Source organism: Rosa rugosa, chromosome 2 (genome assembly GCF_958449725.1).
Source record: "Rosa rugosa chromosome 2, drRosRugo1.1, whole genome shotgun sequence".
NCBI lineage: Eukaryota > Viridiplantae > Streptophyta > Magnoliopsida > Rosales > Rosaceae > Rosa > Rosa rugosa.
This window is the reverse complement of record NC_084821.1, coordinates 43,422,059-43,494,147: the sequence shown is the minus strand read 5'-3', so window position 1 is coordinate 43,494,147 and position 72,089 is coordinate 43,422,059. Positions and strand designations below refer to the sequence as shown.

Sequence of the window (72,089 nt, the reverse complement as noted above, 5' to 3'; positions counted from 1 at the left end):
GAGTTCGCCAGGAGTTTGAAACTCTTCCTCTGTTCCCCGTGCACGGCGAGGACGTCTATGGTAACCCGAAGACTACTTCCGAGGAAGGTAGCGCATATGATTACTATTTCGGTGGCGCAGGCAGTTACAACCGTGGATCTCCAGTTTCTCTTGAGCTCAGCCTCAACCCATCCGGAGCTACTGATTAGGCTTAGTATAGCGTAGTTCCAATTTCCTTTTTGTAATATTAAATCAATAAGATGGTGTGCATGTTCTCTTTTCTTTTTGTTTAACCAACAACAACACCAAGGATCGAACCTTGGTCACCCAATACTATTTTCAAAACCATAAACAACTCTACTGCACACATCTTTCATAATGATGCAATAAAAACAATCACTCAAAAAGAATCCAACAATCAATTAAGTCGCATCGAGGTCTAGCTAGTATCCTCTGAGTCAAACCAAACACAAACAATTTCATCGATAGGATTAGGGATTTATAAAGCTAAACACATCCTGAGTTAGCTAGGAAAAACCCACGTCTTTAGAGTTACTCTTACAAATCTTATAAAATCTCAACCATTTCCTCTATTAATTGCTCCATTAAACTTACCACAATTCATACCCTATGAATTTACGATTTAGAAACCGAATCAAACTCCATATCGCATAGTAATTCACTTGAACCACTATGGATACCCAACAATGTCACTACAATCAATACCCAAAATTGCACTTAACCATTTCTCCTAAAATCCATCACCACAGAAACACACCCTCATCTAATAACATTTACAGAGAGTTGACTCTAAATCTCCCCATTATTTACCGACCAAGATCAAACTCCATTTCAAAACTTTAAGTGTCCCGCCTACTTAAACTTAAAACACAAACAACCTCAAATTCACTTCAGTCCAACTCCATACTACGATCCAAAACTTAAGAAAACTAGTTCACAAAATCAATTTCCTTCACTTAAATAAAACTATGTCCACAAGTCATAGTCAGGTCAACAGACCAAGGTGTCCAAACGGAGAATTTCCAATCCAGTTGTCTTTGTGAAACGCAAAATATCAATCAAAATGATGCTCGCAACATCAACCACGTATACAAAACATGTTCCTCGGATCTCGATTTAAATTTAGAAATACTAAAACTACCACTAGTCCCACTTCAAATAGCCCTTAAGATTTTAGGTACTCGGAGAGAACTCAAATATATAGTCGTTCGTCTCAATCACTCAAACACGAGATCAAACTCCGTTCTCGCACCTCAAACTCTGCTCAACAACTTACAAGCACATGGAAGAATTAACCACAATAATTTCTTCCCTAACCGCAACACTACTCACAACTCCACATGAGTCTAGAATCTATTCAGATGCATCTGTATGTCCAACTTAAGAAGGCAAAATTACTATCAATTAATACTCGTATCCACATCAGATACGAGCATAGGTCCACACCATGCCTTCAACCAAACACTTCTACATACAAAAGGAAACTCATTTCCATAAACAATCCTCACTGACTCATCAGAGTTAAATCCGGAGGTTTCCATTCCTCAAAGATTACAACCTGCGGAAACTAAACTTATTCTAATACGAACTTAGAAGACAACTCTACCGTCCTACTGACATACACGCTGTCTAGACCCCATACTAAGACATACCCAATGATTATACCAGTACCGAAGAGTATACGATGGGGATCCGCTGCAGACGGGTCATCACTCGGGGAGTACTGATTATCACCAAATATGTACCTTACGCTCTGATACCAAACTGTCACGCCCCGAATTTTAAATACAATTAAAAATCCGAAACATGAATTAATACAACTCACATAAATACAACCTGAATTTTTTTCTCAAAACAACCACACCTCACATCGCTCGATATTACATAAACCAAATCTCAAATTTGTTTATTACAGCACACTCTCACCAAATTATATTGTAAGGCTCAAATGAGCATAACTCACCTCACAATTACAATTGCTGTAAAACTAAAACAAATTCTCTAACCCGCACGATCACCGTCCTGATTCTCCTGACCTGCAGGATTACCCGCTACACCGTTTGAATAGTGTACCGGGATTGCAACAATACAAACCTGGTAAGCTTTTTGCAAAGCTCGTATGAGTAAATGAAAGGATTGCACGATTTAAAGTAACACAATCAACTCAAGCACATTTTAATTTTGTTTTGCATAAGAATTGAAGTGTACAACATCACTTCAAGCATCAATCAACTCACATCTCATCATGACTACTCAATAATAAACAACTTCTTACTCAATATATACTCACAGGCTTATGATTTATTTATATAAATCATCCCATGCAGTATATTATACTTACAGGCTTATGATTAATTATATTAATCACCCCATTCAGTATATCATACTTACAGGCTTATGATTAATTATATTAATCACCCCATTCAGTATGTCATGTCATACCCAAGGGCATATGATAACTCGTTTATCCCCCAAGCAGTATGACGGCAGACAGACTAGAGCTCTAACTGTATCGTAAAGTGTCACCTGGGCCAAGGTTCACCTTACGAATGACTGCTTTTCTCAATTCACTCGACTCCTCATTTAATTCATCTCAACGACTCAACTATCGCACTTTACTCAATTACCCATTATCATAGACAACACAACATCTAAGATAAATCACATATTCCAAGGGTAATGCTCAAAATATAACTCAGTAAATCACACCATCCAATATATATTCCACGTAAATATATATATACGTAGTCACCCACACAAGAGTGACCACTAATACCAACTATAGTTCACATGCAATAAAATCTAGAAATTCATTTTTATAGTTTAAATACATTTTACTTACCTATGGACCGTAGTCGATCAAGTCCATATAATTTAAAACAAATATTTATTTTAGTAAAACAATTTCCACAATTTCTCAATTAAATAAAATCACCGAATTTCGGTTCGTGAATTAACCATGTGCGATTTACTCACCTCGATATTCCCGCTGCGTCTTCAATTCAACACAATACACACCGAAATCGTTCACCCAAGGGAGACCGTCAATCACCTAATCACACATGACCTTAACTTAGCCAATAGCTCAAAAACATACTCAAACGACAATCCAACGGTCGGATCGAAATTAAATGATGATCCAACGGTCGGATCCTCAGGGATCGCCTTTAGGATCACCCCCCAAAAATCATCACGAAGATCCAACGGTCAGATCTTCCTGAATCGTCCTTACTAACATCTTCACAAATTTATACAAAAATCCGACGGACGGATTCTCACGAATCGCCTCCCTAATCACCGTTTTGCATTTATACGAAGATCCAACGGTCGGATCTTCACCCATGACCACACAAAGCCACTGGGACAGTCATAAGATCATCGTATCAAAACTACAAGTCCATCTGACGGTCCTAACTTCACATATCACAAATCTAACGATCGAAATCGATCGAAACTTAAAAATTCATAACTTCATCATACGATATCCAAAAATTATGAATTATATATGCAAACGATCGTATCGACACGTAGAACACAAAAATGGACAGAAACTGTCCTTGGGGTGTCCGGAGGTCGCCGGAAACCACCATCACAGTGGCGGCACCGCCACCCATCCAAAGTCAAAATTAGACAAAACTCCCAACATCAAAGTCCTTCAACTCAACTCCAATTTCACTTTTCATAACTACACCAAAGTCAGATTATAAGCCAAAAAGTAGAATTTTACCTCGCAAGTTTTGAAACCCGAAGAACCCTAGTTTCCCAATCTTCAAAATTCGATCACCCCGGATCAAATCGCTGCAAGCCTTCTTGGGGATAGCTTCTACTTCCTCTGGGCTAGAAAAGCCCTCAAAGAACTCGAGCTATAGTGGCCGGAGCTGGGAGAACCAAGGTGGCGAAGGAAGACGATTTCCAGCTCGGCTGTGCGGCTTCTCGGTCTTCTAGCGGCCACCACGATGGTTATCTCAAGTCGATGTCTTCTGGAAAGTTGTAGAAAACTTCACGGTGAGAAAAATTGCTTTTGGAATCAGGTCGATCGGAGGCCTGTAGAGGAAGATATGGCCAGACAAAATAGAGCCCAGAAAAAGTGGGGAAGAGCGATTTCGTCTCCGACGAGGCTCTCTTCTCGACCTTGTAGAGCCTCATACAGCTCGTATTTCACTTCGATTTCTTCTACAAACTCGTAAAGGGGGTCGAGACCAGAAAAACCCACTTTGTTTCACATCAATCGGTGGCCGGATGAGGAAGAACGAAGGTGACGAAGGGAGGGGGTCGCGGCTGGGCTCGGGAGAGAAATGGGGAGAAATTTCTGGAGTTCCAGAAATTCTGTCCTCATTTGCAATATTCGGATTTTTTTTCATATTTATAGAAAATCCCAATTTTCAAATATTCGTAACTTATTCATACGAACTCCGAATATTACGTTCCATATGTCCACGAACTCGTATCGACGCGCTCTACAACTTTCATGAAGGAAGTTTTCCCAATTTCCCAATGTATAAAAAGTCAACTCCTTTGACCCCCCTAAAACGTTCAGTTTTCAAAATAAAATCGTTCGAACTAATTCCACACTCCTCTAAGCTTCGTACTCGTGTCCACGACCACGAAATCATTTCCAAAACGTCATCGGAAATTAACTTGAATTTTTCGGGTATTACATAGACATGCAACATTCATCAAATGCTTTTGATGTAAACTCTCCAGCGTTATCAAGCCTTATAGACTTGATAGGGTGATCAGGGTGGTGAGCCCTTAAACGTATAGTCTGTGCTAAGAGTTTTGCAGCATTTCTTGTGGACACTAAAGCGACATGTGACCAGTGTGTCAAAGTATCCACCAGAACCATAAAGTACTTAAAATGGTCCGCATTCTGGATGGATAGGTCCACAGATATCTCCTTGTATCCTTTGTAAGAATGGAATGTTTTGTTTTGTATCTTTAGCATAGGAAGGTCTCTATCCTGTTTTTGCTAAAGGGCAGGCTTTGCAAAACGAGTGATGTGCCTTTGAAATAGTCAATGAGGCATAATGGGAGGTAGGTAGTGCTTCTGGTACTTCAGAAGGCAATGACTGTATTTGAGCAGTACTAGGACCGACACCTTGCAGTGTGACAGATTTTTGTCCCATTTTATTTTTCACTCGAAAGAAGGGATGTCCATATGAGTTCTTTAAAATACGGATCATCATGTCACGACCGGGGTGCCCTAGGCGGTCATGCCAAAGCCTGTATGAGTCAGAGTCCCATATTTCATTGTTGGTGACAACATAGGATTCAATGATCCGAATCGTAGTGAGGTACAGTCCACTAGATTGACTCATAAGTTTCTCTAACATGCGTTTCCTTCCACATTCATTAGAGGTAATATAAAGGTATTCAGTTCCATTCTCACAGTGTGTTTTTACATGATAATCGTTGGCATGAATATCTTTGATACTTAACAAGGTTCGATTAGCTCTTTGTGCATACAGAGCGTCTTTAAATATATCTCATATTCTTTAGAGTATTTCTATTTTAGTAGAATGATAATCTTTTCATTCTAATAATTTTTCTCTAGATGTATTGCTTTACATCTTTATAATGCTATTTCGAACCATGTAAATATGTGTAGTAAATAAATTTGAATAAATTCAGTGCTTCAGAATAAAATTCAAAATTTATTAATAAGCCAACGATAATCAAATCAAGGTCTTGTTCTAATTCATCAAACCAGTATTGAAATAAACTTTAAGACCAAGTAGTAGTCTAATTAAAAATGAGGCATTATGCCTTCACAACTGTCTTTTGGAAAATAAAATGAATAAAGCAGATCAGTCAAGATTGAGAGCATCCATTGACTTAGCAAGTTCCTCTTTGCCATTGAAGTCTGCAATTGTAAGGTTGACGTCTAGGTCATGACCTCCTTCTTCCATATAGTGAGCTTCGTGTTCTTTAGACTCTCTATACCTCTTGTAATTGGCTGCTACTCTGTTGTTTGCTTGGCAGTTCTTGTATCAATGCCCAATGAATCCACACCTATAGCATGGTTCATTGTCAACTCTTTCCTTTTGCATCTTGTTTCCACGATCCCCATGTCCCTTTCCACGTGGTGCACTGTTGCCACGTGGGTAGGGATCAGTACGTCTAAACCCCTTTGCATTGGAGTTCTTACCACCTTTCATTTTTCCATAATTAGCCTCGGGAATGTTCTTTGTCCCAGTAGGCCTGGCATTGTTGTTCAAGAGAACCTCTTTATGTCTCTCAGCCACTTGCAGTAGGCTGATCAGCTTATTGAAGGTTGTGATTCTTTTGTCGTCATACTCCAGCCTATACTGGTCCGCTAGTATAAGTGCTGAAGTAGGAAAGGTGGAAAGAGTCTTGTAGATCATATCATCTTCTGTGATTTCCCTTCCACAGAAATTGAGACGTGCCTTTAGGCACAACATGTCCTTGTTGAAGTCATTGACCCTTTTGTAGTCAAGCAAGCGGATTCCATTCCACTGAACAGCCAGTTCTTGGAGCAAAGTGTCATGAATGTTCCCAAAACGTCCCTTAAGGGCATCCCACAGTTCTTTGGGTGTCTTCAACTGAAGGTACTCCCAGCGTAGGCTAGGATCAATATGTCGCCTAAGAAACTGTCACGCCCCGAATTTTGAATGATAAATTCAAAATTGAAACGTGAATAATAACAACTACAAATAACGTCCTGAATTTTTTTCTCATAAACAACCATACTTCACACCACTCAATATTACAATAAACCAAATCCTCAAGTTATTTATTACAGCACACTCTCACTAAATCAAATTGTGAGGCTCAAATGAACTTAACTCACCTCACTATTACAATTGTTGTAAAACTATAACAAATGCTCTAACCGCACGATCACCGCCCTGATTCTCCAGTCCTGTAAGATTACCCGCTACACAATTTGAATAGTGTACCGGGATTGCAACAACACAAACCCGGTAAGCTTTTGACAGCCCGTATGAGTAAACAAGGAATTGCACGATTTTAAAGTAACAATTCAATTTAAGTATCTCTTAGCATAATAATTGAAGTGCACAACGTCACTTCAAGCATCAATCAACTCACGTCTCATCATGACTACTCAAAAACAAACAAGTGCTTACTCAATATATACTCACAGGCTTATGATTAATTATATTAATCATCCCATGCAGTATATTATACTCACGTCTCAACATGGCTACTCAAAAACAACAACTGTTTACTCAATATATACTCACAGGCTTATGATTTATTTATATAAATCATCCCATGCAGTATATTATACTTACAGGCTTATGATTAATTATATTAATCACCCCATTCAGTATATCATACTTACAGGCTCATGATTAATTATATTAATCACCCCATTCAGTATGTCATACCCAAGGGCATAGATAACTCGTTTATCCCCCAAGCAGTATGATGGCAGACAGACTAGAGCTCTAACTGTATCGTAATGTGTCACCTGGGCCAAGGTTCACCTTACGAATGACTGCTTCAATCATCAATGTGATAATTTTACTCGACTCTATAAATCAATTATTCCACACAACTCAATCATCACTTTACTCAATTACTCTTCATCATAATCAACTCAACATATAAGATAAATTATATCTTCTAGAGAGTAATGCTCGAATTGTAAATCAATCGCATCAACTCCACACTTCACCAAATACCACACATCCAATATGTATTTCACGTAAATATATATATACATAGTCACCCTCACAAGAATGACCACTAATACCAACTATAGTTCACATGCATTTAAAATCGAGAAATTCATTTTATATTTTAAATACATTTTACTTACCTATGGACCGTAGTTGATCAAGTCCATATAATTTAAAACAAATATTGATTTTCTTAAAACAGTTTTCACAAAATCACTATAGAATTCAATCACTGAATTTCGGTTCGTAAATGAACCATGTGCGATTTTACTCACCTCGATATTCCCGCTGCGTCTTCAATTCAACACAATACACACCGAAACCGCTCACCCAAGGAAGACCGTCAATCACCTAATCAAACATGACCTTAACTTAGCCAACAACTCAAAAACATACTCAAACGACAATCCAACGGTCGGATCGAATTTAAATGATGATCCAACGGTCGGATCCTCACGGATCGCCTTTAGGATCATCCTCCAAAAATCATCACGAAGATCCAACGGTCAGATCTTCCTTAATCGTCCTTACCAACATCTTCACAAATTTACACAAAAATCTGACGGACGGATTCTCACGAATCGCCTCACTAAGAGTCCATCAGACGGTTCGATCTTCACAGATTAAGAATCGAACAATCGAGACTGATCGAAACGTAAAAATTCATAACTTAATCATACGATATCCAAAAATTGCGTATAATATATCGAAATGATCGTATTGAAATTTAGGATCTAAAAATGTATAGAAACCATATTTTTGACCCCCGGAGGTGGCCGGAAAGGGCCGCCGGAGTTAGTGGCAGAGCCGCCGCCGACCACCGCCAATGGTGTCGGGGCCGGGCTGCCCTTCTTCATCTCAACAAGCTTAACAATTTTCATAACTAGCATGAAGTCTGAAAGTGAAAGGAGGTGGCCGGAAATTACCTAAACAGTTGGGTTTGGCCGGAAATTTTCCAGAAACCCGCGAAGAATTGCAGAAACCGATGTGCTATGATTTCGACATGAAAACTTCATCCTCCGGCCTTGATCCCTTCTGGAGAGTTGTTTAAAACATCAAGGTGAACTCACTGGTTCAATAATCAATCAAAACGATGCACTACAGCTCGAGATATCACGATCGAAAGGTTTTGGTTTTCGATCGAAAACCGGTCGAGCTCCGACGAACGTGAAACCGGTCACTCCAGGTGCGATCCTTCTGGTATGATGATCACCATGTTGAGGCGAGTTCATAGAGCTAAGGATCGGAAGTTTTGGTGGATGGAGCTAGGAGAAAACCGGCGTTGACTACAATCGAACTCAAATCGGTTCAAGCTCCCCGCCGCCGCTACAGACCGCGCCGCCGTGGAAGGCTGCCACATACGGGTGCGCAAGGACCAGGCGAAGCCAAGGGAAGAAGTTTGGTGAAGATTGGTGGCCGGTGGAGGAAGATATGGCCGGTGGAAGTTTGGAGGCGATTTCCGGCTTCGGGAGGAAATCTGCAGCCGGTTTCCATTTTTGGAAATTCTGAAAATATTTTCGGAAATTTCCGAAAATGGAAGCTTTATACTAAATTGGAAACTTTTCAAAAAAAACATAACTAATTCATACGAACTCCGATTTTTGCGTTCCGCATATGCACGCGATCGTATCGACGAGCTCTACAACTTTCGTGAAGGAAGTTTTCCCAATTTCTGTACGTATAAAAAGTCAATTTTCGCGTGCCCCTAATTAACGTACGTTTTCGAAATAAAATCGTTCGAACTAAATCTACACTTCTCCAAGCTTCGTACATTCTCCCATGACCACGAAATCATTCTAAAATGTTCTCGGAAAATAACTTGAATTTTTCGGGTATTACAGAAACATTAAGGCATTTGCTTTCACCTTGTTAGATAGTTCATCATCTTTGGGGTCGGTAATGGTGGCAGTGTAGTCTTTTGCCACAAAGGCAGTTTCTACATCGGAAACCCAATGGTGGTACTCAAGTCCTTCTGAGTCCAAAATGTCAAATTCAGGTCGAGTTGGATCAGCCATCTACATAAACAAGAGAGAAGAAATAAATTACGCAGTCAGAAAGACATCCACGTTAATTATTTTCCACACGTATGAATTAGATTTCAAGACCAAGATTCGTAATGGTCACATTTTTTTTCGATGCTATGTGAAAATACTTTATCACAGTAAGTGTGTGTATAATGCACATGAATTTTCATTATCATGGCAAAATGGAATTTATATGTAGCATTACAAAAATAACTATAACACATTGAATAATAAATAAAACATAGCATATAAAAATAAATTACATGACATGCTCAAATTGCACAAACATACAACAAAATATATGCTGCATATAATAATAGTAATAATATATCATGCGTAAAATAAAATATAAACAATAGCATAATATAAAACATGCGTAGGCATAATTTATAAAAACGTAAATAAAATAAAAACATGCTCAAAATTGCATAAATAATAAAGTATAAAGCATGCTTAAAATTAGTAGACATAAATGAAAATCACATGCTTTAGATTCCACGAATATATATCACATATATAACAAGCAATAAAATAGCATGCTCAAAAATAAAAAAATGCTAATTATAAATAATTAAATATACCATAGTATAAAAATAAAAGAGAACATACTTGGTTTCGAGAAAAACAATCCTAACGCACGCGCGTGTTGATGCAGGCGTGCGTAGCGATGTTTTTTTTCGGGTTCTGCTGGGCCTGCTGATTGGGCTGCAGGGCCTGTTTTTTTTCGTTTCTGGGCCGCACAGTTTTTCTTTTCTGGGCCTGCAGTTTTTTTTCTCGTTTCTGGGCCGCACAGTTTTTTTTTTCCGGCCGGGTCCCTTTTCTTTGGGCCGGGTTTTTTTTCTCTTTTTCCTTTCTCTTCTTCACGTCTTCTTCCTCCTTCTGCTCTTCTTCCTTCTGGTTTGCAGAACTGCAAAAGAGTAGCTGACGCAGGTTGTGGACGGCAGCGGGAAGGCGGGGTGTGCAAGGCCGCGGCTAGGCGGGGTCGGTAGGCTGCTGGGATCGACGGCAAGGTGCAGCACCGCAGGTATGGGGAGCAGTAGCGACGGAATCGAGGCTGGAGGATGCTGGGATCTGCAGCCGGTGAAGGGCCCACGCCGGTGGGCTGTGCGGTTGGGCAGGCTGCACGGATGAGCGAACGCCGGGGCTGCTGGGTTGTGCAGGTCGGGGTATTGCAGGCGGCGATGCAGTGGGCTGCTGGGATCGGCGCAGGCGGGGCTGTGGTCCGGAAGATCGATCTGGCTGTCCGGCAGCGATGGTAAGATCGGAGCAGCAGGCGACCGACTGGGCAGGCTGGAGGCCGGTCTGTGGCTGCTGGTTGTGGTGTACTGCGGTGGTGATGGCAGAGGATGGGGCTGCTGCTCGAGGAATTTTTTTTTTTTTTTTTTTTTGTTTACAGTGGCGGCAGAAAAGAAGAAAATGTTTTTCTTTTCTTCTTAGGGTTTTGGGTTTTTTTTTTCGACGGAAAGAAACTAGAAAATTAGGATTTTTTTCTTTTGGCTATTTGCTCTGAGCGTGCTGATAACGTGTTAAAGTAAAATGACAATTGGAATTGGTCTACTCATTTCATTTCATAGTCCCTTTATATAGGGATAGAATTACAATGGAAATATCGATTACATTAATGATACTAAATGCTGATTGATCCGTAATTGTGCTGATTGATGGTAATCACTGATTCCTTGATTCCCTTTCCGTCAGTTGCTTTGATGAAGGCACACAATATGTTTTTCCTTTAATAATATATATATTGTAAAAGTAAATTGGAATTGGTCTACTCATTTCATTTCATAATCCTTTTATATAGGGATAGAATTACAACGGAAATATCAATTACAATAATGATACTAAATGCTGATTGAGCTGTGATTGTAATTCCTTCATTCCCTCTTCATCAGTTACTTTGACAAAGGCACATAATGTGTTTTTCCTTTAACACTCCTCCTTGTGCCAAGTCAAAGACGAAATGGTGCATGAATTGTTGCTTCACTAAAAACCTTGCCAAGTAACAATAAAAATCCTATGGGACAAAAAAATACACATTGGTCGAAGGAAAAGAGCACAACGCACCTTTTACATTTGAGGATGACATGTGTCTGTTAGACTCCCCTTAACGTCTACACCGTACCTCCCCCTGATTCTTACATTAATCAAGGGAGCTTGGAAAGTCTTCGCATTCCTATGTTTTTCACATGTTTCTCAAATATGCCCTTAGGCAATGATTTGGTGAACAAATCTGCCACATTCTCCTCAGATCTTACTTGATTCACTTGAATCTTGAGGAGGGCCTGTTGTTGCTGATTGTAGAAAACTTTGGTGATATGTGTTTTGTATTATCACCCTTGATATGCCCTAGCTTCATCTGTTCGATGCAAGCTGCATTATCTTTATTAATGCAAGTAGGCTCTTTAGTGGTAGAACTCAAACCACAAACTCGGTGTTCTAGTTCAAGGCCTAGACAGAATCAAGTTTTCCCAAGATCCTTCATCTCAAATTCGGATTTCAAGTAGCTCGCGATTTCTCTTATTTCATCAAGAGTACCTATTATGTTCATATCATCGACATATACAGCTACAATTGCAAATCCGGAACTTGTTTTCTTTATGAATACACAGGGGCATAATTCATCGTTCTTATATCCCTTCCCAATCAAGTAGTCACGTAGACGGGTATACCACATCCGCCCGGATTGTTTCAATCCGTAAAGTGAGTGTTTCAAACTAATTGCAAACGCACTCCGTGGTTTAGAGTCACTTGATTTGGGCAATGTAAGGCCATCAGGCACTTTCATATATATCTCTGAATACATATCCCTATAGAAATATGCAGTAACTACATCCATGAGCTGCATTTCCAGTCCTTCGGAAACTACCAAGCTAACTAAGTAGGGAACGTTATAACGTCCATTATGGGAGAGTATGTCTCCTCGTAGTCAATTCCAGGGCGTTGTGAGAAACCTTGCGCCACAAGGCGAGCCTTGTACCTCAGGAATTCATTCTTCTCATTCCGCTTTCTGACAAAGACCCATTTATGTCCTACAGGCTTTACACTTGGTGGGGTTAGCACTACTGGACCAAATACCTATCTCTTTGACAGAGAATCTAATTCTGCCTGGATTGCTTCTTTCCATTTAGGCCAATCTGCTCTTTGTTGACATTCTGCAACAGAGCGTGGTTCGATATCATCGTGCTCTATGATTTCTTGAGCAACAGTGTATGCAAATACATCATCAATGTGTATGGAAGATCTTTCCATCAACTCATACGCACTCTAATAATCCATTGATATTTCTTTGTTCTCTGGAATCATTTCAAACATCAGAGCGTCCTCCAATATTGATTAATGGACATAACTATAATCAGAGACAATCTCATGAGAGGGATTCTCTACATTGATGATTAATGGATCTGTTTGTGCCTTACTCGCCCTCTTCTTCCTTGGGTGAGCGTTAATCGAACCAAGTGGCCTCCCCCTCTTCCTTGGGGAGCCACGGCCTCAACCACACCTCTACTAAGTGTGGTTGCAGTGCCTCTATCTGCGGCACCGTGCCCCTTGTTGGGGACTTCTAACCTTGCAAGCACATTTGCAGCTGGTATATGTGATCTCGTCACTTTTACGATATCAGTAAACGCATCAGGCATCGAATCTGCTACGTTCTGAAGATCGATTATTCTTTTCCTTCCACATTCATTAGAGGTAATATAAAGGTATTCAATTCCATTCTCACAGTGTGTTTCTACATGATAACCGTTGGCACAAATATCTTTGAAACTTAACAAGGTTCGATTAGCTCTTGGTGCATACAGAGCGTCTGTGACTTTAAATGTTGTGCTGTTAGGTAGCAAAAATTTGGCAGTTCCTCGCCCTTTTATTACTTGTGATGATCCAATCATCGTAGTCACGGAGGAATTATAGGCTATTAATTCAATGAATAATTGTCTATTCCTTAATATGGTGTGGGTAGTCCCACTATCAACTAAGCGCTCAAGTTCCCCTCGATTCATTCCTACAAATAAATGGGAGCTATTATTAATTAATTCAAAAATATATCTCATATTTTTTAGAGTATTTCTATTTTAGGTAGAATGATCATCTTTTCATTCTAATAATTTTTTCTCTAGATGTATTGCTTTACATCTTTATAATGCTATTTCGAACCATGTAAATATGTGTAGTAAATAAAATCTAATAAATTCAATGCTTCAGAATAAAATTCGAAATGTATTAATAAGCCAATGATAATCAAATCTGTTGGAAAATTTGGTCGATGAATGTTATTTTCGTCATCAGATTTCATTTCCTACAAAATTTCACAAATACAATATTTTATTAGTAAATAAATATAATCACATTAATGCCATAATAAGCTGAAAATAGAAGATCAACACTTATCTTTTAGATTTACGAGCCGCCATCCAATGATTACTTCAAAAAGAGTTTAAGGTTAATTAAGGCATGTAAACACTGCCCTTAAGAGTAGATTTCGCCCCTCGGAGACAATGTCTCGATGTTGCAGGTTTGTGGCGCCCTACCCTCCAGGGTACAACAACCTCGATTCTTGTAGGTGTACACTCACAATACTCGGATCGTATCGAACAGCTTGAAACTTTCTTTAATTTGGAGAAATAGATGAATACTTTGAGCTCAGAAAGGAAATAAAGGAGATTGAAAATCTATATTTTATATTTATTTTGGTTTGGAAAGCTAGAGATTATATAGGGAAAGGATGATTAATGCAATAACAATTTGCTAATAGCAATTAGGCTTTGTAACTTATGTAACAGGAATGAATATAATGACATTGATTAGGAAAAATCAAAACCGAAGGTATCAAATAAGGAATGAACCAATATAATTGCAGAGTTAACCAAATGAATAATCCAAACTAATGAAATATTTGTGATAATCACAATCAAAGAGAGTTAATGACACAAAAAGAATTAATGACTATTACTATCTGCAAATAACGGTTCAAAGGAGGTTTCAAAAATAGCAGGTATTTTGAAATATTCTAATTAAATTCCAACAAAATCAAGGTCTTGTTCAGAAATCTAATTCACTAAACCATTATTGAAATCAACTTTAAGACCAAGCAATAGTCTAATTAAAAGTGAGGCATTATGCCTTCACAACTGTCTTTGAAAAAAAAAAAAAAAAAAAGCATATCAGTCAAAATCTAGTGCATCCATTGACTGAGCAAGTTCCTCGTTGCCATTGAAGTCTGTAATTGTGAGGTTGACGTCTGGGACATGGCCTCCTTCTTCCATATAGTGAGCCTCTTATTTTTTAGACTCCATATACCTCTTGTAATTGGCTGCTACTCTGTTGCTTGCTTGGCAGTTCTTGTACCAATGCCCAATGACTCCACACCTATAGCATGGTTCATTGCTAACTCTTTCTTGTTTGACTGAAGGTTTCTTAGGTGCCCTTTGCACCTTGTTTCCATGACCACTAGGGCCAGCACCACCATCTCTGCGCCATACATTAGGAGGGCCTCCACGGCCCATACCACGACCCCCGCGTCCCTTGCCACGTGGTGCATTGTTACCATGTGGATAGGGATCAGCACGTCCAACCCCCTTTACATTGGGGTTCTTTCCACCTTTCACTTTGCCATAATTAGCCTCAGAAATTTTCTTTGTCCCAACGGGCCTGGCATTGTTGTTCAAGAGAACCTCATTATGCCTCTCAGCTACTTGCAGTAGGTTGATCAGCTTATTGAAGGTTGTGATTCTTTTGTTGTCATACTCCAGCCTATACTGGTTCGCTAGTATAAGTGCTGAAGTGGGAAAAGTGGAAAGAGTCTTCTGGATCATATCATCTTCTGTGAGTTCATTTCCACAGAAATTGAGACGTGCCTTTAGGCGCAACATGTCCTTGTTGAAGTCATTGACCCTTTTGTAGTCAAGCAAGCGGATTTCATTCCACTGAACGGTCAGTTCTAGGAGCAAAGTGTCATGAATGTTCCCAAAACGTCCCTTTAGGACATCCCACAGTTGTTTGGGTGTCTTCAACTGAAGGTACTCCCAGCGTAAGCTAGGATCAATATGTCGCCTCAGAAACATTAAGGCATTTGCTTTCACCTTATTAGACGGTACATCGTCTTTGGGGTCGGTAATGGTGGCAGTGTAGTCTTTTGCTACAAAAGTGGTTTCCACGTCAGAAACCCAACGATGGTACTCAAGTTCTTCTGAGTCCAAAATGTCAAATTCAGGTCGAGTTGGATCAGCCATCTACATAAACAAGAGAGAAGATATAAATTATGCAGTCATAAAGACATCCACATGAATTATTTTCCAAAAATATGAATGAGATTTCAAGACCAAGATTCACAATGGTCACATTTTTTTCCGATGCTATGTGAAAATGGTTTATCACGGTAAGTATGTATTTATAATGCTCATGAATTTTCATTATCATAGCAAAATGCAATTTATGTATAGCATTCTAAATAAGGAATAACCATAGCACGTTTAATAATTAATAAAATATAGCATATAAAGGCATGCATAGGAAAAAATTATATAAGCGTAAATGAAATAAAACATGCTCAAAGTTTCATAAATAATATATAACAAAATATATATGGCATGCTCAAAATAAAATATAAACAATAACATAATATAAAGGCATGCGTAGGCATAATTATATAAGCGTAGATAAAATAAACAATAAAATATAAAACATGCTTAAAAATAGTAAGCATGTTGTCCTTTTCTTTTAGTGAGCTTGATATGACTCATGGATTTTCATCGAATATATGTTGCTATAACAACTTCCCTAAATCATAGCAACATATAGTCGATGAAAATCCATGAGTCATATCAAGCTCACTAAAAGTAAAGAAAAAATTATTTAAAAAAAATCTTGGGCCTATAAATTGCTCAAGTCAACTGGTCAAGTTATAGCCAAGAACCAAAACAGAACTTGCAGCTTCATTCACCACACCAGTGGCATTTCCAGTACAACAATATAGATTGAAGTCAACACTTCATGCCTTGTTGATCACTAATGAGTCCGAAGAGCGAGAACCGAATTCAAGATCTATTACCTCAGCAATGATCTCTGGAATCTGCTTTAATAGTCGCTCCTAGTCAGATGGTTTCTCCAGTAGCTCTCTTTGGTCCAGATATTCTTCTAGCGTTTAACACAATTAGGTTAAGTTCACCATCATTTTTTCAGACAGAGATATAAACCAGATATTCTATATAAAAAAGATGCGTAAAAAACTAAACTACACACACACACACACACATATATATATATATAGTCAAATATAACGAAAAACAAGAGATAATTTTGACTGAATAACTCAGACATTTCATTCACCTTACAAGAAGGAATTATATACAAATTACAATTGTGCCTAATAAGACAAGTACTACTCCTAAGGCAAGTAGTAATACTACAGATATTACAGAATATTACAGATCATGGAATATTACAGAATATCTACATAAATAAGGTAAGTATGACTCACGCCAACACTCCCCTCAAGTTGGCGCATACAGATCACGACTGCCCAACTTGTCAAGTGAGTCATGAAATGCCTTACTCGATACTGCATTCGTGAGAACATCAGCTAACTGTTCTTCTGAGTGGAAAAAAGGAAAAGAGATAAGCTTAGCATCGAGCTTCTCTTTAATGAAATGTCTGTCAACCTCAACATGCTTAGTTCTGTCATGTTGAACTGGGTTGTGAGCAATATCCACCACTGCCTTATTATCACAATACAAATCCATGGCTCGTTTGGGTTTAAATCCCAAATCACGAAGTAAATTTCTCAACCAAAGTAATTCACAAACTCCATGAGCCATACCTCTATACTCTGCTTCGGCACTTGACTTGACCACAACCTTTTGTTTCTTACTTCTCCAAGTAACAAGATTACCACCTACAAAAGTGAAGTAACCAGAAGTGGATTTTCTATCCTTAACACAACATGCCCAGTCTGCATCTGTATAACCACTAATATCCAGATGATTATGCTTTGAAAACATCAAGCCTTTTCCAGGTGCAGACTTTAAACATCTCAGAATACGGATCACAGCTTCCATATGAGTTTCACTTGGATTATGCATGAATTGACTCACAACACTAACTGCATATGCAATGTCTGGCTGAGTATGTGAGAGATAGATTAATCTGCCAACTAACCTCTGATAGCGAGCCTTCTCTGTAAGAATTTGATTAGGGTACTCAGCCAGTTTATGATTCTGCTCAATAGCAGTATCAGCAGGTCTACACCCTAGCATTCATGTCTCTGTCAACAAATCAAGCACATATTTTCTCTGGCACAAGAAAATTCCTGAACTCCCCCTGGCGACCTCAATGCCCAGAAAATATTTAAGAGAACCAAGATCTTTCATCTCAAACTCTGATGCAAGCAAATCTTTTAATCTTTCAACCTCCTCTGAATTATCACCAGTAATTATCATATCATCAACATAAATAATCAAGGCAGTTAATTTACCTTCACAGCGTTTCAGAAACAATGTATGGTCAGAGTTGCTCTGCTTGTACCCAAAACGACGCATAGCTTGAGAGAATCTTCCAAACCAAGCTCGTGGTGATTGTTTGAGTCCATACAAGGACTTATTTAACTTACACACAAATCTACCTCTTGTGCTTGCCTCATATCCTGGTGGTAGATCCATATAGACTTCTTCAGATAGCTCTCCATGTAAAAAGGCATTCTTCACATCAAACTGTTGCAAAGGCCAATCTAGATTAGCTGCTAGAGACATCAACACTCGAACAGTATTAATCTTTGCTACTGGAGCAAAGGTCTCCTCATAATCCATGCCATATGTTTGAGTATATCCCTTTGCAACAAGTCTTGCTTTATACCTGTTCACTGAACCATCTGCATTGTGTTTGATAGTGTACACCCATCTATATCCAACAACTCTCTTTCCTTGTGGAGGTGGCACCAACTCCCAAGTATTATTCTTCTCCAATGCCTCCATCTCTTCATTCATTGCTTGAGACCATTTGGGATCCTTGAGAGCATCCTGCACTTTACTGGGAACACATACAAAAGATATTTGATTCACAAAAGAAGCATGGGATTTGGATAACCGGTGGGTGGATACAAAGTTAGCTATGGCATACTTAGACTTAACATCTAAACTTGGTTCATATTGACGAGGTGGTTTACCACGGGTGGACCTAGGAGGCAAAACATACACACTATCACCAATATCAGAGTTAGAAGAAACACCACTAACCTCAAGATTGGGTCGCTCCTCAGGGATTGGTTGACAAGGGTTATCTGTATCTAAGAAGGGTGGAGGAGCTTCGCCTTCTTGGAGGGTAGACGATTCGGCAATTGTCTTTTCTGTTTCAGAACTCGCAATGCTCTGTTCGGCAGTTGCATGGCGAAGGGTAGACGATTCAGCAATTGCTTTTTCTGTTTCGGAACTCACAATGCTCTGTTCGGCAGTTGCATGGTGAAGGGTAGACGATTCGGAAATTTCCTTTTCTGTTTCGGAACTCGCAATGCTCTGTTCGGCAATTGCCTTTTCTGTTTCTACAGGAGTGTCGTTGGTTTCAATGGGCTGAATTTTAATCCCACAAGACTTCTCTTCCAAAAAAGTGTGTTTCTCCCCCTGAAGTGAAGGATTGATGGGAGAAAAATAACATGCATCCTCATAAAAGGTGACATCCATGGTAACAAAAACTTTCTGTGTTGGAGGATGAAAACACTTGTAACCCTTCTTATTAACACCATAGCCCACAAAAACACACTTTAATGCCCTAGAATCGAGTTTGGACCGTTGATTCTTAGGAACATGGACGAACACAACACACCCAAAGACACGAGCAGGGAGATTAGAAAACGAAGGGACAGACACATGATGTGAAAGGGCAGCATAGGGGGTTTGACCATTGAGAACAGGGGAAGGTAGCCTATTGATGAGATGAAAAGCAGTGAGAATTGCATCTCCCGAAAGATACTTAGGCATATGAGCACTAAATAGAAGAGACCGGGCTATGTCAAGAACATGACGATTCTTTCTTTTTGACACCCCATTTTGTTCAGGGGTTTGAGGGCAAGTAGTTTGATGAATAATCCCATGAGAATGAAAGAATTGGTGAAACTGAGAATTGACAAACTCCCCCCCATTATCAGAAAGAAAGACTTTAATATTGGCTCCAAATTGATTTTGAACAAGTGCAAAAAATTCTTGGAAAGCAGAGAAGACTTCATATTTGTGTTTCAATAAAGAGACCCAAGTAAGACGGGTATAATATCATCAATAAACAAAACAAACCAATGTTTTCCAGACAAGTTTGACTCACGGGAAGGTCCCCATACATCAGAATGAATAAGTTCAAAAGGAAAAGAACTCCTAGTAGTACTCAAAGGATAACTAGTACGATGACTTTTAGCTAAGACACATGACTCACAATGCAACTTAGACTCATCAATGCCCGGAAACAAGGATGGCATAGATTTCTTCATGAAACTAAAGGAAGGATGTCCCAATCTCCGATGCCATAGCCATAATTCTTCAACTTGATTAGTAACCCCAGTCGAAATCAAAGCTACTTGGACTGCCTTCTCCGGTTTCATTCCTGCGAACATGGAATCCAAATTAAATAGTCGACCCCTCAGATAACCCCTGCCGATTATTTCCCTGGTGAGGAGGTCCTGAAAAATCACATACAACGGAAAAAATGTTACAAAACACCGAGATTGAGTATTAAGCTGAGGCACAGATGTAAGATGATGAGAGAGATCATGGACATAAAGAACATCATGTAGTGTCAAAGAAGGGGTGAGACAAACAGACCCTATTCCTAAAACAGGAAAAGAATCACCATTGGCATTGACAACAGAGGAAATAGAGGGTGGATTGAGAAAAAGAAAGAAACTACGATCATAGGTCATATGGTCAGATGCTCCAGAATCAATTATCCAAGTATTGCCACCAGTAAAGCTACAAATTTTTAAAGCAACTCCAATCTTACCATTACCACCGCGACTTACGGATGCGGTATCCTTACCAGCAAAGTTGGTGTGATCTGGTTCTGTCACCATATAGTAATCTTGGTCTTGAACAAGATGAACAACAGCCTTTCCCTTGGGTTTGTTATCCTGAGGTCAGGGCCTATCAAAGTAGCCTGCTGGAAAACCAACCAACCTGTAACAATTTTCTTTGATGTGGCCTGGATTCTTGCAGTAGTTACAAGTCAGACTTGAGGAGAACCCGTGAGGAGGACCTTGAGGAGAGGGACGCAGGAAAGAAGGAGGTCGATTGCTTGAGAGTGACCGATTACTTGAGGGATTGGATGGCTTTGATTGTATTGCAAGGCCTACAACTTCTGAAGTAACTGCTCTAGTTCCAGCCCTCTGGGTCTCATCTTTGCGAATATAAGCAAAGGCTTGCTGCAAGGTTGGTGTGGTAGTCCGGCGAAGCAATTCGCTCCTTGCATTCTCAAATATTGGATCTAGGCCAGCCAAAAAAACATGAACTCTCATGAGATCTTGCTCCTCCTTATAAATCTTGACATCATCCGAGCACTTCATGCGACATGGAAGCATCTGATCAATTTCTTGCCAAATCCCCTTCAGTTTTGCAAAATACATGGCAATTGTTTTTCCATCTTGTGTCATACGGGAGGCTTGAGTGCTCAACTCATAAACCTCGGAAAAATCTGTTCCGTTAAAGTAGATCTCCTTGAGGCTTTCCCAGATTTCTTCAGCTGTATTACATCCCATAATCATCTGTGAAACATCTTCAGTCATGGATTTGTAAAGAATAGAGGTTATCGAGCCATTTGCAGTCTTCCATTTTGAATAATTGTTGGCTGCAATTGGTGGTTCAGTAATTGAACCATCAACATAGCCCACCATATCGATTCCACAGAGGTGTGCCTCCATCATCTTCTTCCAGGTTCGGTAATTAGAGCCATTGAGCTTGACACCTCCATAACTACAAGTTGAATCATCTTTAACGGAGACAGAAATTTGGTTGGAACCATGAGAAGTCTCACCATCTCCATCTTGCTTGATCACGGTCGAAACGTCTTGATCTTTCACCATGGTGAATACGTAGCTGATAGGAGCATAAATGCGACAAATATAGCGTGGAATCATTTACACTTTTCTTAGTTATTTCCTTCAAAAAGTCAGTTTTAACTTTGTTTTCTTTTTAGGTAGTTCGTGAAGTAGTTCAAGAGAAATAAGAGCTTAAAGGGAGCAACGAAGCCATGGATCATGAAGTACTGATGAAGAGGACTAAATTTGATCAACCTTTTAGCCAGAAATTACAAGGGAAGTCCACAAAAATCATTGTGCACAACAGTTGCTGCAAAGCAGAAAACTGCAGTTTCAGAATCAGCTTTCTGGGAACGGTTTTGAGGAGCAATTCTTGCGTTCGTCCAGCTGCAACTTTGCAGAAAGGGCCAGCGATCCTTGAATACATGATGTTATAATTTAACAAGAGCCAAAGAACTGGTCAGAAGCGTCAACGAGCCAGCAGGAAATCAAATTCAAAGTAAGCTTCCCGATAAGGCAGAAACTGTCAGCTTTTCACGAAGCTTTTTGGGAGAACTTTTCCGGCGACTTAATTGGAGTTTTTCCAGAAGGTTGTTGATCATTCTAGAAGATATGATGTCATAGAGAACTTAGGAGTCAAGAACCATCCAGAATTGTGTCAAGACGAAGTCGTTCCTTGTCCAAGAAGGAAGTTTCAGAGACAAAAATTGAATCCTAGTCAAAACAGGGTATTTTGGCCGAGACTCTTCTTTGGACGGATTTCTTGGGCATTTTTGGAAGGTTATTGATGCTGCAAATGTCAAGGAGAGTCCTAGAATGATTCCTCAAGATTTTGGGAAGATTATTAAGGCTTGAAAATCATTTAATTGTGCACCAATTAGAGGAATCCTCAAGCAACTAGGGGAGGCTTTCAAAGTAGAATTGGAAAAGGAAACTTGGGCTGTGTATTCTATATATATAGAGGCTCTGAACACGTTGAAAAATACTATCCTACAGCGCCATCTTCTGCTCCCAAACCCTAGTACACAAAGTCTCAAAATTCCCAAGTCTTCAAGAAGAAAAACCGTGCAATCCATCTTCCACCTTCCATCAAGCTCCTGTCGTGACCCATCTTGGAGGAGTGCTTGCGTCCAAGGCTGCCTAAAAGTGAATTCGTGGCTCTCATACTCTCCCTTTTACGGTTTTTATCCTCTTGTAATCTAATACTCATGTTTTTATTTGTTGAATTTAAGACGATGTGTGACTAGTCACTTTTTGTTAGGGGCGAGGTTTGAAGCCCCAGTTATGTAGAACATATGTTTGTTTAAATCTAGTTTCTTGATCTTTGGTGTGAATTGGTTGTTATTTCTGCTTGATTGAAAACTTTTTTGTGTTTATGTTATTTGGGTCGACACTTAGGATATATGCATGTAATTGAAGCCAGGTTTAGAAAATAATTCACCTAATCGTCTTGTTTTCTAATCCACAAGTATGCAAGGCTTTGGACAAAAGCTGATGTTTTAAACAACTAGAAGAGCATGCTAGGTAGGCGTTCCACACTAGACTGCAACTCTATAATCAATCGTTTCCATGAGATCTTAATGCTTCAAATATGTTGACACTATATGTGTTGTTGATAGGATAGCTAGCGTTCTATACCTTGATTGCATGTTTGATAGGTTTAGTTATTGTGCGTTCACGTAGACTAAGTAATTAGGGAAACATTAATAAGGGACATGATCTGCTCCGACTTGTTTCTTGGTTGGTTTCTGTTCACGCCTTAGTAATTGAAACTAGGTTAACTTAACATTGTTGGAAAATAATTAGTGGTGGATTTCCGAGTTATTTTTCTGCTCTAACGTTTTCTCCATCTTATTTTTCTCAAACTTAAAATCAAAATTGCTTTCTTTGTTTTCCTTTTATTTTCGTAAAATATAAAAACCCCCAAAACATTTTTTTTTCTTTTTCTTTTTCTTTTTCTATTTCGTTGCTTTTTCTCTCTTCTTTTCCCTTTTTTGCGTTTTGTTCTTCTTTTAGTTAGTTTCTTTGTTTGTTTGATTTGTGTTCTTTGTTAGTTTAGCTTAGTTTATTTTTATTTTTCTTTGTGATTAATTGGTTACCATCAATCTCTAGCATCGAACGATCCTTGCTTACTCTATATTGCTAACGACTACATCTTTCAAGGTTAAGTTGAGCGCCTATTTTGGGCGTATCAATTTTTGGCGGAAGGAAAAAAAACAACAAAGTACTTGGAAATATAAGAAGGCAACGGTGATGAAAGGATCAAAGAACAAGGAACAAATCCAAGCACAAAGAACAAGGGTCAAGGATCAAAGAACAATGAGTCAGAGTCCAGGATCGGATCTCTGCTCTGATACCAAGTCAAATATAACGAAAAACAAGAGATAATTTTAACTGAATAACTCAGATATTTCATTCACCTTACAAGAATGAATTATATACAAATTACAATTGTGCCTAATAAGACAAGTACTACTCCTAAGGCAAGTAGTAATACTACAGATATTACAGATCATGGAATATTACAGAATATCTACATAAATAAGGTAAGTATGACTCACGCCAACATATATATATATATATATATATATATATATATATATATATATATATATACAATATCCTATCCAGAGTGGAGTTCCGCTTTGAAATTACAGAGTGAACTTCGAGTTTTGGGTCTTTTTTAGGTCGCATATCCACATCTCGACCGTTCAGTTTTTAGGTACTAGTGTATAAATCGTCTCTGAAAATTTTCAGCCAAATTGATGATCGTTAAGGTATCTAACTCGCTTAAACCAATCGACGAACTGAATCTGTCCAACCTGAACCGTACTAGCTTTAAGGTAGTTATCAATGTCTTAACGGTCATCAATTTGGCTGAAAATTTGCAGAGATGATCTATACACTAGTACCTAAAAACTGAACGGTCGAGATGTGGATATGCGACCTAAAAGTGACCAAAAACTCGTAGTTCACTCCGTAATTTGAAAGCAGAACTCCTCTCTGGATAGGATATGTATATATCACTACAAAAAAGAATTCAATTGGCCACGGCGCAAGGCCATCGCCAAAAGCCAAATTGCCGTCGCAAAAGACCAGCGGCGACGGCTAGGCGACGGCAAAATTGCCGATGTCGTTGGTGGCGTCGCCATTGCTATTTGCTACGGCAATTACGCCGTCGCATGAATTTTGGCGACGGTATTTACGCCGTCGCATGCTTTTTGGCTACGGCATAATGACGACGCCATCAGCAATTTTGCCGTCACCAAAGGTCATTGGCGACAGCAACATTGCCGTTGCCAAAGTGCATATTTTTTATTAAAAAAAAAAACTGGCATACAATTTTGCATACCAAATTTTCTTTTTTTGAGCAAAAGAGGCCGTGTAAATCATAAATTTCATATGTTTTTTCACATTATTTCTATACATTTCATACAACTTCACCAATCTTAAAAAATACAAAAACATTCAAAAATTGAAATACATAATACTGACGCCCGGTAGGCTAAGTATCATGACCTAACTCATTGTTTTGACAAATCCCCTTGATTAATGCATCTTGTCCCAGAACATATCCCTTGGCAACCATTGTTTTGACAACCATTGTTTTGACAACCATTGTTTTGACAACTTCTGCAACAACAGTTACTGCCAGAGCTAGAAATGAATTGACTTGTGTGAATAGCCTGCAATTTTATGTAAATTATGTTAAGCTATAGAACATTGTACCACTAGGCAATAATCAAAATTCAAGCTAGATGATTAAGGCAAAAAATCTTTGATCCAGGCATGTCCTTGTAATGTACAAACGAAAACTACAAAGAAGTTAAATAGTTAAAAACTCATGTTTGTGTACACTTTGACCAATCTTACTTTGTAGAACCAAGCATTTCTGGAGATTCATCCATAATCTCCACAACAATCATCCACTTCAACCGCTCTTCCTGTCATGCAGACATTACAAATGAGAAACTTATTACGTATAATGGCCCATCATATTTCCCAAGGCTTCTTAAATATACACTTCAATTTAAATATTCAGTATGATCACTAAGCTATGTATTAAGTTTTCTTTACAACAGGGCAGATGTAGCACCTATTTTCCAATTGTGTAGTTCTGTGATCAATGCATTTAACTATGAGTGGAGTGTTGCTGCTGTCCTCATTGTTTTTAACTTCTTTGTAGGGAATCCTTCAAACCTTGATAAGACCTGCACTTTGGAAAATGGCATATATGTAATGATAATGAAAATAAAGATTAACAAACAATAATTAACAGAAGTGGAAGTTGATTTATACTAACCTGTGTCTCATCAGTCAAGTGTTCAAGAATGGATTCTAATTTCTTGTGGAAGTCTAGCAGCTCATTCATGTCTTTTGTTTGGAAAAAAACTCACGGTAGTTCTCATATCTGTTAAAGCCTTTGAATATTTCAGAACATCTTCAATTTGTTGAAAGTATGCTGATCTAAGACACAGAAATTGAATGGTTTTACAAATTTTCTATCTACTCAGATTACTATAATTTTCAATGGAAGAGTCTATGGAAAACATAAATACCTTTTTGTCATATCTGCTACAGCATCAGCCATGCCTTTTCGACCTGCTGTGCTGCTCCCAGCTCCACCCACAGCAGCACAAAAATGAGGTTCTTTATTTTTTGGATGAGAACTGAAAAGGCCAAAAAAAACAACGATGAAATTCACACATCATAAAGCTAGCTATGGATAGGTGTTCAATAATCAAAAACCAAGATATGAAAGCGCTTTTGGGCAAAAAAATTTAATGAACCATAAAACTTACCCCTTCCATATACATTAATATCAAGGCCAATCTTGAGAAGATCAACAACATTATTCTTCAGATAGTTCAGCAGCGTTCCTCTTCTTCTTAATCGCCCCTAGCCTCACCTTTATGCTCTTTATATCAGATTTGCTGCATCAAAAAGACTAAAAATCAGAACCCAAAACAAAACTTAAAAGAATCAGGAAACCATGCTCTACATAGACTTGGACAGAAACACGAACTGGCTTTAAATTTATCATTAAAAGCCAGTCACAATATATGCTGTGATGAATAACAAAAAGAAAGGGGAGTCTTGTATATGGTGTCAATAACATCTATAGCTCGAAAAGGAAAACATAGTTTCTGGCATTTAGAGGTGTTATTAACTTGGTACAATTATAAATGAAGCCAGAGTTTTTCAGCCAACAACAGATAGCCTTCATTTTTTTTTTCCTTTCACGTAATGTATGCTGTGGTATGCTTAACATGTATCAAAAAAGTGAGAAAATTACCGAGTTGGTTAGTTCTGATGACAAAAACAGATTCAGTGTTTTGAGTATAGCTGCAAATGCACACAGTAAATTTAATTGAAGAAGCACACATCAAAAATTAATCTCTATCAACCAGATAAAAATCCAACAAACTAATGCTTCTCCTCTGTTACTTCATTCAGTAAATACTAAATATTTGTTGAAGTAAGAGGTTCTATCACAAAGCAATCAGTCCAGTTTCTCAATTGACTATGAATTAAGATCAACTGTCAAATAGAATTTAAAGATAGCAATTTGACCTCTCTACCAGATAGAAAATTGATCTCTAAATCAGTAATATAACATGGATCTTTTAGACCTCCAAATATTGAATAATCACCAAAAATAAATAACAGACGATATTAAAATAAAAAAATAAAAAAAGAAGTCAGATTAACTACCTCTGTTGGCACTCGTACAATAGAAGAAGCAGCACCTCCAATAGCACCTGCAGTCTGATTGATGTCTGAATACCTGTTAAAATAACAATGGCCTGATCTTGTACACTGAAAGTTATACTATTACCCATCACTATTACAATGAGAAGTGGATGTTAAGTGACGCAAGATAGTTCTACTACCAAACCATCAGTCTACTTAAGCAATTATTATTACTATTATTACTATACAAACAAAAAATTAATAATACGTGTCTGTGATAGATATTGTAGCTATCTAATAAACCTTCCTCAAATATGATGACACAAAATCATATATGGAAAATTACGTAACATACCAAATGAACTAAAGCACTGAAATTTTCTGGGAGTGACTTCAGCAATTTCTGCTTCGTAGGTTCATATACACCAACAAATATAGCAGAAGCCCTGTGAGGAAAAGGAATTCTGTCAACCACATGACATTAAATAAGAAAACTTCAGCAATTAAAAGAATTTTGATAATGGAAATAACTATGCACTCCTCCTGTACTATAGTTTCAATTACAAACCAGACACAATTGATAAACTCCACAGTTTCCATCATGGATAAAATCCATGTGATAAAATTTAAATGTCTTCTTTATGGAACCAAGCCCAAAAAGAATTCAAATGTTCCATGTTTTTTGGTGATAAACAGATTAGCATTAGAGATGTAATAGCCATAGAAATCAAAGTGAGTACATGAGAGCACACGCATTTACAAATCACAATCTCAACAAAGGCCAAGTTTATCAGTATTCAAAGCTTTGTACTATCCGAGAACAGAAGCCAATATCCATCAAGTGTGTGTACATGTGGTGGGACACCAAATTGGCTCTGAAATTTAATCCTTTTTTTTTCCTTTCTTTGTGAATGTGTTGAATGAGAAACATAAAGAGAGGAGAAAACTCATCGAATTAATTTGGGGGAATAAGGATGTAATACCCCGGAAAATCCAAATTAAATTCCGTGGATTTTTAGAAATGATTTCACGATAGTAGGAGCGAGTACGAAGCTTGGAGAAGTTGTGGAATTAGTTCGAACGATTTTATTTCGAAATTGTACGTATTTAGGAGCGTCTCAAAAATTGACTTTTTATACGTATGGAATTTCGGAAAACTTCCTTCATGGAAGTCGTAGAGCTCGTCGATACGAACTCGTGCATATGTAGAACGCGAAAATCGGAGTTCGTGTGAATATTTATGGATTTTTGAAGATATTTCCATTTTGGTATAAATATATTTCTATTTTCGGAAATTGCAAGGAAGGACAGAAAATTTGGAAAACCAAAACCTGAACCCTCAGTTTTCTCTCTTCCTGCCCGAGCCCCCACGCAGCCACCACCTTCGCCGGCCGATTTCTTCACCTTCCGGCCACCATAGGTCGATTTCTTCAGTGGGTTTTGTTCACCACACTCCCTCCTACACGTCTGTGGAAGCCATATAGCACGGGAAGCACGGTGAAGGCTGCTACAAGTCCGGGAAGTTGCGCCACCGAGCTGAAATTACCTCCAGTCGCCGGCCTTCATTCTCCCAGCTCCGGCCACCTTAGCTCGTGATTATTGAGGGCTTTTCTAGCCCAGAAGACGTAGATGCTGTCCTCAAAACGGCTTGCAATGATTCGATCTGTGGAGATCGAATTTTGGAACTTTTGAAACTAGGGTTCATCCGATCTGAAAATGTTGTGAGGTAAAATTCGACTCTTTTGGCTTATAATCTGACTTTGGTGTAGTTATGAAAAGTGAAATTGGAGTTGAGTTGAAGGACTTTGATGTTGGGAGTTTTGTCTAATTTTGACTTTGGATGGGTGGCGGTGCCGCCACTGTGATGGTGGTTTCCGGCGACCTCCGGCCACCCCAAGGACAGTTTCTGTCCATTTTTGTGTTCTACGTGTCGATACGATCGTTTGCATATATAATTCATAATTTTTGGATATCGTATGATGAAGTTATGAATTTTTAAGTTTCGATCGATTTCGATCGTTAGATTTGTGATATGTGAAGTTAGGACCGTCAGATGGACTTGTAGTTTTGATACGATGATCTTATGACTGTCCCAGTGGCTTTGTGTGGTCATGGGCGAAGATCCGACCGTTGGATCTTCGTATAAATGCAAAACGGTGATTAGGGAGGCGATTCGTGAGAATCCGTCCGTCGGATTTTTGTATAAATTTGTGAAGATGTTAGTAAGGACAATTCAGGAAGATCCGACCGTCGGATCTTCGTGATGATTTTTGGAGGGTGATCCTAAAGGCGATCCGTGAGGATCCGACCGTTGGATCATCATTTAATTTCGATCCGACCGTTGGATTGTCGTTTGAGTATGTTTTTGAGTTATTGGCTAAAATAAGGTCATGTGTGATTAGGTGATTGACGGTCTCCCTTGGGTGAAAGATTTCGGTGTGTATTGTGTTGAATTGAAGACGCAGCGGGAATATCGAGGTGAGTAAACCTCACGTGGTTCATATTACGAACCCAATACAATTAATTGCTTTATTTTGTTGCAATCATATGAACTATTGTTGGTGTTACTAGACATTCCTGTGTGAATGTCTGTATATATATTATTACGTGAAATAATATGTATTGTTGGAGTTGTGTTGAGTTATTGTTGAGAAACAACATATTGTGAGAGGTATTGAGTTTATTGTTGAGAAACAATATATTGTGAGAGGTATTGAGTTTATTGTTGAGAAACAATATATTGTGAGAGGTGTTGAGTTTTATTGTTGAGGAACAATAAATTGTTGTGATCTGTGGAGATCACTAGGTCACGAGGTGACCATGGCATCTATTAGTGAATCACGCTCTCGTACCGGGCTGGTGGTTATTAATAGTATTAAATCGTAATCACGTCTGTGGCCGGACGAGTGGTTACGTTCAGTTAGAGCTCTAGTCTGTCTGCCAAATGTGGAGTGACCTTATGAGTGAAATTGAGAGTAACTCATAAGTGTCTATATATATGTGGTAACCTTATGAGGGAAATTGAGAGTAACTCATAAGGGTCTATATATATATAATGAGTCTGTCTGCCAATTGTTGAGTAGTGATGTGAGGGTAATGTTGAGGTTACTTGAGACTGTGAGGGGTCTTATGTGAGAAGTGTTGAGGATACTTGAGTCTTTTAAGAATGAGTTCTTAAAAGAGAGCCTCAAGAGTATCCTTCCTTTTATGGTGATCGTGTTGAGTTATAATAATTGTAAGGAAATAAATCAACAATTCTTTCTTGTTTACTCATACTGGCTGTAAAAAGCTTACCGGGTTTTGTGTTGTTGCAACTCCCGGTACACTATTCAAATTGTGTAGCGGGTATTCCTACAGGACAGGAGAACCAGGACGGTGATCGTGTGGTTAGAGCAATTGTTAGAGTTTTACAGCAATTGTAAGTTGTGAGGTGTGTTATGCTCATTTGAGCTTTACAATATTGCTTGTGAGAGTGAATTGTAATAATGAACTCGAAGTTTCGAGATTTGGATTTTGTAATTGTAATTATTCATGTTTCGGATTTGAATTTACTATTCAAAATTCGGGGCGTGACAGTTTGGTATCAGAGCGTAAGGTGCATATTTGGTGATGTGTCAATACCTTCCGAGTGATGGCCCGTCTGCAGCGGATCCCCATCGTGTGCTCTTCGGTATTGGCTAAGTCATTGGGTATGCGTGAGTGTTAGGAGTTGTTTAGGCCGCTAGGTCGTTTTAGGAACGTGAATACCTTCCCTATAGTATTGACTTGGTTAATATGAATTTGTATTTGACTTATACTGTGTTTTAAGTGTTATACATGTATTAGCCAAGCATACTATACTCCTTAGGTGATGGAGATTCGAAGGGGTTGTACTTAGAACCTTACAGTTGTCTTGTAGTTTCGTATTGGAATAAGTTCAGTGGCCGCGAGTTACAATCCTTGAGGAATAGGAACCTCTTGATTCAACTCTGTTAAGTCAACGAGGATTGTTTTATGGAAATGAGGTTCTTTTGATTGTTGAAGTGTTTGGTTGAAGGCATGGTGTGGACCTATGCTCGTCTGTAATGTGGATACGAGTATTAATCGATGGTAATTTTGCCTTTTTAAGTTGGATATACTAATGTTCTTGAATAGATTCTTGACTCATGTGGAGTTGTGAGTAGTGTTGCGGTTAGGGAAGGAATTATTGCGGTTACTTCTTCCTTGTGCTTGTAAGTTGTTAAGCAGGGTTTAAGGTGCGAGACAAGAATTTTATTTTGTGCTCGATGGTTAGAGATGAGAGACCATTGTTTTGGGTTGCCGTTGAGTACTATAATTCCTTCAGAATCAAGATTGTTGGTAGAATTGGAATTAGTAGTAGTTTTGGTGATTCGGAATTTGAATTGAGTTCGCGAGATGTGTCTTATATACGTGGTTGATGTTGCTTGCATCATTTTGGAACGATACGTTACGATTCACAAGGAAAACTGAATTTGAAATTTATTCATTTGAACACCATGGGTTGATGACCTGACCGTGACTTGTGAATATAGTTTTGTTCAAGTGAATGAAATTGAATTTTGAGGCCTATGTATGGTGCAGGAAGAAGCATGGAGGACATGTTAGAGTCAGGCAAGGGTTTGCCTTTGGTGATTGATTTTAGGTGATATAGTTAAACGCAATTTCAGATATTGATTTTAGTGACTTTGTTAGGTATCCATAGTGGTTCAAGTGAATTACTATGTGATATGGAGTTTGATTCGATTTCTGAATCGCTAAATGTTAGGGATTGAATTGTGGTGAGTTTTTGTTGAAGCAATTGATAGATGGAATTATCGAGATTCTATAAGAGTTGTAAGAGTAACTCTAAAGACGTGGGTTTTTCCTAGCTAACTCAGGATGTGTTTAGCTTTATAAATCCCTAATCCTATCGATGAAATTGTTTGTGTTTGGTTTGACTCAGAGGATACTAGCTAGACCTCGATGCGACTTATTTGATTGTTGGATTCTTTTTGAGTGATTGTTTTTATTGCATCATTATGAAAGATGTGTGCAGTAGAGTTGTTTATGGTTTTGAAAATAGTATTGGGTGACCAAGGTTCGATCCTTGGTGTTGTTGTTGGTTAAACAAAAAGAAAAGAAAACATGCACACCATCTTATTGATTTTATATTACAAAAAAAAAAAAAAAAAAAAAAAAAAAAACGAGGACTATGCTATACTAAGCCTAGTCAGCAGCTCCGGATGGATTGAGGCTGAGCGCAAGAGAAACGTTTGAGCCACTGTGGTAACCGCCTGAGCCACCAGAATAGTAACCAAAAGCGCTACCTTCCTCGGAAGTAGCCTTCAGGTTACCAAAGACGTCCTCGCCGTGCACGGGGAACAGAGGAAGAGTTTGAACCTCCTGGTGATCTCCTCCTCGTTGTTGCAGGGATGTTTGTCCTCCTGTTGTGCCAAAAGAGTTGTACTGGTATTAGTGTTGAAGTGTGAGGAAGAATACGAAACAAAATTTAAGTAAATAAATCCTTCATTACCAGTAGAATAGGTGGAACCAAAGTTGAGATCAATGGATCTACCATCATCAGTAGAACTAGTGGACCCAAAATTGATGTCAATGGATCCACCAGCTGGCCCAAAATTGATGTCGATGGATCCACCAGCACCAGTAGAACCAGTGGACCCAAAATTGAGATCAATGGATCTACCAGTACCAAGAGAACTAGTTCTCATGGGCACTGGAGCAGCCTGATTACACCTATTCATCTGCTTCTCTCGAGCCCTGACGTTCTGGAACCAAAAGTAAATGTTCTTACCCTCAACATACCCATACTGGTTCAGCTGGAGACAGATCTCGTGAATCTGCTCTGTAGTTGGGCACTTAAATCCCTTGACATAGTAAAGATCCTTGAGGATTCTTATTTGTTCTGGAGTAGGAATCCACCTGGTACGGCTTCGCCAGAAATCCATGTTGGCACTACTTCCAGCTGCTTGGGTGTTTCCTCCCTCCTCTGTTGGTTGCTGTTGTTGTGGTTCCATTTGTTGCGGGGTTTGGAGCTCCATTAGTTGCAGAGTTCGTGGCTCTTGGGTCATGGGGTGAGAGGATGTGGAAATCGAGGAATACATGGTTTAGTGTTTGAGGGAGATTTTGTTAGAAGGATTGGAGTTGTTGAACTGGTGATTGGAGATCTGAGATTCTCAGAGGAAAGATGAGATCGAATCTTCAAATGGAAGAAAAGATCTGAGAAAGAAGGATTGAAGATTTGGAGGAAAAGATTGAAGATCTGAAAGTTCAGAGGAAAGATGGGATTGAATCAACTAGATGGGAGAGAAGATCAGAAGAGAAGGATTGAAATTGATGAAGAAAGGATTTGAGAAGAGAAAGGCTGAAGAGTTGAGAGAGAAAGGCTTGAGCTCGGAAGAAAATTTCTTTTCTTTTGGAGTGAACAGTTTTTCCCCAGAATGCACCTATTTATAGAACAAGGTGAGCAGATCTCCACCGTTGGATGAACGATCTCAGAATTTGAATCCACGCGTTGGATTAAAGTCATCCGAAAACCCGGAAAAGTTGTTGGCGCGTGGAGAGCGTGTAAGGGGACAGGCCGAACCTCGAGATGCTGTGGCAGACAGCTTTAGCCGAAAGCAGATTTGACTGCCGTAAATCACGGAAGGGATAAGCCGTGACACAAGTGGGCCGTACTTGGGCCTGTCTCGGATCAAGGCATCACTGTAGCTGTGGGTGGAGGCCTGATGGGCCGAGTTTCAGAAACAGTTTTGGACATGATGGGCCGAGTTTCTGAAACAGTTTTGGATGAGTTGGGCCGGATTTCTGTAACAGTTTTGGATACGTTGGGCTGGGTTTCTGCAACAGTCTTGGATGTTTTGGGCCGAATTGTTGAAACAGTTGGTTTAAATAAAAGGATTGGTATGGATAATAACGTGAGCAGCCGTGCTCGAGTGGTTGAGTGTACAGTTCGTGTACAAGAGGTCTGAGGTTCGAACCTCGCCTCTTGTTTATTTTTATTATGTTCGTTTATGACATAATAAGTATAAAATTTGTACACATTATATTAAGCACAGCTTGTGCTCCAGTGGTTGGGGGACAAAGGTTTCGTGCGGCAGGTTGAGGTTTCGAACCTTGCCTCCCCCGTTATTTTATTTATGTCGCTTATGACATAATAAATATAACACGTGAGCATATATTAATGAAGGCAGCTCTTGCTTCAGTGGTTGGGAGCAAAACCTTCGTGTTTGAGGTCGGGAGTTCGAACCCTACCTCTTACAAATATTTTTGGATCTCGTATATGCTTGATATACGACGTATATACGGTATGTACGGTATACATACGTATATACGGTCTGTACGGTATGCATACGAATATACAGTTGTACGGTATGCATATGTATATACGATCTGTACGGTATGCATACGTATATACGGTATGTACAATTTCATACCGTAGCCGAGCTGGAAGTTGGTGGGCCGATTGGTAGGCCCAAATAGTAAGCCCAAATGTTAAACCCAAAGTGGTTTGGGCCGGTTCGAAATGTGGATGGTCCGATTTCTTCAGGCCCAATTGGCCAGCCCTAATGCTTAGCCCAAGGATTGAACAAGCCCAAGTCATCGTCACTGGGTGACATATTTTATTGGCGTGCTTTTGGGGATGATTTGTTTTGAGTGATGCATCTCTATTGTTGTGAAGAAAGGTGCATGCTTGAGTTTTACTATGGAGATTTACCGTGATGCTAATTGAGTAGCGAAACACTTTGTGGGAGTGTTTACTGTGCTTGTATGCCAGTACAGAGTGATGATCTATGTGAAGATCTATGTGAAGATCTATGTGAGGATCTATGAGATGATCCATGTGACGATTTTGTGTATGTGATGTGGAGTGTTGTTGAGCAGTTGTTGTGTGAGTTTACGTTTGTGATGAAAGGATTTAGTGGCCATAGGAATGTATTTTTATACAAAGAGCTGAGGCTCTGTAGATTACTACAGATTTGGAAGAGATGGAGATTCTATGGTTAGGTCAACCTTAATCGAGAGGAATTGACTTACGCTCAAATTTCGGGACGAAATTTCTTTAAGGAGGGTAGACTGTAATACCCCGGAAAATCCAAATTAAATTCCGTGGATTTTTAGAAATGATTTCACGATAGTAGGAGCGAGTACGAAGCTTGGAGAAGTTGTGGAATTAGTTCGAACGATTTTATTTCGAAATTGTACGTATTTAGGAGCGTCTCAAAAATTGACTTTTTATACGTATGGAATTTCGGAAAACTTCCTTCATGGAAGTCGTAGAGCTCGTCGATACGAACTCGTGCATATGTAGAACGCGAAAATCGGAGTTCGTGTGAATATTTATGGATTTTTGAAGATATTTCCATTTTGGTATAAATATATTTCTATTTTCGGAAATTGCAAGGAAGGACAGAAAATTTGGAAAACCAAAACCTGAACCCTCAGTTTTCTCTCTTCCTGCCCGAGCCCCCACGCAGCCACCACCTTCGCCGGCCGATTTCTTCACCTTCCGGCCACCATAGGTCGATTTCTTCAGTGGGTTTTGTTCACCACACTCCCTCCTACACGTCTGTGGAAGCCATATAGCACGGGAAGCACGGTGAAGGCTGCTACAAGTCCGGGAAGTTGCGCCACCGAGCTGAAATTACCTCCAGTCGCCGGCCTTCATTCTCCCAGCTCCGGCCACCTTAGCTCGTGATTATTGAGGGCTTTTCTAGCCCAGAAGACGTAGATGCTGTCCTCAAAACGGCTTGCAATGATTCGATCTGTGGAGATCGAATTTTGGAACTTTTGAAACTAGGGTTCATCCGATCTGAAAATGTTGTGAGGTAAAATTCGACTCTTTTGGCTTATAATCTGACTTTGGTGTAGTTATGAAAAGTGAAATTGGAGTTGAGTTGAAGGACTTTGATGTTGGGAGTTTTGTCTAATTTTGACTTTGGATGGGTGGCGGTGCCGCCACTGTGATGGTGGTTTCCGGCGACCTCCGGCCACCCCAAGGACAGTTTCTGTCCATTTTTGTGTTCTACGTGTCGATACGATCGTTTGCATATATAATTCATAATTTTTGGATATCGTATGATGAAGTTATGAATTTTTAAGTTTCGATCGATTTCGATCGTTAGATTTGTGATATGTGAAGTTAGGACCGTCAGATGGACTTGTAGTTTTGATACGATGATCTTATGACTGTCCCAGTGGCTTTGTGTGGTCATGGGCGAAGATCCGACCGTTGGATCTTCGTATAAATGCAAAACGGTGATTAGGGAGGCGATTCGTGAGAATCCGTCCGTCGGATTTTTGTATAAATTTGTGAAGATGTTAGTAAGGACAATTCAGGAAGATCCGACCGTCGGATCTTCGTGATGATTTTTGGAGGGTGATCCTAAAGGCGATCCGTGAGGATCCGACCGTTGGATCATCATTTAATTTCGATCCGACCGTTGGATTGTCGTTTGAGTATGTTTTTGAGTTATTGGCTAAAATAAGGTCATGTGTGATTAGGTGATTGACGGTCTCCCTTGGGTGAAAGATTTCGGTGTGTATTGTGTTGAATTGAAGACGCAGCGGGAATATCGAGGTGAGTAAACCTCACGTGGTTCATATTACGAACCCAATACAATTAATTGCTTTATTTTGTTGCAATCATATGAACTATTGTTGGTGTTACTAGACATTCCTGTGTGAATGTCTGTATATATATTATTACGTGAAATAATATGTATTGTTGGAGTTGTGTTGAGTTATTGTTGAGAAACAACATATTGTGAGAGGTATTGAGTTTATTGTTGAGAAACAATATATTGTGAGAGGTATTGAGTTTATTGTTGAGAAACAATATATTGTGAGAGGTGTTGAGTTTTATTGTTGAGGAACAATAAATTGTTGTGATCTGTGGAGATCACTAGGTCACGAGGTGACCATGGCATCTATTAGTGAATCACGCTCTCGTACCGGGCTGGTGGTTATTAATAGTATTAAATCGTAATCACGTCTGTGGCCGGACGAGTGGTTACGTTCAGTTAGAGCTCTAGTCTGTCTGCCAAATGTGGAGTGACCTTATGAGTGAAATTGAGAGTAACTCATAAGTGTCTATATATATGTGGTAACCTTATGAGGGAAATTGAGAGTAACTCATAAGGGTCTATATATATATAATGAGTCTGTCTGCCAATTGTTGAGTAGTGATGTGAGGGTAATGTTGAGGTTACTTGAGACTGTGAGGGGTCTTATGTGAGAAGTGTTGAGGATACTTGAGTCTTTTAAGAATGAGTTCTTAAAAGAGAGCCTCAAGAGTATCCTTCCTTTTATGGTGATCGTGTTGAGTTATAATAATTGTAAGGAAATAAATCAACAATTCTTTCTTGTTTACTCATACTGGCTGTAAAAAGCTTACCGGGTTTTGTGTTGTTGCAACTCCCGGTACACTATTCAAATTGTGTAGCGGGTATTCCTACAGGACAGGAGAACCAGGACGGTGATCGTGTGGTTAGAGCAATTGTTAGAGTTTTACAGCAATTGTAAGTTGTGAGGTGTGTTATGCTCATTTGAGCTTTACAATATTGCTTGTGAGAGTGAATTGTAATAATGAACTCGAAGTTTCGAGATTTGGATTTTGTAATTGTAATTATTCATGTTTCGGATTTGAATTTACTATTCAAAATTCGGGGCGTGACAAAGGAATTAACAAAAGAGAGAAACAACATAAGCTTCCGTTTTGACCAATTTCAAATTTCAGCAATCAATCATTATCCAGGTAAAGAGATTCAGCTCGTTCTAATCGGTGTTATAAATCGATCAAGAATCTTTTATATACCTTTTCCAAAACAAACACAGATTGATTTGCCGTCCCCTCTTTTGTACCTCAGTGTTTCAACTCTGATAAAAAAAAACATGAATTAGTTTCTAGGAATCACCAAGTCTAAGTTCACAGACAATTAGTAATCATATACACATCTGAACAGAGAGAAAGCAAAAGGGTACCCCAGAATTCCTAACAAGAGGGCAAACTTTGATCAGTCCCATTGTACAAAGCCAATTCTTCAACAGTGAACAATCTCTGCAAATATCAGCATCATCTAGATTATATATCCAAATATTCCAATGCAAACCAAAGATACATAACAAATCAAATATACGCTATTTGTGTTAGTGCGCAAAGCCCAGAAAAGCAAATATCCCATTTGATTTGTTGAAATAAAAGACCAATTCCCTGGAGTAAACCCAAGCCAAATCGAATCTTGGTTTTGATTAGCTCCCAAAACATGAAAAGAAGTGAGCTTTGAGCTTCTGACCTGTTTTGAGAGTGGAGATCGACAATATATATGCAGTCCACAAAGCGAGAGACGGACAGATCTGATTGATTTCTGGGTATTAGAGTTTAGGGTCTGAGCGACGGATTGAATGTGCAGAAAGAGGAATAAAAATAGGAAGGAGGTGGAGCTGAACTAGCAGATGTCAACTTCGCAGATTGCTATGGTCGACTTCGCAAATTGCTATGGTTGACTTCGTTGTCCGGATTGGATGGAGTGAGCGGGAAATAGCAGATGGAGGAAGCGGGAACGAGAACGATGTTTATGACCCTAAAAACCTAAAAAGCTTTCCCGACATGTTTAATTTTGGCACCAAGATCCCGCCTTTATCCACCCAAAAGTAAAAAAATATATATATATATATAAAATTTCATTTTGCGACGGCACGTTTTACCGTAGTTAAAAGTAGAGAAATTTAGCGACGGAAAGAATATGCCGTAGCAATTTAAGGCACATTTATGCGACGACGACGCTATGCCGTGGCAAATCATTTTTCTCTTTGCGACGCCACTTTTGCCGTAGCAAATTTTGATCAATGGCAACGGCATTCTAACGCCGACGCTAACTGGTGAAGCTAATTGAATTCTTTTTTGTAGTGTGTGTATATATATATATATATATATATATATATAGAGGCTCGTTCTAGAGAGGACCTCCTTACTTTAAGAATTTGAAGATTTTTGTTATTTTACACAAGTGTGTGACATAATTCAATGATCTCAACCGATTATCCTTTAGATTTCTATACAAGAATGATGTCTACAAAAAATCAACCAAATCCATAATCATTTGGTCGTTCAAAATTGTGTGAACACATGTAATCCGTTAGATAAAATTAAAACGAACATTGTGCTAATCAAATGGTTAAACGTTTTCCGATTTGGCTAATTTTTTATAGAATTCATATTTGTGCAGGTAACTAGAGAATGAGTGGTTGTGATTACTAAAATACATCCTAAAACTAAAAACATCCTCATTTTTCAAATTTAAAGAGATTCTCTCTTAATCCTCCCTATATATATATATATAAAGAGCCGTTCGAGAGCGGACGTCCGCAACCCAGAAAAAGTCCGGACGTCGCTGCTCCGGCCTCGATCAAGCATCGACGGCGAGGCGTGGCTTGCCGGATGGAGGCCAGGAGTCAAACGGACCAATCTGCAGTCGGGTGGAGCCGCCGGCGACGAGGTTGTAGCGCTGCCCAGAACGTTGCAGTTGCAGATGAGGTCGCCGACGACTATCCTTCAACCTCGATCTCCTCCAACCTCGATCGCTGCCCAGAAGCGGTCTGGGATGCCTCCAACTTCCGTCCGACAAGCCCCGTGCCGCCATCGCCACCTGGAAGCTGCTGCAACGTCGACGTCCGCACTTTAGCGACAGTGCGGACGTCTGCATGTGATCGGGCCTCTATATATATATACAGATCCTATCCAAAGTGAGGCCTCGCTTTGAAATTAAAGTGCGCTTTTAGAGTTTAGGGTCACTTTTCAGTCGCATATACACATCTCGACCGTTCAGTTTTTAGGTACTAATGTATAGATCATCTTTATAAAATTTCAGCCAAATTGATGGTCGTTAAGGCATTGATAACTGCCTTAAGATAGTATGGTTCAGGTTGGACATATTCAGTTCGTCCATTGGTTTAAGCGAGTTAGATACCTTAAAGATCATCAATTTGGCTGAAATTTTGCAGAGATGATCTATACATTAGTTCCTAAAAAGTAAACGGTCGTGGTTTCAGTAGTTGTACAGGGCTATCACGGAGTTGAAAGCAATACAAAGAGTTCACGGTATGAGGACATTAATCAAAATGATATGTTACAACAAATATGCAATAAATGAAAATTCGCACATGAAAAATCTAACTGAATTAAAAAGGCAACTTAGATAATGCTGGATCTATATATGCAAGACTAAGATTGAAACACTCTCTGACCATATAAACACCGCATACCGACAGGATCACCTCCCTAACTTGCTTATTCATTATAGTTCCTTACAACACTCATATTCTATATTTACAGACCTGGGTAACTATACTCAAATAAGTTCATAAATGAGTATCTATTTTTCGATCCAGAATCTGGACACATCGATTTACAGGTACCGCTTACATCTCCCACTTTCTTTTTATTTTCGGTTGGAATATTGATCAATGCTTTGAGGATTTCTAATTTCAAAAAAATTAAAAATTAAAAATCTTTTAACTAAAACACTTCACACACCAAATCATCTTTACTCTCAAAGTTCACCTTTAAAATTTTCGCGATGTTTATTGTCAAAAGTTGATAGAGATGACCGGAGGACCGTGTTGGTGAAGTTTGTATGCAGAGTAGAGTTGTTGAATATGGTGTTAGATAATATAGTTTTTGATTCATTCTAATTGGAATTTTTGGGTGGACTTTTTAAGTTAGAGTCAAAGTGTTACGAGATTTATGTTGGTACTTATTTTTTAGCTCATAGACAATCTTGAAGATTAAACCGGCTTGGAAAGGAAATAATTGTATAAAGTTTGGAATTTTTTGTATAGTGTCTATTTATTCTGGTAAAATCAAATCCAAAAAAAAAAAAAGGTCAATATACCAATTTAAGAGGTATGAATAGAAGTACTATGTTTGTTATAAGGATGCCTAGAAAGGCCCAAAACAAAATATCCAATGCCAATAAACTACAACAGTTATAATCTAATATTTATCCATAAAAATTATCCATATGCGATGAACTAATTATATCAACGTCTATATAAGGGGTTCAAACTAAAGATCTGATGCAAGTTAAACAGCTTTCAACCACTACATCAACGTACTACAACATTGTAAATCCAATATGTTTATCTACCATGACATTGGAATTAATTAGTTCACTAAAATCTTTTTCCTAAGACGGCTTGTATTGTTCTGTGGTCGTGCCACAGCCTAAGCCTTTATCCCTCAAACCCTAACCACCCCATATAGCTTTCTATGGAAGGCTTATTCTTACAAAACAGAAGCCAAAATGAAAGTTGTTTGGTGATCTAAATTTCAGAGATATATTATTATAGTCTTTGAGAATGATAGCAATTAATAGTTAATTGGTCTTCAAATTCGGCCGAATTTGACAAGAATGATATGTGCACAAAGAAATAAGTTCCAAACATTAATATACATGTGGGAAAAAGGAAGTAAGAGAGTGATCACGTACAAAGAAACTTTGTCAAACCACATTGCTTAGAAAATTGCATTTCATGTTTCCACGTTGCCAATTACACTTATCGATCACTAGGGTTCAAACACGGCCTTTTCAATTAGACAAGTTCAGACAAACAGTTTGGTCAAACAAACTCTTGTTTGAATATGAGGATTGGAATTTGGGAATAAGTAAACCGTGTGCCGTTTCAAGATTAAAACAAATCACATATATGCCAACCAACATTGACTTGGTTATACTATCCCAGCATGCATTCCCACCTCTTATATAAGGCATCATCATCTTAACAGAGAGAGCCAAACTCATTACAGTACACAGAAAGACATTGCAGCTTTTGGTGTTAATTAAAGACGATATCTTGAAGCAGGTTTGATCAATTAGTCTGAAGCTAGGTAGCTATGGTTTTGCATGTGCTAAACATGTTCAGCTGCTTTTCGGAAAACTCCGAAAGCAAACGTTATATTTGTGAGGGCGATGTCTGTGTTCTCAGAACTCGTCGACAGTTGGGTGCAGGAGGAAGAAGATTGAAGAAAAGGCACAGCCTTGGGATCGTCTCGTTTGCCCGTCTTTCGAGGAGAAGGTGATAGAGCTTTTAGCTGGACACGAGTCTTTAAGCTAATAAGCTATATCAGTAATGGCCAGTAGTCGAATCACTATTACAAAGATCTAATAGCAACAGGGGTCATCTATACGTGTTATATATATGAAGATGTTTTTGTGATATCGCGATATTTATGTAATACTTTCATCAGCTAAAGCAATTAATTTGATGATTATGTAAATTTAATTGGATCCTCTCCTACCAAAATTAAGACGAGCATTAATTTCATATATGTTGTTTCTTTTCCGTAGATTTGTTGTTTTCCTGTGAAGAAAGAGGCAATTCAATAATCAATATGTTTGGCAAACAGAATACATAACTAATTAGCAGGGTATCCTCTCCTGGAAATTGGACAATTCCGTTGCTAGAATAAATCACAGTACATACTGATACACCAGGCAACCTAGCTTCGACTGGGTAAGCTAATCATAGCCGTCTCAAAAGTTTTAGAGGCCCTGTGCGAGATTGAGAATACGGCCCTCTTTACCCGGTCTTACATAAATATATTATATTACTTGTCCACTTCTTTAAAAACAAAAGAAAAAAAAACAGAGAGAAAGAGGACTAAAACTTGTAAACAAAAATTCCATTAAAACAAGCAAAACTACAACTGAATTATTAACAAAGATAAATACAATACTGTTTTAGGAATCAGAAATTGAGAGAAAATCGCTGTGTATTCTCATTGATAATAGGGGCCTCTTTACATAGAGGATTACAATACATAGAGTCTGAATCATACAAGGAAAGATAATCTCTAGATTCTTCTAATTAAACCCTATTACCACTAGGTCAAGTAACCTAGAGTTTGGGCTAAACACAAATTAAGGTTTTACTTGAACACTCCCCCTTGTGTTGCCCAAACGCGGTGCTTCTCTCGTTGCCTCGTTAAAAACCTTGCCGAGTAACAAAAACCCAGTGGGACAAAAATAACCTCGGTCGAAGGGGAAAAAGAGCACAACACACCCTTCACGTTTCGAGGTGAACATGTAGACATCTCCCCCTGATGTCTGCGCCTCCCCCCTGATGACTACGATCATGGGAGTTCAGATAATTTCCGCAAGCCAATTCTTGCCACATGTTTCTCGAACGTGGATTTGGGCAATGGCTTAGTAAACAAGTCTACCACATTGTCCTCAGATCGAACCTGGTTCACTTTGATCTTAAGGAGCTTATGTTGTTGCTGATTGTAGAAGAATTTGGGCGATATATGCTTGGTGTTGTCGCCTTGATATAGCCTTGCTTCATTTGTTCAATGCAACCAGCATTATCCTCATAAATGCTCGTTGGCTCATCTGTGGTAGACTTTAGACCACAATTGCTTCGAACATGCGTAACTATGGATCGAAGCCATATACATTCACGAACTGCTTCGTGAAGAGCAATAATCTCTGCATGATTCGAAGAGGTAGCGACTAAGGTCTGCTTTGTAGACCTCCAAGATATCGCGGTCTTTCCCGTGGTGAATACATAGGCAGTTTGGGAGCGACCTTTGTGTGGGTCAGAGAGGTACCCAGCATCAGCAAAACCTTCCAAAACACTTATATCGTTTTGGGATGGGGAGAGGGAACGTAATCCACCATGTGTGGTGTCCCTAGCACTTGATGGGTCCGAATCCATCTTCTCTCTGTAGGGATAGAACAATCCCATATCAATCGTACCACTTAGGTATCGAAAGATATCTTTAACACCAGTCCAATGGCGTCGTGTTGGAGCAGAGCTATATCGAGCTAGCAAGTTCACAGCGAATGAGATATCCAGTCTTTATCATTGTGCTAAGTACAATAATGCGCCTATTGCACTTAGGTAGGGTACTTCTGCCTCTAGCACTTCTTCATCGTCATCTTTTGGACGAAATGGATCCTTCTTTGGATCAAGACTACGGACGATCATTGGGTGCTTGAAGGCTTAATCTTGTCAGTATTGAAACGCCTAAGCATCTTTTGGGTATAAGCTGATTGATGAATCATGATACCCTCTCTACGGTGCTCAAGTTCTAAACCAAGGCAAAACCGTGTTTTCCCAAGATCTTTCATCTCAAACTTTGATTCCAAGTGTTCAGCGGTTTCCCTTAACTCTTTAAGGGTACCAATTATGTTCATGTCATCGACATAAACCGCCACTATTGCAAATCCGGAACTTGTCCTTTTTATGAACACACATGGGCATAGTTCATTGTTGAAATATCCATTTTCAATCAAGTAGTCACTTAGACAGTTATACCACATCCGTCCGGATTGTTTCAATCCATATAGTGAGCGTTTCAATCTAATTGCAAACGCGCTTCGTGTTTTAGAGCCACTTGATTTGGGTAACTGAATTCCATCTGGAATCTTCATATATATCTCTGTATCTATATCCCCATATAGATACGCAGTAACCACATCCATAAGCTGCATGTTCAGTTTTTTGGAAACTACCAAACTGACAAGGTAGCGGAACGTTATGACGTCCATTACGGGAGAATAGGTCTCCTCGTAGTCGATTCCAGGGCGTTGTGAGAAGCCTTGCGCCACAAGGCGAGCTTTGTACCTTACAATCTCGTTTCTCTCATTACGCTTTCTAACGAATACCCATTTGTGACCAACTGGTTTGGTGTTGGGCGGTATTGGTACAACTTTGCCAAATACCTTTCTTTTCGCTAGAGAATCAAGTTCTGCCTGGATCGCATCTTTCCATTTTGGCCAATCAGCTCTACATTGGCATTCATCAATGGAGCGTGGTTCGATGTCATCGGTCTCAATAATCTCACGCGCCACTGAATACGCGAATACATCATCAATGATGATGGAGTTTCTTTCCCACGTCCCATGTACACTAATGTAATTTACAGAGATCTCTACGTTCTCAGTGATAGGTTCTGACATTGAGGCGTCCCCCAATGATGTCTCTTAGACATAACCATAACCCGGAACATTCTCATGGGACAGATTTTGAGTATCGATGATCAAAGGATTTGTTTGTGCCTCATTCGCTCTCTTTCTAGGGCGAGTATCCTTCGAACCAATCGGTCTACCGCACTTCCTTGCAGGACCTGCGACCATAGACGCCACATCATTGCCATGTTGGGCAATGGCGCCATCTCCTGGTGTCACAGGAGTGGCGTTATGTCCAGTATTTGGGACATCGATCCTTGCAGGCACGTTTGCAACAGGTCTGTGTGATCTCGTCACTTTGGCAACATCAGAAAATGCATCAGGCAGGGTGTCTGCTACATTCTGGAGCTCGATTATTCTTCGCACTTCAAGTTCGGACTGTGCGGTATGGAAATCGAGATGAGACATAGTGGGGACAGACCACGACAATTCCTGTCGTTCCTGTTGAACATCTGTGTTCTTATCTCCCCCTAACGACGGGAATACTGTCTCATCAAAGTGACAATCCGCAAATCTAGCGGTAAAGAGATCGCCTGTCAAGGGTTCAAGATAGCGGACGATGGTTGGAGATTCATATCCAACGTAAATGCCCATTCGTCGTTGTGGACCCATCTTAGTACGCTGTGGCGGCGTAATAGGCACATAAATGGCACACCCAAAAATGCGTAAGTGCGAGATATCAGGCTCGTACCCAGTCACTAGCTGTAACGCAGAGTAAGATTGGGTTGCAGTGGGTCGTAGACGAATTAGCGTCGCTGCATCCAATATTGCATATCCCCAAGCAGAAACAGGGAGATTGGTGTGCATAACCAATGTCCGTGCTATCATCTGTAGTCGTTTGATAGCGGCTTCTGCGAGACCATTTTGGGTATGAACATGGGGAACTGGATGCTCTACATCAATCCCCAGTGACATGCAATAGTCATCGAACGTTTTCGATGTAAACTCCCCAGCATTATCAAGTCGAATTGACTTAATGGGATGGTCAGGGTAGTGAGCCCGTAGACGGATAATCTGGGCAAGGAGTTTAGCATAAGCAGCATTTCGAGTGAACAATAGCGCGACATGTGACCAGCGTGTCGACGCATCAACCAATACCATAAAGTATTTAAAAGGTCCGCATGATGGTTGAATTGGTCCACAGATATCCCCTTGGATTCTCTGTAAGAACGGAATTAGTATTTTAGGATCCTTTGCGTAGGACGGTCTCGATCCTAATTTCCAGAAGGAACAGGCTTTGCAAAATGAGCGAGGGGCCTTAGAAGGAACCAATGAGGATTTTGGTTGGGCCTGAGCGTCTGTAGCGCTATTAGAAGCAAAGTGTGTGACTACATCTCCCATCATGGCGTTGGAGCCATGGGAATTGGTAATTATGGCGTCATGGCCATTGGGAGTAACAACCATGGCGTCATGCTCATGGTTGGCGCCATTGGTAGTGTCATCACATGGGACTTGGGCGGCCCTATGGCACCCCAAGACGGCTGCAGCGCCAGATGCTGCAATTGTTGCGGTCTTGCTAAGTCCAGGAATCAATTTTCGATTCTTGCTTCTTCTCACTCGGAAGAATGGATGTCTGTGTGAAGTCTTTAGTATACAGAGCATCATATCACGACCAGGATGTCCTAGTCGGTCATGCCAAAGCCAATATGTGTCAGAATCCAAGAGATCTTCTCTTATCACATTGTTGGATTCAATTGGTCGAATTGTAGTGACATAAAGTCCACTAGATTGACACATAAGCTTCTCTAAGATGCGCTTTCATCCGCAATTATTAGAGGTAATGCAAAGGAACTCTTTTCCGTTCTCATTATGCGTTTCCGCATGGAATCCGTTGGCTCTTATATCTTTGAAGCTCAATAAGGTTCTATTTGCCTTAGGAGCGTAGAGAGCTTCAGTGACTTTAATCAAGGTGCCATTTGGCAATAGGAATTGGGTCATTCCATGTCCTTGAACTAAACCTGATGGCTCAACCATCGTAGTCACAGAGGAATATGTAGGCAACATCTCTAAGAATAATTGCCTATGTCGTAGAATGGTGTGCGTAGTCGCACTATCCGCAAGACATTGTAGTTCATCCATTCCTAAAAGAAAATCTCATAATTAAAAAAAAGGAGTCATAAAGAAAAGAACTCAACTTTTATTAATAAGCCAAACGGAATTACATCATCGTTTCTTTGACCAAGGAAAATCTAATCCAATAAACTAGCTAATGCAAAACAATGGTAGTCGTCTAACTGCTTTCGGTAATTCCAATGCAAATGTGACCAGGTTAGTAGAGAGATGTCGGTGGAGCAAAGCTCGCTTAAGTACCACTTATCTCAAAACCTTCCTAGACATCACACTTACATTGAGTACGCCTACTTTGAAGAAAGATTAACACCGTTGGCATCTACTACAAAAATAATATGGCAATTGCCTACATCTCTTGGAAAATAAAAAGACTTAATCAAAATCGCCAGTTTCTGGGTCTTGATCCTTGTAGTCTTCCACCCTTAGATCCAGATCGCCATCTTGATCTTCTTGTTCCATGTAGTTTGCCTCCCTTGCTTCACTATACGTCTTGTATGTGTTTGCAACATTCTGGGGTGCTTTACATGCTTTGGCCCAATGTTCAGTTGATCCACATCGAAAACAAACATCATTATGGTCAGGCTCTCTTGATCGAGGCGCCTTTGGGGCGCGATTTGGACGACCATTGCTCTTGGTGGCGTTACCACCATGGTCGGAGGCTCCGCCTCTCTCTCTCTTCACACGTTGACCTCCACGGTTCCGTGCACGCCTCTCTAGGCGATTTCCTTTCTCTTTAGAGCGAGAATATGGACCAGAACGTCCAGAATTGTCCCTACTCTTAGGGTTTCGCTCCTTGCGTCCTCCCTTGGGGGCGCGACTATAGTTAGACTGCGGAATAGACTTAGTTCCCAAGGGTCTAGAATTATAGTTATTCACAAGAATATTGTCGTGCTTTTCAGCTACGTTCATGGCGCCAATGAGCTCATGAAATCTTGTGATACGTCCTGCATTCACATCAATCCGATAATTCTTTGAAATCATCAGGGCAGAGAAGGGGAAGGTAGAGAGAGTCTTCTCAATCAACATCGTATCAGTTATGGCTTGGCCACAAAACTCCATTAGAGACTTGATACGAAGAGCTTCCGAGTTATAATCAAGCACAGACTTGAAATCACAAAATCGGAGGCTATGCCATCGCACTTCTAAATCAGGAAGCAGGGAGTCACGAACGTTGCCAAATCGCTGCTCAAGTTCTACCCATAGCTTTCTTGGGTCCTCCTCATTGAGGTATTCACTTTGGAGCGCGTCATTCATGTGCCTTGTCATGAGAATGATGGCTTTAGCTTGATTTGCTTCAAAAGCAGTAGCTTGCTCAACGGAGAGCACGTTCTGACTAGGCTCTTAGATGGCTCCCAGAAGTCCATCAGCCTTAAGATGTTGGCGCACATCTCGGACCCACCTATGGTATCCAGCGCCAGTTGTCTCCAGTGGAACAAAGTTCAACTTGTTCAGGTTACTCATCCTGAAAAAAACAACACAAGATTAGGGTTAGTTTCGGAGCGAAAAAGGCTACCACGAAAAACTATTAAATTTCTGAGCGTAGTCGCTTCCAAGAAATTAGGGATTTTCTGAGCGTAGTCGCTTCCAAGAAAATCCGATTCCAAGAGGGGTTTTGGATTAGATTGAAACAACGATGTATGTGGTTGATCGTTTTCTTCTCAACAAACTCTAAGTTTGGAGGACTCTACAAGCTCCAAGCTTGGAGTGAGCACGAACCCCCACAATTCGGCTTTTGGTCTCCCTATGAAGAAGAAAGGGGGGTAGAAGAAGGGATGTTGGAAGTCCCCGAGAAAAAGAAGAAGAAATTGAAAAACTTCAAAAACGGGAACTTTTAGAAAAGTTTACCTTGAAAAGATGCCGGAAATCTTGACCGAAAAAGGATGTTGAAGATGACCGGAAAAAGGTGTCGGGGTCGCCGGAAAATAGGCCGGAAACTGATGGTGGCCGGAGGTAGGCCGGGGTGTGCAGGGCTGCTGCAGGGGCTGTGCGGAGGATGTGTAGGGCATGTCGTCAGTTGCTGCGCAGGTGTCGGCAGGTGTGTGCGGGGCTGTCGGCAGGTGTGCGCGGGGCTGTCGGCAGGAGCAGGCACACGTCTCGGCAGGTCTCGGTAGGGGCAGGCACAAGGGTGCGCAGGACTCAGCAGATGAGCGCGGGGCTTCTTGGCAGATGTCGGCAGCACTCGGCAGATTTCGGCAGGAGGTGTGCAGGGCTGTCAGCAGATGCAGGCACAAGGGTGCGCAGGGCTCGGCAACGACTCGGCAGATGCGCAGAGGGCAGGCTCAAGGAAGGCACAGGGCAGGGGCCGGTCCGATTTTTCCGACGGCCAGTTCCGGTGGTTCCGCCGCCGGTTCTGGGCTCCTTGGGTCTAGGGCTTCGATATGTAGGGCGGTGGTTGCAGGATTTTGAAGGTTACGAAATTAGGGTTTTCAAGGTTAGGGCTTCGTGCTGATAACATGTTTTAGAGAATCAGAAATTGAGAGAAAATCGTTGTGTATTCTCATTAATAATAGGGGCCTCTTTATATAGAGGATTACAATACATAGAGTCTAAGCCCTGTTCCATCGCACATCTTGCACGGCATCTAAGCCGGCTCTGAAGCTAATTGCCATAACGGGTCCTAATGGGCTCGCTTCCTGGAAGAACAAAAACATCAAGGAAATAGGAAATAGAGCTTCTAAACCGAAGGGTACAATGCCTCCAATAGACGAGGTGCCTATTCACCGTAAATAGACCAGCATCCACTAACAGAGCAGGATTGTATATCTACCCCTTCATGCACAATTCTTCGGAAAAAAGTGACGGTGGTAAGATATCCTTCATCCGAATTCCTAATTCACTGCATCCAAAAAAAAAAAAAAAAACCCAGAAAGCACCCGACAGTGAGGTCCCAAGGTTTACGTCATATGACTCATATCAGTATATCACGCATGGTCACCCACATTTCATTGCTCAAAAACATTCATTAGTAGCACGCGCGCATTTCTGTTTAGTATTGGTCAAAATTGAAGGGATCAGTCTCTCTTCATTTTTCCGTCCCCTGCCTTATGTCCTACTAGATTATTGACATCTGTCTTCTTACTCATAATTATGTTTTTACTGTTTGACGGAATTACAACCTATGAGTATCCAATATTAGTTTCATAAACAAATGAAACCATTAATATAGGTGTAGACCAAAATCCCTTCACCAATGAATCATGAATCCAAGAAAATGATATTCCTTGTTCATAACAGGTTAAGAAATAAATAAATAAAATAAAAAGACATCCAATTTGAGAGACAATGATAGTGCACCATGTGCATTATAATAGGAGTGGTATAAAGTCGAATTATCAACGCAATTACATGGAAAGGCATAAATAAGAGTAAAATCTAAACAACCTAATTCTCATGAACCTGTAACAATGTACAAGGCCTCAACTACATTTATGCAATTATGTTGTTTTAAGAACTCCTAAGCAATCTGTCATGATCACAAAGTGAATCATCTTTCTGCTCAACTTAATTCCAAGATTCCACAATATTAGCTCCGAAATTTGTGCTTCTGCCAGTCAGTAATCCTCAACTAGTAAACCCAGAACAGGACTTCTGTTAAAGCTATCTCTCCTCAAATTCTGAGCAGATGATATCAAGTTGAGCAAATGAAGGTCATCTTGGGAAAGTTCCCATTCGAGGTCAAAAATGGATAAACGCCATATCGAACACCCACCCAAATTGTTCTGTCATAACAAGATCAGAAGCAGAAACCAGAAACGTACGTCTCAGCTATGTACTCTATTCTTTGAGTTCCTCCGGATACCCAGCTGACTCAGAGTTGCAAAGCCAGGTCTGGCTGCTGAGAGTCAACCATAACACCAGATGACTGTTTCACTGGAGACCCTGGGGACTGGAAACCAATATTTAAATCTGGAGGAAGACATTCTTGTTTCTGTCTTGGCTGGGCACAAGGACTGAGACCCCTCCAAGGGGGCGGCACCTGAAACCTAGACAAATCAGCTGCTGCCAACTGAGGGAAAAATATAGGTCGATTTTGGAACTGTGGTTCATTCACCATATGAACAGGTCGTGGTAAAAAAGTTGGAAATGAAAAATTGTTCTCAGTCTGAAATTGCATTGCACCAGAATTAGGAACCTCCCCCCGAACTCGTGAAATTTGTGAATGAATCTCTCGTGATGGGTTATATAATGAATCTGCATAGATCTGACTTTTGGGCACTGTCGGATTGTCTGTTGGCTGTTTAAAGGATGCACCCCCTATAGACATCCAAGCACGGGCAGCAGCTGCTGCAGCATTGCTTGGATCATCTCTTCTCGTTGATGGAACCGATGACACAACAGGTTTAGTATCAATTGACGATTGAATTGATGACTGCTGTTGCTTTTGAGTCTTCTCCGCCAATTTTTTCATCAACTGTACTGGGTCACTAAGACCCTGCTCCTGTGCATGAGGAAAATAAGCTTCAGTTCTTTCCATTTGGCTAGGAGCCCTATCAGAAGAACCAATCATCCGATTCTCCATACAAGCACTCACACCTTTCCCATTAGGCAACCGTGAGGTAATAACACCATTAGAATCCGGCATCTTAAAAGGTACAGGCTGCTGAAGATTCATGTTCCTCGATGATGTACCTCTGGACCTTGAAGCTGCTGGCTCTGAGTTTCTTGGTGATTTCTTTTCAGCAACAAGGTTGGCATTATTTTGATTAACTGAGGGTACAGAGTTCAACTCAACTTTCTTCGGAACCTGTTTCCCACTCTCAATAAACCTGGATTGTGGATTTTGCTGCTTATGAATGGCATTAACTGCATTACCACCTTTTCCTCCGACAGAACTAATAACAGGCGGTTTCTCTTCCGAGTAATGTCCCCTAGAAGAACCAAAAAACGATGGTTTCCCCGCTGAAGTAGGAACACTAACACAGTGCTGTCTCTCTTCTAGAACAGACCTAGTAACAGGGCGATCCTTCGCAGGAACTGAAGTCCTTAAAGTTCTATCATCCTTTCTTGATTCATTGTGTGAAAAGAATTTTGCAGCCAAAGCAGATTGATTTTGGGTACCTTTGTCTACCATCAGTACAGGGGTTGGAAGTGGCTCATATTCTTCGACCCATCCACGACCAAATTTACATCCATCAGGTAAGGCCTGTTCGATCCTCTTTGATGCAACTTTCCAAGCAACTGGTCCAAGACTTCCAGAGAATCGAGCCAGGCTCCTGGCATATGAATATTCTGCATGAAGCCCGACCTGATTGGAGATTTCAAAACATATATAATATTACAAAACCATGATACAAAAGCCAACTATGGTAAGAAAAAGACATAAAAATAATAAAATAAAACATATTCTGTGCTACATACTGCAACAAACTGCTTGATTTCACCCTCAAAGGTTGTGAATATTGATTCTGACGTGATCACAGGCTGATTGGATATGTTATAGGTTGCACGACGGTTGTCATCAAACACAGATGGCTTCTTCCCAACTTTAGATGGCAGACTCTTCCCTACAAGAAGTACAATAATCAGGAAATTAGAGATTTCTTTCCTACGAGACAACAATATGACAAACTAGCTACCTCAGATCCTTACTGAGCTCAAGATAATGTCTTTATCAGCTAGTACTCAAAATGGCAAATACAGTAACAAAATTATAAAGATTATGTTCTTGCATGCATGCAACCACCATTGGAAATCTACATGATTGCAGGCAAAAATAAGCACATCATTGCACCTGATAGCATTTCTTCTGCCTTCTCTAGATTAGCTTCATTCAAGAATGAATTACCCTCTACAGGCCCATCAATGTTGCTAGCTCTCTCACAACCAGCTCCTTGTGTTGGATGGGAACTGTTCTGGACTTCGGCAGCAGTGGCAAGAGTGGCACCTGAGGAGAAATCAGAGCCAATGGGTTCCTGTAATGTTCGGGACAGAGGCTTCTTCATCTGTTTCTTTACCAAGGAATTTGACTTTGTTTTCTGCACTGATTTGACCTCCTTTTCTGACCGCTCATAGTCAATTCTTAACCTCTCAAATTTTCTCCTTCCTAGCTCTTGTATAGAAGATGCCTTTCAAAGAGTACCGCGATAGAACGGTAAGAACAAACACCACCAAAGAAAACATTAAAATTTGAAAAGTAAGACGGATGACCCAGTTACCTGTTTATGGTATATCGTCTCAGGTGAATTGTATTGCATTGCGTTTGAACATATTAAAAAGATATCTCTCTGCAACCAAGAGAAACAGATTACCAAAATAACAAGACACTCCTTTCCTCCATAAACATAATTTCATGGAGATGAAAAACTAAGAGTCATAAACAATAAACAAATCTTGTTTATCAAGAACGGCCAATTAATAAGGTAAACTTACTTCTACAGAGAGAGAGAGAGAGAGAGAGAGAGAGCGAGAGGTCAGCTTATAATTTTATGTCATTTATTTCAATTAAAGGTCCCAGGTTGCCCCAACCCAAAGGTATACAAGGTCATGCTCCATTAGAACACAACATCCTGCTAGATATGGTAGATTAGTAAACTGCTTCTACTTTAGAATGACAAACACACATAATTAAACATATACGTTAAGGGAATCAGTTTCAAATTTGTTTTCATACATACATATAAGCCAAGTAGACAACAAGGTAGAACTTAGAGGGAAACTTCTATTTATACAAAACAATTGTAAAAGGGGGGTGAAAATTCACACTCCGCATTTTACAATCCACACTCCATGTTTCCTTTTTTAGTAACTCAAATTTTGTCTTTCGTAACTTAAGTTTTGTCTTTTTATAAAAAAAATTCAACCAAAAAAGGAAAGGAGTGTGGATTGCAAAATAGGAAGTGTGAATTTCATTCTCCTTCTAATAATATTATTTTACAAATTGATATGATGGTAAACATGGCATGTGCCAGGAAAATCATGCTACCTCTCCTCCCGACCCTAGGTCATTTCCCATGAATGTAATTAGAATTACTAACCGTAACTCTAGCAATCATTCAAACTGAATACAAATATTGATCAAAACAAAACACAAAGAGCATGACATTCAAAATGAGGAAGAAAAAATGATAGGGGTGCTCCATTATTTTGTAAAAAGTGATTGTGTGCTCCTTTACAAGAAACTTTCACTTTACTCAACAAAAAGGATCCCCTATGGACAAAACAAAGTGATTTTGAATGAACTGATAACCATGAGATCTTAAACTGCAGATCGAAGTCTGGCAATTCACTTGCATAAAAGTGGGCGGTGGAAATAGTAAGATTAAGGAAGTATTACTAAGAATCAAATTCCAGAGACTAAGACTATTCTTGTTACCTTATGCCTTCCCTCATCTTTTTTACATGTCATCCTAATTCCCCAAATTAATTAAGGAAACACCACACTTGAACACAAAATGGTGTCACAGCCAGCAGAAACTTAAAAGGAGAAGAAACTCAAGGACAGTTGGACGGTTGTTAAACAAAGGCCCCCAAGACTCATAAGTACATAGTTTTGAGTAGCAAAAAGCACCAACCTCAAATTGTTCCAGTGTAGAATAGGCTCCATTTGCCAACTGCTTCCTCACCGTCGCGAAATCCATGGGATGCTCAATGACATCATGATAGTCAGGAAGCTGCAATATCAAACACTATCAAACTGTCCCCCAAAATGAAGAAACGACTCTATATCAAACTAGCTGCATATTCATTCCAAAGGGAAAACTCCACACACCTCTTCAGGATCAACTGGTTCTGCATACACGCCATAAGTATCTTTCCTGCCACAATGAGATGTTGACATCAGAAACACGAACACACTTGAGCAATGAGAATCACCAAACACATTAGCAAGAAATCAAGACCCCATACTTTTGAAGCTTGTCGAGAATCAACTCCAACGTTTTCTTATCCGGCAACGGAATGACAGACTGATGATGATCCGACGGCGGCGGCGTTCCTGAACAAAACACAAGAACAGCTCAGCAACCCCACATCAAACTCACACCTCACAAACGAAAATGCGACAAACCAAACCCGAACCTGGAGGAGAATTGAGTTGCTTGGAGTCTGCTTTCCGGCCCCGTTCCTGTCAAAATCCATAGGCCCCATGAAAAACCCAACAAAATAAAAAAAAATGGTACAAGAAAGAAACTGTGGAAGGCAAAGAAAGAAGGACTGCGTTAATGAGACAGAGACTGAGACTGAGACAGAGACAGAGACAGATAAGAAGGGCAGACAGTGTGTGGATTTAGAGAGAGAAAGAGAGAGAGAGAGAGAGGGAGGTGGGTAGAGAGAGAAAGATGGGGAGTGTGATCAGATTCTGTTGGGATTTTTGATGGTTGACTCTGATAAACCGTTAATATCGACACACTCAACAGAGTTGTAGGTGTAAGAGAGAAGCTAGAGAGAGAAAAAGAATGCCCCCTCACTCTCTCTGTGTGTCTATGAGTATTATACAAGTCTGGACCAATCAGACAATTCTACTGAGCTGAACTCTCACACACACTATCTCTCCCACTTCATCTTCTTCTTCTTCTTCTTCTTCTTCCATAAAAGATCCACAGTCCCCCTGTTAATACATACCTCACAGTCATCGTCGTCATCACCGCCGTCATTTTCTTCGTAATCTTCGTCATCCTCGTCCTTATCGGCGCCGTTGATCGGCCGCTTCTTCAGCGGCTTCCTCTCGGTCTCGTCCTCGTCGGACGACTCCGGCGAGTGGGAGTCACGCGCCGCCTCCGCCGCCGCTGTCGGATTCAGCTTGGCCATGAGCTTCAACTTCTTCTGTATTCTAATCTCGACTTCTTCCTCATCGTCCTCGGAGTCTTCGTCCAAGTAGTCGTCGTAGTCTATGGTGTACTTCACATTTCGGCGCCGGAGACTTCTCCGGACGTCCCTCTCCTCCGCCGGCGATTCGCCGGACCGGCGAGCCAGATCTGCCTTGGATGGCCTGCCTTTCTTCTTCCTCCTCTCGATCTGACCCATGTGTGTGTCCCCCTTCTCTCTCTCTCTCTAAAACCCTCACACTCTCTCTGAGTCTACTTTCTCTCTCTACAAACGCGCTGTGTTTTCTCTCTCTATCTTTTGCTTTGGTTCCATTATTTTCGATGGTGTGGCTTGGCCTTTTCGAAAGGAGGGGCTGGTTCTGCGCTCCGAGCCTCTGTCCGAGCCTCAGCTTCGGGGGCGAGCAGGTCAAATAAATCATTGAATTTTTTTTTTTTTTGAATGGCTTGGGCAAAATCGGCGTCACTGTCTGGGAAAGACGGCGTTTGGAGCTGCCCGCTGCCCGGGCGAGGCTTGCGTGCTGCCCGGGCGAGGCTTGCGTGCTGCCCGCGATGCTTGCGCATTTTGCCTTTTTCTAATGGCTAGGGGAGGTGCTTGGCGCGTGATTCCACGATCCTCAAATTTTTCTTCACATGATTTTTCGCTTTGTTTTTGGAAAGTGGATCACTTATCTGGCTCACATGAATTGGAACTCTGATTCTCTGAATGTGGAAAACTTCAAGAATCATAGTAGAAGGAACTCGAAGGTTGAAGGTTGAAGGTTGAAGGTTGAAGGTTGAATACTATACTTTTTGTTTTTTTTACGAACGAAAAATAACAAAAACTACAAAATAGCTTCCTTAAAATAACTTAATTTTGCCTTACCAAAAAAAAATAATAACTTAATTCTGATAAATCTAAATAAAAAGCATGAGCTGCTGAAACCGGTAATGAACCATTCCAACTTGCAATAGGAATTGAATGACCAAGGTGAGCTATGGAGACAGCAAGAGAGTTTGCTTCCCGCCAAATATGTTTGAAGGTAACAGCTTTAAAAGATATTGAGATTTGAATAATATCATTAATGAGAATTCAAATTCTCCAAAAATATTGAATTTTCCCATTAATGATGTTGATGACCAGCTATCAATGGTATATTTTTACTAGATTAAGTAAATGTGGCAATCAATGTATGAAAATTATTCTATGCACCGACGGTGCAAATGACCCAACACTTATAAGATGATCTTAACTCTTGATATTTATAATTAATATTTTTATTAATAACCTAAGAGTGTATTTAATATAATCTAACCATATATTTATGTTGGTGCAAGTGCACGTCGGTGCACTGAATCCTCCCCCATCAATGTAATCAACTTTAGTAGTCAGACTTGGACAACAAGAAAAAAAAAACTTTAGTAGTGGGAATAGGGTAGAGGTGTTAATGAATGGTCCCCTCAAATTCAACCATTACATGCATTTCTTCATAATAATAAGTCTTTGATTTTCTAGTTGGTTGTAGTTAAAAAACTAAGATTCAACTCTTTAATTTATTACAAGTAAAAATTTTCGCACAATATTTTGTTATATTAATTTTTAGGTACAGTGATATTTACAGCAACTCTTTCATTTTTAGGTATAGTGATATTTACATAATTTCCATTCATAATGAGATAAAACTTTATGTTGGATCTCATCTTCTTGTGAAAGGTTGCCATATGTGACAACTCGTACTTACTAAATTCATAATTTTAACTTAAAGTCTTAAATTTTAAAACTCACTTAATACATTTAAAAATACAACATCAATATTTATTAATAATAACACTCATATTGAGGAGGAAAAAAATGAAATGACAACGAGAAACCCCTACAACACTCATATTAGATCCGAGTCGGTTAAACATCCAATATGAAACATGAAACACATTGATTATCTTTAGTTTTTTTGTATACGCAACCTATGGCAAAATTCAAGAGATAAAGTAGTTAATTAATAATTAATTAGACCAGTTGTTCGCAACAATCGCAAAAAATAAACTTATAAACCCACCGAAAAAAGTGGGGAAGTGAAAATATTTTTTCTCAAACTTATTATAAATGAGATGTCATTAAAATGAAAATTAATTATCATAAGTTGTGTATAATATTCTCTCTTCAATATTATGTAAATATGTTTACTGGTTACTAAAATGAGTAAAATCAAGTATCATTGGTCATGAAACTAGCTAGATGTGCAGTCGCCATGAGGCCCATGACCAGTTTAGCAAACATGATGTTTAGTTCCATAATACCTTGTTTTTAGAGGCAATTTTGAAATATTTGAACCACGTGGGAGAAAAATGTCCACGCTCTATAAAGCGAGTAGAGCTAAAAATTGAGGATGGCAATAATTGAAAGAGACCCAGTGCCCCATTGCGAAATTGCCCCCACTTTGAAATAAACAGCCACTCCAAAAATCAGCACTACCTGTCAATTTGTTATTGGTCAATCCCACTCTATTTTCCCGCTTTCTTTTCCACATTTTCGGTGCGGTTATTTTCCCTCTAATCAAAATCATAATAGGTCCATGATTGTATCGACATGATGATGATCCGACGGCTGCAAATTTAGGAGATTAGAACGGACGGTGATCGGGTTACTTGGGGATGGGCATTGTAATTTATGGGATTCGGAGATCGGGAAGCCAACAATTGAGTGGGACCAAATTGAATTTTTTTTTTGTAAGAGAGAAAATAAATAAATTACAAATTAGAGCTTCAAAAAAGAAAGCATGAACAGCCGTAAGCGGAAGCGAATGAGACCACGTCTGAGCAGGATTGGTATGTCCAAGTTTGGCAAGGGCATCTGCTAAGAAATCGGTCTCACGGCGAACATGCCAGAAGGAGTGGATCTGAAGGTATTGAGCTAGTAACTTAATGTCATGAATTATCAGTTTAAGACGCTAGGGGATTTGTATTTTGCCAACTATAGCATCAATGAGAATTTTGGAATCTCCTTCAATGTCCAAAGAATGATAACTATGGAGTAAGGCTGCATAGACCAGCCTTGAGAGAAAGGCCCTCAGTGACTAGAACATCCACTTGAGGAAGAATTTTACATGCTGCTAAAACGGGAAGACCCTCAGCATTCCTGAAGACAAAACCTACTGTAGCACTGTTGGTAGGAAAAATTCTGTTTAGGAATCTGACCCAACAATTAATGCGGACTGGAGCAGGAGCTGAACCGAGGATGATCGAGAAGCTTCTATTAGTCCCTTGATCTGACGATGACGAAGCGGAGACCTCCATTCGCTTCATAACCTGTCTTCGCTCCGTAACCTCCCTCCGCTTCGTCACCTCTCTCCACTCTGTAACCTCCCTTCGCTCCATAACCTGCTTTCGCTTCGTAACCTCACTCGCTCAGTCACCTCTCTCCGCTCAGTCGCCTCTCTCCGCTTCGTAACCTCTCTCCGCTCTGTCGCCTCTATTAGCTCCGTAGCCTCTCTCCGCTACATAACCTCTCTTCGCTTCGTAGCTTTGATGAGGAAGCAGAGACTCCTCTTTATCGTCAGAGCGAGTAGGGGGATACCTGCAAAAAACTCTCCGATGTCTAAGTCAGTATATTTATGAGTTGAGTGCAGAAGTCTCAACTAGAGTTTTTTTTTTTCATGTCTGGTCGTCTTGCCCCCTATTTATAGGTGCATCACGGCTTGGGCTGCAAGTAAACTTGCATGGCAAGTCGCCGATAACTTGGGCGGCAAGTCACGATTAATATTGTAGTTATTCCAATAATTATCACCACTTATGGCTACAATCATTGTCATACTCAATGTTGCAATGATTAACGCACTTACTGATAAGGGTGGGCGCGAGTCGGCATGGGTTGGTTTTGGGTCCAAACCGAGTCCGACCTGGACTTATTGGTTGAGCCAAAACCTAGACAAAGAACCGAAGAAGAATGGGCTAGGCTGAAAATTTCGGGTTACCGAATTTTCATTTTAGCCCGGTTCGGGGTCGATTTTAGATGGGTTTTTGTGTTTCTTTTTTTTTTTCAATTTTAATGGGAATGATTTTATGGGCTTTATTCTCATCTTTTTAATTCACACTCTTAACCAATTGATCCAATTTATTATTTAGCAACCAAAGCAATATATCTGATGAACAATAAAACTCATTTTCAGGGCTTCAAGTTCAATGATTAACTTAAAAGTTCTGTAATATTCAATGAACAACTTCAAAGTATATTATTACAAACAATAAACCATTCATTCTGGGCACACTAATTCAACCCGTTACGAAGCAAATCAATCAACACGCAAAGCTAAATAACAACAAAAGATCAAAGCTTAAACCATATACAACTAATCATACAAACTGTTGACCAAAGAGAACAATACAAAAACAAACATACAAATCTCACAAACAATCCAAAAATTAAACTCTAAAGCTTAGTATTAATCTCAGCAAACATACTGATCTGGGTTTGCTATAATCAAGAGTGCCAAAGTTCATAAGAAAACAAAATTAATAACAACAAGAAAATATTAAAGCTTTAAACATTCTCAATTCCCAGATCGCATCGGGAAAAAAATATATCCGACTAATGATGAAGAATGCCGAGAACGGCGACCTTGCGCTAGGGGATGGAGTCCGTTGATTAGCCGTGGTGGACGGATCTAATGAAGGACATAGACCGCCTCATCTATTCTCGAAGAACATGGCTTAATTTTGTTGCGGCCAGATTTTTTGTGGAAGATGGCGAGATTTGAGAGAGAGAATGAGAGATGGTGAGAGAGAGATAAGAGTGAGGCTATGAGAGAATAAGGTTGTTGTGTTAGGGTTATAAGGATTTATATGAGCTGATTGAGATAGTGTGTGGTAAGGTGCAACATAAACAAAACTCATCCAATAAGAAAGAGACAACACATTAAAAAAATATATATGTATGTAAATTTAGTCAATTTGGTTGACTTTGACCGGTTTAAAGTGCTGAACCGGTCCAGTTCGGCTGATGAGTTTTTCAGTGCTTTTTCTGTCCAGTTCGGTTACCGGACCATTTTTCCGGCCCTGTTCGGCCAGTTTTCGGCTCCCAGTTCTGTTTATGCCCACCCCCACTTGCTGCTATAATGATTGCCGCACTTACTGCTACATTCATTTCCACATTTATATTTGTCTTAATTGTAGAGCAAAACTATTTGACCACTCCCACAAGCACTGGAAGATGAAGAAACAGAGCCATCAAAATTGAGTTTAAAGTAATCTTGATTCGGGGGGCACCATTTAATTAAATGAGGATCAGGTTTCTTCTTAGTAGTCTAGGATTCAATCATGTATAATTGTGAAAAAAAGAGGAAGTAAAAAGGATTTTTGTTGGTGAGAAAGGTTTATTCCTAAAAATAAGATCATTCTTTGCTTTCCAAATAAAGTAATTTGCATTCACAACAATACTAAAGGAATTAGAATCCAGAGAAGAAGTAGAAGAGAGGAAATCTGACCAATCAATAAAAGACATCTGCCAGAGTTGAGTATGCAGCTGAGAAAACAGAGAGAGCCAGATTTTCTAAGTTTCATAGCAATGAAAAAACAAATGGTCTAAAGTTTCAATTGTAGTATTTCAAAGAGGACAAAGACGATTAATGATTTGTTTTGAAAATTTTGATCTCTAGTAAGCAAACACTCTGAATAACTGCCAAGCAAAGATTGCTTCCACATTTTTTTGTAAAAGTTTAGAGCACTGGCTGCTAGAGTTTGATTTAGCAAAGCAGAAGCAGATTTAATGGTAAACTTACCATTACCAATAGTGTTAGTGTGAGTCATCGTTCCCTATTAGGAATAGACTACAAGGGAATATATTGTTGTAATTACTTACCTTGTATATGTTGTGTAGTACAGTAGTACACAATAGTTGTAGTACATTGTAGTACGATTGTAATCTTTTTATATACACCACAGAATGGGTGTAATAATATATCAGAAAATTCATTCTCTCAATAGTGTCTTATTTGACTTGGTATCAGAGCGAAGATCCAAAAAGGATTTTGTCTCTTTGTTTTTCCTTTTTAGTCTTCTCTTAATACGAGGAAGACAGTTGGCTTAGAACCCATTTGGGTTAGACGACGTCGTTCTCCACTGTTGGCAGACGTCATCATCTTTTTCCTCGGTCAACTTCATCATCTCACAGTCCATTCGATCGGCTTCGTCTCCAACCCGAGACCGTCGTCGCTCCTCTTGCCCGGTCGGCCTCTTCTTCAGCCCAAGACCGCCGTCGCTTCTCTAGTTCAGACCGGCCTCGTTGTCCAGCTGCCTTTGTCTGCCTCCGACACCAGAGAAGAGATCAATCTCTTCAGTTCGTCGCCCAATCTGCTTCGTGCCCAGACTCGACCCAGTTCCCGTCCGGCCACCTGATCCATCCCCGGCTGTGCTCCAGTCCACAATCGTACCCAGACTCGCTCACCAAACTCCCTCAGACTCGCTCACCTGGTTTCGCTTTCTGTTGCATCTTCAACTCGGTCCGCCCAGTCAACTCGCCTCACTCGGTGTCACGCCCCTGATTTTTAACACAATTAAAAATCGATATATAACCCCATAATTATACATGCGTGAACGTTCAGCCATCAATACCAAATACCTGGAAAACTTTTTCCCCTTATACAACATACATATTGATGCCCTGAACCCACTATGTCAATATTGACCCGCCCACAGAGTCATATATTATATAAGCTTACGAATTAAATTGACAACAACAAGATAAAACGCAAAAGCTCCTCAGAGTTTACTACATAGCGGAAGTCATAACAATGGCAAAGCCAATCAAATTTGCTTCCTACCTGTTCTGCTGCCAACAAGCTACCTCGGCTTCAGCCCCGATTATCCTACCCTGCAGGATTAACCCCTACACCGTTGGAATGGTGCACCGGGTTGTCACACAACAAACCCGGTAAGCTTTTGCAAGCCCGTATGAGTAACTTAAAACAACTCGCACAAAACTACGAGATAAAAGCCCGCACGTTTCGATCGAGGAAACAACTCACACAAATCACGTTTAAATCAATAAACAAAGATTCACCACGAAGTCACTAATACATGAATACATATGTATATATATATATATATATATCCCATAATATATATATGTACACACATAGTCATCCCTCCAGAAATGCCACTAATACATGAATACATCTGTATATATATATATCCCATAATATATATATGTACACACATAGTCATCCCTTCAGACATGCCACTAATACCATCTATAGTCGCAGTTAATCCCATAACTCCAAGACAATATGGCAACTAGTCTCATAACACATATCGCGAGATTTACTCACACTTACATTCCCATTCAAATCGAAATAAAAGAAAACAACTTACACCTTGGTTTCTTTTAAAAACGAAACATAGAAAGCAACACACTCCTTGGTTTCTATCAAATATAACATAGAAAGCAACTCACACCTTGATTTCTATCAATTGTACCAAATCGTACCATAGAAAACAACTCACACTTGAATTCTATCCATCGTACCAAATCGTACCATAGAAAACAACTCACACTTGAATTCTATCAAAATAACATAGAAAGCAACTCACACCTTGATTTCTATCAATCGTACCAAATCGTACCATAGAAAACAACTCACACTTGAATTCTATCAAAATAACATAGAAAGCAACTCACACCTTGATTTCTATCAATCGTACCAAATCGTTAATAAGGAAAACAACTTGCACTTTGTCCCCTTAAAAACCGTTAATAAGGAAGCAACTCACACTTTGTTCCCTAAAAACACGTAATGTCATGAGTTATCAATAACCAATTCCCGTTACCCCATGAATTACCTATATGGCAGACAGACTAGAGCTCTAACTGAACGTAACCACTCGTCCTGCCAAAGACGTGATTACCTGATATTCTGCCCAATGTCATAGACCTTCGATCCTCGGGCCGCACTGTCCCTTGGAGAAAATCATCAAAACAGTCGCACAGGACTCAAAAACATTACACAAATCGCAACGCTTTTGAAAACAATCGAAATCAGCATTTCCATAATCATTGTTTTCCGAAAAGCCATAACACAAAACAATAAAAAGCATCATTCCATGCATATTGTTTTCATACACAAATCTCAACGCTTTTCAAAACAAATCAAATCAACAATTCTAAATCATTTGTTTTCCAAAAGCCACAACCCAAAACAATAAAACGCATCATTCATGCCTATTGTTTTCATAAATCCACAAACCACGAAAACATATATATTTCACGTAAATATATATCTATGTAGTCATCCGCTCAGGAATGCCTACTAATACCAACTATAGTTTGCAGTTAAATCTATAAATCTGAAAACGATAAAGGTATTCCGTTCGTAAATGAACCTTGTGAGATTACTCACCTCGAAACTCTCGCTGCGTCTTCAACCAAGAACAAAACAGCCAATTCACAAAACAACCGTCCAAATACTTCGTCAAGTACCTAATCACATACGGTTTCCACTTAGTAACAATTCACAAACGATTTAAGTCCGAAACCCCTGTTTTGAACCAAAATCCCCAAAGTGGCGCCAATCGAGGCAAAACTACATCCGAGACCTCCCAAAGTCTCCGGAATACGTCCACGATCGATGTGACCAAACCACAAGTCGATCGGACGCTCGAATCCTCACGGATAGAATAAATCAATCGGTATGAAACCGTAAAAATCATAACAATTTCATACGAACTCCAAAATATACGTATTATATATCAAAACGCTCGTATCGACGAGTAGAAGACATATAACACCATAAAAAGTCTCATACATGGCCGGAACACAGCCAGAACGCCGCCACAGACGGTGGTGCACCGCCGCCGGCCAAAACTCAATATTTCACAAAACTCCCAACATCAAAGTTCTTCATCTAAGCATGCTTGTGAACTTTCATAACTAGCTCGAAGTCAGAAAACAAGCATAAAGGGTCAAAAACTACCTCACAAGCCGTGAACAGTAATCCAAGCTGAGTTGAACCAAGTTTTACGTGAATCGATCCAAACAACCACCAAGGATCGATCAAGGAGGCTGCTCTGAGTTCCCCAAGCCCAGCTAGAAACCCCGCCGACGTCGGAACAAGGATTTCCGACCGGGTCCGAAATCCTCAAACTGCACCGCCTTGCAGCGCCGCCGTGGAGGAGAATCGGCGCTAGAGGACACCAGAGGGACGACCAGACGGAGGAGACGATCCCATCTGGAAAGTTTCGTCGCCGGAGACCGCCGCAGTTCGCCGGAAAAGCCGGGTCGGGTCAGACGGGTTTCTTCGATTCTGAAGGTGCAGCCGAGAGAGAAGAGAGAGAAAGGAAACCTTCCGGAAATGGAAATAATGAAAATAGTAAGTTTCCAACTTGGGAAACTTCTATTTATACCAAAATGGAAATTCCTTCCAATGGCCATAACTTTCTCATACGAACTCCGATTTTCGCGTTCCACATGTCCACGAACTCGTATCAACGCGTTCTACAACTTTTGTGAAGGAAGTTTTCGGAGAATCTCAACATATCAAAAGTCAACCTTAGCAACCCCCCTAAGGTCATACTTTTCGAATAAAAATTCATCTGAAACACTTCCGCTCCATCCACGAGCCACGAAACCGTCCAATAACCACAAATTAGATTCCGGAAAATCCTCGGAAAATAAATACGAATTTCCGGGGCATCACACTCGGTCAACTCGGTCAGCCCATTTAGCTTAGTCAAACAGGTTCCAAAAAAAAAAAAAACTATTACTATTTGTTTGGAGAGACATCTGTTATTCTTATTTCCGCTGCGTACTTTGGGATTTGTGTGTTTTTCTATTGTATTATTGCAATGGGCGGTGATGATAGTGAAGGACAGAGTTCTATGATCAATGAGGTCCAAAAGATTGAGGTTTCTGTTCGAAGTTCAGATGGTGGTTCTTTTGGTGGTCCAAAACTCAATGGTACCAATTTTCGAACATGGAAGAAGATTATGTCTGTCCATCTTCGTGGCATACACAAGATGGGGCATGTAAATGGAACAACCAAAGCTCCTGGTGAGGAAGATGTGGTTGCCTATGCTAAATGGGAGGATGATGATGGATCTGTGATGGCTCTCTTGTTCAAAGCCATGACTGAAGATGTGTTACAGTTGGTGGAAGAGTGTGAGACTGCTGAAACAATATGGAAGACATTGGGGGATTTGTATACCAACGAGTCTGATTTTATACAGGTTCATGAATTGATGTGTAAAGCTGCTGGTATGCAACAGAATGGGCAACCAGTAGCTGTGTATTTCACCAAGCTGAAGAATGTATGGGCTGAAATTGATCAGAAGCGTCCTTGCAAGATCAAGAATCAGGAAGATCTTGTGTGGTACCAGAAGGAGAAGGAGCTAGAAAGGGTTCATGTATTCCTGAGAGGGCTTAATGAGAAGCATAGCAGTGCTAAGGGAGAATTACTCAGAATGACAGACCCTCCTAGTTGAACACAGCTTTTACATACATCCGCAAGGATGAGTCTCAGCAGGAGAGTGTCAAACATGCACAGGTTGAAGTATCTAGCCTAGCCATTCAGGCCAAGTCACCGGCACCTTTCCTTCAGCAGCAGAGTTCAGCCCCACTTCATCAACAAGGCTTCACCAACCGCCCTCGTCCTCAATGTTCTTATTGCAACGACCATGGGCATGTTCGGGAGACTTGTTGGAAGTTGAACCCACACCTTAGACCTAAAAAGCAAGGTTATCGTCCTAAGGCGAAAGCAGCTGCTGTTCAATTGGTCCAAGAACCGGATTTCTATGGAGTGGCTGGCCAAGATCATCATACAGCAGGTGGAGCTACTCCTACAGCCTCCATAGCTGGTCGAGGTAAAATTGGTATGGCTTTAAAGGTTTCTAACTTTGTTGGTTCTGATACATGGATTATTGATTTTGGTGCCTCCGATCATATGACTTATGACAAATCATATTTTACTGAATTGTCTTCCCCACCAGTGTCCTATGTAACCAATGCCAATGGTGTGGCCTTTCCTGTGTTAGGGTCAGGGTCAGTTCGTATTACTCCCACCTTAGAACTTCATAATGTGTTATATGTGCCTGACTTGTCTCACCATTTGATATTTGTTCCCCAGTTGAATACTGAGTCTAAATGCTCCGTAACCTTTTATCCTATGTATGTGATTTTTCAGGATCTTCTCACCAGGGAGATAATCGGTCGGGGGTATCTGAGGGGCAGGTTGTTCCATCTGGATCAGACATACGCAGGAGAGAAACCAGGAGAACAGTCCCGCGCCGCGTTGACTTCGAGTTCTGATAAGCTAAGTGAAATTTGGTTGTGGCATCGCCGCTTACGGCATCCCTCTTTTAGTCTTATGAGAAAAACCATGCCTACTTTGTTTATTGGTGTGGATGAGTCTATTTTACATTGTGAAACATGTGTTTTGGCCAAGAGTCATCGTGCTACTTATTCTCCTAGTATTTCAAATAAAAGTGTTGCTCCTTTTGAATTGATTCATTCTGATGTTTGGGGGCCATCTAGAGAACCCACTGTGTTGGGTATGAGATACTTTGTGTTGTTTATTGATGATTGTACGAGATTGTCATGGGTTGCTCTTCTAAAAACCAAAGATGAAGTCTTTCCAGCTTTTCAAACTTTTCGTACTCTCGTTCAAACACAATACCATAGCACCATTAAAGTCCTTCGTTCTGACAACGGGGGGGGGGGGGGGGGGGGAATATGTTAATCAATCATGTTTTCTAAGAGTTTACAACCCACTACATGTCCACAAACACCAGAACAAAATGGAGTGTCTGAACGGAAAAACCGTCATTTACTTGATATGACTCGTGCCCTTCTCTTTAGTGCTCATATGCCTAAGTATCTTTCGAGCGATGCTGTACATGCTTCCTCCCATCTTATCAATCGTCTTCCATCTAGCGTCCTTCAGGGAAAAATTCCATTTGAGGTTCTTGCATCCCATGTTTCCTTACCTTCATTTCATAATCTTCCAGCTCGTGTCTTTGGTTGTGTTGCCTTTGTCCATGTTCCTAAAAACCAGAGGTCTAAGTTGGATGCCCGGGCACTTAAGTGTGTCTTTGTTGGCTACGGAGGGTATCAGAAGGGGTTCAAGTGCTATCATCCACCGACCAGGAAGTACTATGTCACTATGGATGTTACCTTCTTTGAGGACATGAGTTATTTTTCCTTTTCAGATACAGCTCTTCAGGGGGAGAATTCATATTTTGAAGAACTGTATCATGGAGAGGGGGAGGAATCAGAAGGAGGAGAGGAAGAAGTCACACAGGCAGGAGGTATTTTGACGGATCCAGTTGAAACCATCAGCTCGCCACCTCTTGAAGCAGTAGCTCCAAACATCCAGGCACCAGTTTCTATGGCTGAAAATGAAGTTGAAGACACAACTGCCCCTCCTGCCATCGCTTCTATCCCTGACCCACAGCTTCCTGGTACGGAAGATCACTCATTTGAGGTATGTCCACCCACTAGTACTAGTAGTAGTGAGTCTAGTGTTGAGCAATATGTGTTACCAAATAGGACCACTCGGGGTCAATCAGCCAAAAGATATGAACCTACTCTTACTGCCAAATCAAAATACCCAGTAGCCAATTATATGTCCACTAGGAGGTTGTCTAAGTCATATGAATCATTTGTGAATCAAATATCTGTTGTATCAGTACCTAACAAAGTGCAGGATGCGTTGGGGGATTTCAAAGTGGAGGAAGGCAATGGAGGAAGAGATGGAGGCGTTGCAGAAGAACAATACTTGGCAACTTGTGCCTCCACCACAAGGCAAGAAGGCCGTAGGTTGTCGTTGGGTGTTTACCGTGAAGCATAATGCAGATGGATCAGTGAATCGGTACAAAGCACGCCTCGTAGCAAAGGGGTTTACTCAGACGTATGGTATAGACTATGATGAAACATTTGCCCATGCTGCCAAGATGAACACTATTCGGGTTCTGCTCTCATTTACTGCTAGTTTAAACTAGCCACTCCGACAGTTTGATGTCAAGAATGCATTTCTTCATGGAGAGTTAGCCGAGGAAGTGTATATGAGCCTTCCACCTGGGTATGTAGTTGCTCCTCCTGGTGATTTTGTCTGCAGATTGAGAAAATCTATGTATGGTCTCAAACAGTCACCTCGTGCTTGGTTTGGTAGATTTTCACAGTTCATGCAGAAGGTTGGTTACAGGCAGAGCAACTCAGACCATACCTTGTTTCTCAAGCATCAACAAGGGAAGGTAATAGCTCTAATTATTTATGTGGATGATATGGTAATCACTGGTAATGATACTGTTGAGATGGATAGACTGCAGAGACAGCTAGCCTCTGAGTTTGAGATGAAGGACTTGGGTGAGCTTAAGTACTTCTTAGGAATTGAGATAGCCAGGGGGAGAGAAGGAATCTATCTGTGCCAGAGGAAGTATGTTCTTGACTTGCTGACAGAGACAGGTTTGTTGGATTGCAGACCTATTGACACTCCTATTGAGCAGAACCATTGTTTAGCTGAGTATCCAGATCAGGTACCTACTGATCGAGCTCGCTATCAGAGGTTAGTTGGCCGCTTGATTTATTTGGCTCATACTAGACTAGACGTTGCATATGCAGTGAGTGTGGTGAGTCAGTTCATGCATAATCTGAGTGAGAGTCACATGAATGCTGTTATGCGAATTCTGAAGTACTTGAAGTCAGCTCCAGGAAGGGGAGTACTGTTTTCTAAACACAACAACATTCTTGAGGTTTGTGGCTTCACAGATGCAGATTGGGCTGGAAATATCACAGACAGGAGGTCGACATCAGGTTACTTTACCTTTGTGGGAGGTAATTTGGTTACATGGAAGAGTAAGAAACAGAAAGTTGTGGCACGTTCTAGTGCTGAGGCCGAGTATAGAGGTATGGCTCACGGAGTGTGTGAATTGTTGTGGCTGAGAAATCTGTTACGTGTCTGGGTTTCAAACTCAAAAATTTCATGCAGTTGTATTGTGACAACAAGGCAGCTATTGACATATCACAGAATCCAGTACAGCATGATCGTACTAAGCATGTGGAGGTTGATCATCACTTTATAAAGGAGAAGCTAGATGCCAAAATTTTTAGCTTTCCTTTTGTTCCAACTGAAGAGCAACTTGCAGATGTACTTACCAAAGGAGTTTCCAGGAAGGCGTTTTATGACTCACTAAGCAAGTTGGGCATGGTTGATGTATATGCGCCAACTTGAGGGGGAGTGTTAGTGTGAGTCATCGTTCCCTATTAGGAATAGACTACAAGGGAATATATTGTTGTAATTACTTACCTTGTATATGTTGTGTAGTACAGTAGCACACAATAGTTGTAGTACGTTGTAGTACGATTGTAATCTGTTTATATACACCACAGAATGGGTGTAATAATATATTAGAAAATTCATTCTCTCAATAGTGTCTTATTTGACTAATAGGACCCCAAACGATTTCATCAGGAAAATGGTAGAAAGGAATGGGGACAGAGAGTTTTTTTTTTTTTTTTAAACTATATCAGGAGGGAGTAAGGTAGAATTTTTTTGTTCATTCCACTGATTATTTACTATATAATCTGCCACAACTTCATTGCTATTAATAATGAGTTTATGAGAATTAGGAAGAAAATTGATCAGAGGAAAGGGAAAAACCTAGTTAAAAGGCCAGAAATTAACAGTTTGCTCATCGCCAATGATCCATCTGATTCCAGAAGTAAGGTTATGTCTAGAATCAAGAATGCCTTTCCATGATAAGGAAGAACTTGAACGTTGAGGAATAGTCTAGAAAGAGTGGTGTTTGAGATATTTACTTCGGACTAATTTGACCCACCAATTATCATGGTCAGTTAAAATTTTCTAGCCTAATTTAGCAAGAGCAGGCTGATAAAAATGGGAAAATGAGAGGATTCCCAGACCTCCCTTGTCCTTAGGAGTACAAATGGCAAACCAAGTTGGAACTTGAGAGGAATTACCCCAAAGAATTTTCAGCATTCAGTATCTAAATTTTGAGTAATAGTAGCAGGACATTTAAAACAAGAAAGAACATGATTAGGGAGGCCAGACAGATTAGCTTTAAGGAGGGTTAGTTTGCCGCCTCTTGACAAAGAAGCTCCTTTCCAACCGGCCAACTTTTTTCCAAAAAGATAATGTTATTGATCCCAAGATACTTGCCAAGTGTGGTTTTATGTTGAAATTTGCAAAAGATTACTAAGATGAGTTTGTTTGATCAATACTATTGAATCAAATGAGAGGGCCATGTATAGAAATATTTTTTTTCGAAGAAGAAATTAAATATTTTTACTTAATTAGCGTCAGCAGGAGATTGTTTGAGGGGGCCAGGTATAGAAATTAAATATTGAGATTCAAACTCCAATCAGCGTCGGCGGGATCGAACATTCGAACCCAGATGTGGAGCTTCCACACCTGGAGGTTCTTACTAATTGACCACTTGTGGTGGTTTGCTACCATATTTAGTTGTCTTTGTCTTTTTAGAGAACTAATTAATTCATTGAGTAAACGTATTTGTTGAATTCTGTGATCATTGAATTATATCATTGTCAATATTACGTTCAAATAATTCCTTAATTTAATTAGTGGAACTGATAGTAGTATAGTATTATCAAGTTATTGACTAAAATAGTAAGTGAGAGCGTACGTTGTTTTTTTTTTTTACTTTGTTAAGGGGAACCCAAAGGCTTCCTAGGCCCAAGATAAACCCCTTCGGCTCATGTGAAATGCACCAACTGTGCATTGCAGCACAGTGTCTGACCACTTTGACAGCTTCGGGGTTCGAACCTAGGTTGGGGAGCACACCCAACTAGGCAAGAACCAGTAGGCCACTTGCAGTGGTTAAGAGCGTACGTTGTTTGAATGTGCTGACTTATTTAGTTGTTTTTTTTTTTGGAGAACTTCATTCATTGAGTAAAGTTATTT

General features: G+C 40.0%; 1 protein-coding gene and 2 long non-coding RNA genes across 3 annotated transcripts; all 3 read right to left on the bottom strand.

The window, feature by feature from the left end:
• Nucleotides 1-1,754: 1,754 nt before the first annotated feature.
• LOC133734846 (uncharacterized) lies at nt 1,755-4,643 on the bottom strand. The gene is made up of 3 exons (XR_009858617.1): nt 3,728-4,643; nt 2,977-3,052; nt 1,755-2,051 (listed from the first exon to the last, which is right to left on the bottom strand). It is a non-coding gene; the product is annotated as an uncharacterized LOC133734846 (long non-coding RNA).
• Nucleotides 4,644-25,556: 20,913 nt separating this feature from the next.
• LOC133728592 (uncharacterized) lies at nt 25,557-38,448 on the bottom strand. The gene is made up of 10 exons (XR_009855918.1): nt 38,370-38,448; nt 38,203-38,264; nt 27,745-27,835; nt 27,411-27,483; nt 26,992-27,041; nt 26,498-26,629; nt 26,255-26,365; nt 25,999-26,162; nt 25,792-25,906; nt 25,557-25,639 (listed from the first exon to the last, which is right to left on the bottom strand). It is a non-coding gene; the product is annotated as an uncharacterized LOC133728592 (long non-coding RNA).
• Nucleotides 38,449-50,699: 12,251 nt separating this feature from the next.
• LOC133734210 (uncharacterized) lies at nt 50,700-56,554 on the bottom strand. Its single transcript, XM_062161851.1, has 9 exons — nt 55,988-56,554; nt 55,445-55,490; nt 55,274-55,361; nt 55,137-55,182; nt 54,940-55,038; nt 53,584-53,652; nt 53,160-53,493; nt 52,787-52,932; nt 50,700-52,673 (listed from the first exon to the last, which is right to left on the bottom strand). The coding sequence occupies exons 1-9, from the start codon at nt 56,387-56,389 to the stop codon at nt 51,237-51,239; spliced, it is 2,667 nt and encodes an 888-aa protein (XP_062017835.1). The 5' UTR covers nt 56,390-56,554; the 3' UTR covers nt 50,700-51,236.
• Between the last annotated feature and the right edge of the window lie 15,535 nt (nt 56,555-72,089).

Bases quoted from the DNA above. Each gene is read 5' to 3' on its own strand.
- LOC133734210 (XM_062161851.1), bottom strand. From the start codon at position 56,389: ATGGGTCAGATCGAGAGGAGGAAGAAGAAAGGCAGGCCATCCAAGGCA. The intron at 53,494-53,583 runs GTAACTGGGTCA...ACTCTTTGAAAG, and splicing joins AGACGATATACCATAAACAG to GCATCTTCTATACAAGAGCT. The intron at 52,674-52,786 runs GTATGTAGCACA...ATCTCCAATCAG, and splicing joins AAATCAAGCAGTTTGTTGCA to GTCGGGCTTCATGCAGAATA.